The sequence below is a fragment of the Plenodomus lingam genome, assembly GCF_022343315.1.
Source record: "Plenodomus lingam strain CAN1 chromosome Unknown contig_1, whole genome shotgun sequence".
NCBI classification, from domain to species: domain Eukaryota; kingdom Fungi; phylum Ascomycota; class Dothideomycetes; order Pleosporales; family Leptosphaeriaceae; genus Plenodomus; species Plenodomus lingam.
Genome location: NW_027093927.1, coordinates 997,661 through 1,057,394, shown reverse-complemented (window position 1 = coordinate 1,057,394; position 59,734 = coordinate 997,661). Strand labels below are relative to the sequence as shown.

The window sequence follows — 59,734 nt, the reverse complement described above, 5'->3', positions numbered from 1 at the left end:
ACGCATCGTCCATGGCTTAGGGTGAGTACACAGTATGTATCCATGCCATGGTATATCTACGGTTTACAGTCGCAACCAGTGGTATCTTGGGCCATAATAGTACTAGAGTATTGGTAGTGACTTCAAGCGTGAGTGTGGGTGTGGGTGGTAGGTACTTTGATGGATTGCATCATTCGCAGGTGATGGAATGGTGATGGTGGTGATGGCATGGAATGACTGGTGGCTGATGGCTGATGACTGAGCTGTGACTGAGCAGGCCCAGCGGACGGTCCCTCTCTCCCTCCCTCCCTCCTTCCTTTCGGCGATGCGGCCTCTGTCGCCTTTTCGGCAGCGTCTCACGAGGCACAGGGGGCGGCAGGAAGGACTCCGCCATGCAGGGATGCCTCGTGGGCGCCGCCATGTTATTCCCATGCGGTCGTGGGCGTGCATGCCGCCATGTGTCTCGCACGCGCGCTATTGCCCTCGTGGCTAGTGCCTTTGTCATGGCCGCACCCCCCCCCCCTCTCCCCCCTCCCCACCACTCCCCCCAAGCAAGCATGCTTTGGCCATAGGCCGGCGCCGCCATGGATGCTGGCTGTCTTCGGTGGGCGGTGGACGGGCGGGCGGGCGGTGTGTGTGTGGTGTGTGGTATGTGGTGTGTGTGTGCTTGCTGGGCATGCGCTGCTTGGGCGGCAGAAGACTCAGTCCAGTCTGCAAGTCTGCACTGGCCACGGACCCCCAGGCAGCGCACCAAAGAAAGCTGGAAGGCCTATCCTGGCTAGGGTACCCACACTTCGCCCTTCAGCGAGGTCGCAGGCTGCTCCTCCGCCAGCATCCTACTACTCTGACGGCCATGTCCCTTGAGACGCTGCCTCCCTTCATTCCTCTATCTGTCTCTGCTGCTGCTGCTGCTGTTGCTGCTCCTGCTGCTCCTGCTGCTGCTGCTGCTGCTGCCTCTGCTGTCACCCTCGACGATTCCTCCTCCTCCCTGCACCGTCTACCCACAAGCGGCGACCACCAAAACGAGCCCCTCCCCTCCACCGACGACGTCTATCACGACCAGCGCTACCAGAGGCCCAACCGAGCACCTTACGCTGACCCAGACGCTCTTCCCCTCACCCCCAGTGCTGGCAAGAGCACCACCCCGTCTGCACCTTCCTTGCGCTCCGCCCACTCCGGCAGGCGCTACACCCTCTCGCGCTTTCCCCTCCTCCGTAAAGGCAGCCGCGAGCTTGTCCGCTGGCCGTCAACCAACACAAAGGGCAACAGCAGCAACAACAACAACAACAACAACAACAACATTCCTGTCGAGTCCCCCTTCCTCGCCACCGGTGCCCCCAGGCCCTCCGTCTCCATCTCACGTGGTCCTGACGATTCGCCGCTCGTCCGCAGCTCCGTCGCCGACGCCCGCGAGCCCAACGTCATCAGCGAAGAGGTGGAACCGACGCAATCTGTGCCCACCAAGCAACTCGACAAGATGCATCAAACCAGTTCGCGCTTATTGCGCATGACGGATGATGAAAGGCCGTACACGAGGGTGAGTCTGGACTTTCTTTCTTTTTTCGCCGCATCTGTTTCCCCAGTTGTCAGAAGCGTGGGCGTGTCGGAGGCGAAAGGGTGGGTGAGTGGGTGAGCTACAGCAGGGACACGATTTTCAATCATTTCAATTGACTGCCAAGACGCCCTTGATATGTTTGTCCCAAAGGCTCTCTACGCTGGAATGCATTACTTTTGGCGTGGCGACGAGTGGTGCGTGTTGGCCTTCACATTCACGTGTTGATCTGTGTCAATGGAAGCTTGCCGCTCACCCCCTTGCAAGAGTATTCGATTAGGCTCGGTTTCAAACTTCTAGCGATTCTGTATTGCTCTCTCTTGAGCTTCCCACGTGGATGACAGGAGGCAATACCTCGCTCGAGACTCGTATCTAACCCAAGAATCAGGACTTCAAGGATCTCTTCTCTACCCTCATGGTCTCGCTACCTCTCACACCCCACCGTGTGCGCTTCAGGATGATCGACTATACCTTCACCTCTGACGAGGCCATTACAAATCTGGGGTCGCTCAAATTCTCCCAATCAAATCGCATGCCCGACCCCAAGGATGCATCACGTGTTGTCACTACCACCACGACCACCACCTTCTCCATGGCTAAAGAGATGGCTCGCTCCGTGTGCCAAAAGTTCCTCGAAGCGAAATTCATTGAGTCCGTTGAAGGCAAAACCGACTTCACCAACAAGAGTTCAGTCTGGCAATTAACGCCCAAGGGTATCCATATCCTGGAGCGCTTCTGTACACGCAATGGTATCCAGTCTGCCCATGTAAAGGCCGTGATTGATTCCCAGAGAAACCCGCACCAACTCGTCATTCTCGAGCGCAACTTGGAAAACGACAAGCTGCATCATGATGAGCAAACCGTGGAGATTCTCTTCCGTCGCTTCGTTGGTACAACCGCGAATGAGGCTTCCTCTGATGCCGACTCCATTCATGAGTTTTCCAAGTGTGACGTAGGCGTCAAACTTGTCAAGCACCGACCTACGAGCAGCCGCCAATTCGAATACACATTCCATGGACGCAATGCTGCCCAGTGGCTGATGGACTGTACCACCATGGTCGACCCACGAGAATCTGTCGAAATCGGCTCGCTTTTCTTGCAGCTCAAGCTCATTGCTCCTGTTGATCCTCGCAACTCGGAGCATACTTTCCTGCCTGTCAAGAATGTGCACTACTTCATCACTCCGCACGGTGAGCGTGTAGCTGGATGGACGATAGAAGATATCCCCACTGCCAATGAAGTGGTAACCAAGTCAAGAGACGGTGTCACTCGTGACTCGAATAGTAATCGCACCAACGTCATTATCCGCAATCCATCCTGGCGACTCTTGTATCGCGAATTCTTGAAGGAGACCATGTGTGAGGAGAACTTGTCATTCTACCTCGAAGTGCAAGAGTTCAATAGACAATATCGCCAAGCAATCAACGACAAGGGCGAGAACAAGGTGGAGACAATTCGTGAGACGCTCGCTGCTGCGTATGGTCAGTGAACACGCTCCTAGCTCTTGACACAGCTGCTGACAAACACAGGTTTGTACAACGCTTTCTTAGCACCAGGATCGCCAAATGAGCTCAACATCGACCACGGTCTCCGCACGCAACTAGCTACACGGATGACTCGTGCAGTCGGCGACGATGCTGCCATGCTGCAAAGTCTGAATGAAGTCGCTTCTCTTTTTGAGAAGGCCCAGAATTCAATCTTCAAGCTGATGTCAAGTGTACGTCTCCAACGATATCGACTGCAGAATATGCTCTAACCTTCACCAGGACTCTGTACCCAAGTTCATCAAGCACCCTAAGTACGCACCTCAGCTCCGAGGCCTGGATGCTGCCGCTGCACAGTCCTACGTCGCCGCATCTCCCGTATCATCACGGCCAACGCAAATTGCTTGAACACGTACAAGCAGTGAACCAAACGCTTTGAAACCATTGGGGCAACAAGACTGACTTCGGATATCTCTCTACCTTGGATTCGTTTCTGTCTGGTTCACAGGCTTTATTCTCCCCGACATTTAACCTCATGCATTTGCACTAGATTACGGCGTTATATCGGCCAGGTCAAAGCCATCAGCATTAGGGTGGCCGTCTGTGGATTTTGATTCATCTTCTATGTTTTATTCTCTTTCACTTCTCAGGGTCGCTCGATTTTGGCTTCTCTCACGGCAAACTCTGCTGTCCGGTGTACAGCATAACGCGTCACAATGGACGGCGTCGCCAACTCCTTTGAATTTAATCGGGAGCTCGACCCGGTATTGCTCCTGGCCTCTCTTGGGTATGTGGAAACATTTTTTCGATTACGGCACGGATTTGGAAATGCCTGATGGTTGACGAGGTGAAAAAGCCACGCAACTGTCATGACGATCGCCAAGATGGCAATGCATGGGTTACTTGGATAGCCTATAGCGGTCGGGTTGATCAAGGCATGAATCCAGGGGTTATTTTGGGCAGCTGTACACACGCGCGACCATTGAGCTTACGACGACCAAACCATATTCAGGGATCATACGAAGCTTGGATAGACACTTTTTTTTCGGTTTAGTTCTCGCTAAGAATGGACGATGGTTTTTGGGTGTCTAGCGGGCGGCATGGATGAGGAGTAGGTGTCTGTTCGGACGTTCTACCCCTAGATAATACGAGCTTATCTCCAAAGATACCCTCCTCCGTCCACTCAATAGGGCACTACAATCAATGGCTATTTTGAACCCAACCCATGAACCTTGCTCCGCTCAAATCTGATCCGATCACAGGCTTCGACCCCTCTAGATCTTCACATCCCTCCCTTCTCTTCTTCTTTTTTTTGGCCCTAAAAATACCCAGCCACACTTGCTCGATTCAACTACGCACAATCAACACACGCGAAACCACCCTCTGCCACAGCGGAGAATTAATCAAATCCTCTCCTTCTTGCCAGCCCAACCCGCCCCCGCCTTCTGTCAAACCCTCTACAAACCCCTCCTCCTCCTAGTATAAGCAAAGATTACCCCCTCTCCCGCCCCCTTCTAGAACAAAGGAAGGAAGGCCGCCGTCCCCGCCGCCCTGCCGTCCAAATGATAGGCTTCTTCTTTTCTTTTCTCATCTCATCTCATCTTTCTCATCTTCTCACTCTGACTACCCGCCGCTCACCCATCCGTCTGCCTCGCGGCCCGAAGAGGAAACGGCAACGGGCCGAAACGCAAATGCCTCTGATGAGGCGCTTGGGTTTGTTGCGGGTGGCGGAGGGGACGGAATGCTTGTGTATATATGTTAGTAGTGTCATTACACTTGTAGTGCTAGTATCAAAAGCTCGGGAGAAAGGATTCTAGTGTGATGTACTGTGATGTACTATACTACACTACGTTGCACTCCACTTCGCCCCAAGTCCTGTCTTCGTCTCCCAAACTTGCAAGATTTTGGAAATCCATGATCCTTGGTTTCATCGTCCCGTTATCATGCCGATGCCTTTCGGGCACTTGCTGGATGTTTGCTTGAGGCGGGGTTGGGGAATGGGATGGAGGGTTAAAATGGGGTGTAGTTATGCCTTCATGCCATGTCATGCCATATCATGTTTATGTGTGCATGTATGTGCGAGCACCACACTATAACAAATCGCAGTACATACAAACACATACAATCGGACCACCTCTACCCCACACCCCGTCAAAACGTGCCAGGCCCACTTTGTCTCGCGTGGGTGTTTCCACATTCAAGCGATTGTAGGTACAGTAGGTAAGCTTGCTATACCTGCCAAGAGGTCATACATATGGGGATGGGGTAGACTGGGCTTCCTGGTTTTGTGGAGGTGTTGTTGCCGTGCAGTGTTGGCGTTTGGTTTTGCTTCCTTCTGCCGTTGCTTGCACTGCACACGTACAAGGTACGGGGGACTACATGCTGCGTGAGACCTTATGTTAGTGTGGGAGTCTCGCGTGGCTGGCTGTTATACCCTGTGTACCGCGGTACATGTTACGATCATCACCTGTGCAGCTTGATCTTGGGAAGGACTTGTGTTTTTTTTTTGGCGCGTGTCTTGTTGCCTTGTCTGGCTTGGATAGACTGGGGTAGTGGGGGAGGGGGGAGCTGCACCGTGTCATGTTTTGAAACTTTATAGATACCTAGGACGTGTGTTTGGAGAGGTGGGAGAGGAAGCATGAGTATGAATAGATGTTCGGGTTACGATCCGGTGTTTGTGATTGGGTCAAGTCTGGGGTGGGGTAGAGGGTCCGAGACATATTCATGCCTGTGTGAGGAAGAGTTTTAGGAGACGAGGTTTGGTTTAGGTTGGCTTGGTTGGGGGCAATTGCTGGGCGGGGTGGTGGGCGGAGATGCGCGGTGGACGGATCGGATGTAGATGCGGACATTGGGAGTTGGGGGTTTGGGCTGTGTGGGGGATTCTGGGGGGCATGGACCGGGGGATCGTAACGGGATGGGGGGTGAAGGCGGAGAGGGACCGTCCCGGACGGAGATGGCTTGTGTGATGTACAGTAGACGGATATTGAGCTGGATGCGGCCGGTGTTGAGGCTGGAACTGTGTTGTGTACTGGTGATGGACATGTATTGGATGATCTAGATTCGGAATACAGGGGTCTTGCGATGTGGGTCTTGTACTACTACATGTGGTAATTCAAGCAGTGTCTATGCTCACGGCATAGTAGTCTAATCTCGATAGCTCTAAAGTACTTACGGAATATGCGGAAGGATGGTCTACAACATTTTGAAACGTAGTCTGACGAAGAACACTAACAAAGTGTTTTTCGTTCGCGTGACCGATGTCCATTCTGGTGCTGTGATCAGCCTTTGCTGACCAATTTGATGTACGCGTACTACTCGTTCGAGAAAGCGACCTCTCCATTTTCGGATCGGAGTACTGTGCTAGGTATCGAAGAATTGAAAAATGACCCCACCCATTGATTCCATTGATCGTTAGACTTGAAACACGAGACGTTGCGTGTCCTCTGTGTCTTGGTATTCATAGTCGCTAACATACCAAGGCAGGCACCGTGGCAAATACACAGCCCAAGATCGTTCGAGGTGAAAATGATCTGCTTACCATCTGCTTATAAACCTCGGATCGACATATAGATCCGATTCCCTGGTCCATGTCATGAGCCCTCAGGGTTCCTGAAATCTGAAATTTATGGCTCTTTGCACAACCACATGGAAACCCAGGTTCTGAGATCTGACAGTGCACGCGGTTTCCAGCAACATGGTCCACGCCTCGGCTGATGTGCACCAACGGAGATAGTACCCCGACGCCCTGACAGCAACCTCTGAAGTTCCTGAACGAGGACAGATAGTCACAGGGCCCACGGGCCGTTGCAACATGCGGAAGAAAGTAGATCATTCGTCCGACGCCAGCAGATCAATGCACTGTCCTTCAATAACGAGTGTAACTCTCAATCGGAGATATCTTCCGAGCCGTCGTTGCAGAATACGAATTTAGGATCTTGGAGTGTGTACTGTACGTCGGCTGTGACATCTGCAGTCGCTTCTATCCGCCATTGATACCACTAGCCTTTGCCAGATTATTGACGCGTGACATGAATATTCTGTTCTCGGTTAACATAGGTGCATAAACTTTTTCCCTAGGTTTAAATGTCATTCACCCACTTATTCCTTGGCCAAGTTCCGCAAAGTCGCAGATAAGTATATGCAGGCATGTTGCCGGCTTACAGACGCTAAAGGGGGACACTTGCACACGAGATAAGTAAACTCCGTGTTGGCGAGTAAGCCCCGTATCGTACGATGAAGGAGTGAAAGATGTAAGACTGTATCGGCATTGGCGAGGTAGGTACATACTCATGGTTCCCTCGTCATCCCGTTGCATGGTAGCATGGTATCTCTTGTCCACGTTGGGACAGTCGGGGAGATGAAGATGAGGCCACGAGATGATGTACATATCTAACCTTATCAAGCATGTGACAGTTTGGGACCAGCGAAACGATTTGCATCGCGCGGCCACGTGAGTTGGCGTGGCGGCTGCGGGGAGTGTCGCGTGGGAAATGTGGCTCGTGCGCGTGTTTTCGGAACGGGGACGCGTCGAGGCGCGACGGATACCGGTAAGGCAGCAGCAGAATTTATCAACAACTGACATTGGAAGATTTGGGAGTCACCCAGAACCTTTGATGAAACGACGTTTGCAATCATCTCAAAAAGGATCGCTTGAATCAAAGTGCAGCGACAATGGCGCCCGCGCCGCCTGGGAGTCAGGTTGCCCCACTACCGTCCAATCTGCCTTTTCGGCTCGTCAGCAAAACCATCGGACAAGGCGCATATGCTTCGTGAGTCAAGTCGCGTCGCATCGCATCGTATACTTTGTGATAGGATCTGACAAGCTTCCTCAGTATCCGCAAAGCAGTCCCCATCAATGCGCCGAAACCAATCATTGCGATCAAGTTCATCAACAAAGAACATGCCTTTAAGCAAGGCCGGCTCACACCCAAACAGATCAAGACGGAAATCATACTTCACAAACACCTCGGTAAGCACGCCAACATCATCCACCTGCTTGGTTCCGGCGAAGATGCGCTTTGGACATGGATCGCCATGGAGTTAGCCGAGGGTGGAGACTTGTTCGATAAGATAGAGGCCGACGAGGGCGTGGGCGAGGACATTGCGCATCTGTACTTCAGTCAGTTGGTCAGTGCTGTGTCGTATATGCATTCAAAGGGCGTTGCGCATCGCGACATCAAGCCTGAGAATGTGCTGTTGAGCGCCGAGGGAGACTTGAAGCTTAGTGATTTTGGGCTCGCCGCGCTGTTCAAGAAGGATGGCCAGTTGAGATTGTGCAATACCGTGTGTGGAAGTCCGCCATACATTGCGCCAGAGATTGTGAGTGGGAGGCGAAGTAAAAGAGCTGATGTGTTAGACGTGGGCTATGCGGCAAACATCTGCGATGTCTGGAGCTGCGGTGTCGTGCTGTTCGTGTTGTTGGTGGGAAATACGCCATGGGACGAGCCAACGCTGCGGAGCGAGGAGTATAAGGAATATGTCGAGACCGGCGGACACACTACCGACGAACTATGGCAAAAGCTTCCACCTGCCATCATCAGCCTGCTTCGAGGCATGCTGAAGATTGATCCCACAGAACGCTTCACTCTCGACGAAGTGCGTCGTCACCCCTGGTTCACCCGACCGAACCCATACCTCACCCCGAGCGGCCACAACGCCAACCCCGTCGGCCTGGCCACACAAATGCTATCCCAACTACGCATCGACTTCACCCACGTACCCACCCCATCCCAGCGCGGTTTCTCCCAAGAAGACCCCATGGACATCGACTCGGACCCTCACCGCTCCAGCGCCATCACCCTCCTTTCTTCCACCCAGCCCGAAACCCCCGTCGCAGATACCCCATTCGACTGGGAACGTCCACCCCGCCTCGCCTCGCACGACGGTCTCTCTGCCTCCCAGCCCACAGACAACCTCCAGCGCAAAACACTCTACCTGTCATCAACACCCCTGATGTCACAACTACCCCCTTCCACACAAGACATGCTCTCCCATGACCCCAGCATGACGCAATTCTCCCTGACCCCCGGCGTGCCTCTCACCTTTACGCAAGCGGCGCGGAAATTCGCAGATGTTTTGCCTTCGTATTCCATGGCGCGCTTCATATCGCCTCATGCGCTCAGTCTCCTCATTCCCTTGCTGCTCGAATCCCTGCACCGTTTAGGCGTTCCTGCACCGCTGTTCACACAAGACCAGATTGTCGAGGCGGAAGCTAGCGGGAGCGTGAGTATCCGTGTCAAGATGGCGGATGGGCGGCGCCAGGGGCTCAATGGACATGTTGTGATTGAGCAGGCAGTGTATGACGGGCAAGGGTACAATGAGGTGAGGTTCGTGAAGGCGAGTGGTGACCCATTGGAGTGGAGACGGTTTTTCAAAAACGTCGTGCTTTGTGTTGGCGATGTCGTCTTGAGGCCTGGCTGAGGGCGTTTTGCTTGGTGGGAGAAATGTTCTAGCATCGTTTGATGTCAAGGGTATCATATAGGCGGCCTTGGTACCGAAGGCTTTAATAATATGGAAAAAAGGAGGGCTACAGAGGTAGCAGTGTACCAGCTATTTCATCCAAGGAATCAGCGAATGCCCATGAACCTTCAACCGGATATGCCCAAGGTCTGTTAATACAACACCACTTCATTATGGCCTCACACAACATCATACCTAATCCCCGCAATTACATCTCACGTTGATGAGCCAATAGTACTTGAGCGCGTAAACGATGAAAGTCAGGTGCGAGATAATGATGCTAGAATACCTATGTTAGGTCTTGTAAAGAGAAGATCACAACCTCATGAGCCCTTTTCGACAATTACATCTTGTACAGATGTGTTTTTCAGCATGATGTTAAACGCTTCATCAATGACCTCCAGACTGTTAGTATCATGGAAGGCCGAAAGAAGGGATTTGAGTCGCCGAATTGGTGGAGACGGTGTGTGCTGATAAAATTTGTCATTTGAAGGAAATGCTGAACGAAATGAACAAAAACATATCCTAGATAAGCGTGATCGAAGTGCGAAGCTGTTTCACCATGTGTAAGTTGGAGTAAGTCGTACGTCTAGCTTCATAGACAAGTCACTATACAACGCCCCTTTATTAGGAAATGATACATCCTCAGTGATTCATGTGGTATATATTCTTCTCTTAATCACTCATCTACATCATAATCATCACCAAGGCAACAGCAGCAATAGCAAACAACGCCGTGCTGGCCTTTACATTCACAGATGCGCCCGAATTCTTCCCACCTCCACCTCCACTTTTGTTACCATTGCCATTTCCATATCCAGTCGGCAGCTTAGCAGGTTGATCCTCAGCCTTCAATGGCCCCGCGCCATATGGCTTGTAACCCCCAGAGATCGAACTCTTGTGTCCAGTCGAGCCCTCTACACACTTTGAGTCGTCCTGGAATGCATCCCACGCTTGCTTCCACGCCGCATCTGGATCCGCAAAAGTCTCTGCAGTATAAAATATTCTGCAATCAGCGGCTTCGTAGATGAATTGGAGGGGTGTGGCGGTCTTGTCGCCTTTCCGGATTTGGTCTTGCGACTGGATACGCGAGAGACTATCACCGACACGGGTCTTAACCTGCTCGGCGTTGGCAAGAGCAAACAGACTGTCGTCATCCTCCTCTATGGAAGACAGGTTGAGCTGAGAGGTCATGTCGAGGGTCACCATGGCGAAGAGTGGAAAATTGAAGAGTGGAATGACTTCGCCGCCCTTGCTGCCGGTTACGGTTTGTATGGGCTTGTTTTCTGGCAAGCCACCCACGGTGACAGCCTTTACGCCGGCAATGTTCTTAAGCTCCTCGTGGAATGAGGCGCAGGAGGAGCCGCAGAGCGCGTCCGTGAACATGACAACATTAGATGCATTGAACGGGCTCGGTCGGTCACCAGTGACAAAGTCGAAGCCTTCAGGTCGGATTGAGACTTGATTGGAATCAGAGTACTATTTCAGTTGTTAGTAAAAGAAAGAAGGTTTGGTAAGGACGAGACGAGACTTACGTTATACCGCATTGTCGCGGTGAGCTTGTCAGAGTTGAGGTCAAGAGGTCCATTGAATTGGTCCCAACTGTTGAAATTTTCGCCCTCTGCAGTCCTGAATTGCCACCAAGACCAGAAGCGAAAAACGTTCGAATTTTCCATGGCTTCTCCTGCAGGATCTTGATATTCTTTGGCAAAATCAGGGCTGCTGTAGACCTCGTCGACAGCACTCCCAATCTTGTTCCATGCGTCGTTAGCGCGATAACGCTGACCAGAGAAAGGATCCAAAGTAGGAAACAGCTGCATGAACGTATCTATCAGAAGGTTTGTGGCACCACCGCCATTCTCGCGGAGATCGATGATGAGCTTTTTCTTATTTTCGCTGATACATTGGCTGATAAAGGACTTGATAGCAGCCTGGAATTCGTGATTAAATTCGGTCTCGTTGCGCGATTGAGGGTCGTAAAATAAAAGAATCTTGAGTACCGCAATGTCTTCATATCCATTTCCAGTCAAGAAGTAACCAGAAAGACCACCGGTCGATATCTCAACGACCGCAGAAGGATAAGGTGTGTTGTTAGGAATGCTTTGGCGCTTGTTCCGACGGTGATAAGTGCCAGTTGGAGTATTCGGAATCGGCCCAAGGCGAGCAGGAGGAATCACAGCTGTCTTAGCGTTGCCTTCGAGAGTCTGAACCCCACTCACAGCGCCCGTACAAAAAGTCTCGAAAAAAGAGGTGCCGTCAGTGACGTTAGAAAACTCTGAAGTATGTTCTGTTGTCGCGAAATTGATGGCAGAAGCCGTCGTACCGTTGGCCCAGGTAATATCAGTGCTGTTACCCTCGAATTTCGGCTGGACTGTGAATGCGCCTTCTTGCGAGGTGTCGCCTTTGGTGAGCATATAGTTCATTTTCCCATCGTAATCAATGAACTGTGAGTAGAAAATCGATCTGAGGTAATCGTATGGCTTCTGTCCATTGATTTCGCTGATCTCTGAGACATCTGGGCTACCTTCAGCAAGCGCCTCGACATCCTCATAGATGTATAGCTTTGGAAGAGCTTTGCCATCTGATGAAACTGATGCTATTCTGAACTGCCGGCGGAACGTGAAAACTCGCAGGATGTCGGGCCTGTGGTTCCAATGGAAATTGCCGGAGCGCACTGTGATGTTCTGGATGGCCAATTGAACGGCGTACTCGCTAGAGAAGGAGCTGAGACTATTCTTAATCTTGTCCAGTTCCCCCTCAACATCCAGAGGCCCATATGGCCAGTCCTCGCCTGGATTCTTGTACCATCCAAGCTCAGACTGGAACTGCCATACGATTTTGAGTTCGTCAATAAGCTGTGAGTCTCCCTCCACGTCCACAGGGACAGATTCTAGACAGTCATATGCTGCCTGGGCTGGAACAGAGGAGGAGCTGAGGCTGAGGCTCGAAGCGACGACTGCACAAGGCTCATTGGTAGTCGACGTTTGAGCTGTAGTCAGAGTCGCCAAGGCCAGGATAAGAGTACGTTTGTATGTCATGTACATGGTCCCGCGTTGAACCTCTTTTTGAGTGCGACGGTACAATGAGGGGAGAAAAGTCACTAGGTGGGAGAGGCTATGGATGAATAAGAATGAAGAGGAGGAACAATGGATGCTGTCAGGGATACCGGTACAGTCCTGGTGTCCCTAGAAGATGTTCCACTAAGGCTCGTGTGACCTCCACTTGGAGACCCGAGGATGCGCCCATCTCATATACATAGGTACCTAGTAGGCAAAGCCTATGTTGCGAGCATGTAGCAGTTTGTTACTCTTTTTGCTTAGTGTCCTGGACGCCCGAGCCGCACAAGGGTGGCGCTACGCCGGTCGCAGACCTATTAAACGATGGATAACCTGAGTGTAATTGAACACAGCCTAGGAGTGGATTGAGGCTGGTGGATTGCCTGTCCAATTGCAAACAAGAAATACAAATGCATCTGCCCAACCCTTTGCACTAACATTTTGCTCTGCACAGTCTGTAGTTGATTTAGCTGCAGCGCGAGAACAAATGAGTTCAAGCACGTCGGATGAGTACAGGAAGCCATTGTTACCGTACAGGCGCGTTGGCCAGCAAAGAACCACAACAGCGGCCGCCTGACCGGTGCAGGGATTCGTGATAGGTAACATCCGTAGATCGGGGCAAAGGTTACATGGCAAGAAGAAGGCTTTTTCGATTTTCTCGGTTTCTTGACTCTGTAGGCAGATGTGTGTAGCTAACAGCTGTTGAGGATGCTTGCGTGAGGCACAAGTTGATGTTTTGGGAAGATGCCACTGTCACTTCCGTTCCCGGAAAGCTGAGGGTGGGGCTCTCGGTAAACGACCCATGTTTGACTACACGGCCTACACCGGGCGCATCAAAGAAAGCCTTCAATATTCTCTATTGGGGTATTGTTGGAAAATAGGCTGAGAGAGAAGGGATGGACGCTCTCCAAAGCAGCTTCACATGCATAAGCTCCAGCTTTCGCATTACAATGCGCGTACCGGTAGGTTGCAGGAGAAGGCATTGCCAGCAGAGACATACCCTATCGTGTCCTCTGCAGGATAATCAAAGCTGGTTTTCGAGGCCATCTATCAGATGAAAGATTGTACGTCTGTCTATATTCAGGAGAACAAACAAATAGCCCCTGCAGTCAGCTTTAGCTACATTGTTTCACCGGTGAGCGAGACTTCTCACAATAGTCTGAAACAAGGTTTGACAGCGCAGCAACTCAGCCGCACTGCCAAAGGGATTAGTTATGACTCGACTGTATCCAACGAACGACAAGTAATGAATCAATACCTGGGTCTAACTAGAATATTGGGTGGTAATTGGAAGGTTTCTGACTGCATCACTCTCCCAAATGACCTTGGTCACCAGAGTCATCACTCCAGACAGCCAGGCCGCCCAAGCAGCCCCTACGTAGCACAGCACTTGTATCAAATCCAAGTCCAACGAACCAGCCACAAGATCATTCGCCAAGGAGCGCCACCGCTTCTCCATAGCCACCACCAGCTACATCAGGACTTCCGAAAGGATTCAAGCCTTCCGTGCTGACGAACTTTTCAGCCGCTTCCATCGGGTGTGCGACTAAGCCCCAGGCAATACATGAAAGGACCGTATATTCCATTCAACATCCCCTGGGCCTGAAAAGAAGGGCGATAATGTATTGATAATTGAAAGTGATTGATTGTGGTGAGTCGGATTGACGTTCAGATAAGCCGTGCAATGCGGCTAAGCACTCGGTCCGAATGTTGGAGGCAGCTGTTGTCATGGGTAGATCTTTGAGTAATCACACAACTTACTTGAGCAATTAGTTACGGTGTTGCGGAACAAGCCGATGATAATTTATGATGATAATCTATGGTAGCAGTAGTTGTTCGCGAGGACAAGGAGTCCAGATATCTAATCGCGGAGCATACCGGTATCTGCGACCAAACGAGTGTCATCGCTTACGGGCTCATCATGGTGCGAATTAGACAGTTCCTCACGGGCTATCAAAGAGCCACCTCTTGTTTCTGTTGCACCTGAACCATGCGCTGCTGTGCATCAAATTACCCATAGCTCACGGGTTATATCCCACTCTTTCTAGAATCCGTACTAACCTGACTACTCTTTGTCGACACAACAAGCAAAACACAGATCTAAGCATGTACTTGAGATGATTAGAGATGACAAGAATCCTTCGAGCCATACCTTAGGGGAGCGGATCGATCGTCGGGGTGTAAGCAATGATACTCAGCTTACCCGTTTGGGTAATCCACTTTGAACTACAAACTCAATCAACTTTCCGTCCGAAGGTCAATTTAATATCCGGCCAATTATTACAGGGAATAAGTGCAGGGATGACTGAGCATGTTCATGTAGACATGCTGCGAGCGATGCAAGCCTATCTATGAGGCGGCCTAAATCATCGTCGCGCAATTCGATCACGGAGCCAACCCTCTTGCGCACCTACTCATATCATTGCAAGCCTGGCTAACCAGACTTGGCAACATTCCTTACAATCCACGGGTGTCTTAGCACATCGTTTAGGCTGATTCGCTTCTCCGCATCAAGGTTGAGCAGCTGTTCTCTCCATTAGTCAGAAGCAGTGGATTATCCAAGCAGGTAGGTAATTTTTCCTGGTCCGAAGCCCTTACCTCTTTGATATGCTCTTCAGTCCCCTGACTGATGTGTCCCGGAAACTTCAACCCCTTTCCATTGAACCTCGCAATCTTCTTCCGCTTCGCTTTACCACTCTTTGTCTCAAACGGTGGTCTCCCCGTGAGCAGCTCATGCGTCAGAACACCCAAACTCCACTGATCAATCGCTTTGGTATAGTACTCTTCGCTCTTTCCTGGCTTTAACAGCATGAGCGCGACTTCAGGGGACAGGTAGTCTAGTGTGCCGCAGACGGTAGACCGCAGACCAGACTCAGAGTGCACACTGTACCGGTACCCGAAGTCTGCAAGTTTGATGTCAGACTGTAGACCTAGGAGGTTATTTTCAGGCTTGATGTCTCTATGGATGATGTTCTTGGAGTGCATGTAGCGCAGTGCTAGGGCGATTTGTACGATGAAGGTTGCGGTGGTCTTTTCGTCGAATCGGCCTTTGGGTTGCTTCTTCAACCGTGAGTAGAGACTACCGCCTGCTGCGTATTCAAGGACTAAGTATATACTCTTGTCGTCGTGGAACCATGAGACAAGCTTAAGGATGTTCTTGTGAGCAAGGTTTTGATGGATCTCTAATTCGCGTCGGATCAACTTTTCTTCGGAGGCAGATGCGCATTGCGCTTTTGAGATGATCTTGAGGGCGCAGATGTAGTTTATGTTGATGTGACGGGCGAGAGAGGCACGTCCAAACTTGCCACGGCCGAGGGAGCCGCCAAGTTCGAAGTCGCAAGCTGTGAGGGTCGGGTGTGGTCGTGCAGCTGGTGAAGCGTCTGCGTTGGGTGTGGATGAGGTGGGTTTCGACGCTGATGGTTGGGGTAGTTCGTCGATGTTTGTAAGGTTGGCGACGGCGCGCCGCAAGTTTTCTTGGTATTTGGCTATTCTGTTTTTCAATGTCGCCTTGGTAGCTCTGGCAGCGTGCTTGTTACCTAATCCATTAATCTTGGACTTGGCGTGTGAGCCCTGGAGCTGAGACTTAGTATTGAGCGTAGAGGTAGAGAAGAAGGGTTCAGCACATACCGTTGACTTCAAGCTGGTAATCATTGAGCTTGTCTTATCGAATTTTGTTGCTGCACTGGACATTACCGGTATTGTAGTAGGCTGAGGTGGTACCGTGACTGTCAAATTGGTCGACGAGTCCCTCGTTGAGGCTGTAGAGTGCCGGAACATGACGTGACAGAATAGAAGATAGGCCCAGCGGAAGCGCAAGTTTATGGATGAGGAATTGACGTGCGGTTTGCGAACATAAGACGCTTGTCGCCGCACGCGCCTCGTTTTCGTTGCCTGTTAATTTGTCTCGGTGATAGGGCCTTTGGCAGTCGCGACAACAAACGCTCGAAACCGTATCCTATCACGCATCACTTAATACAACCTAGACACAAAGTCTGATATCTTGGAGTATATAGATTGAAAGAAATATTATTCTTTCATCAAAAACATCCTCAGCAATGGGTACCCCAGTGATGCCATCCTTGCCTGTTGGGTTGAGGCTCACAGATTCATATTCAATGGGTCCCGGGTTCGATACATAAAGGGGGGAGGTCATATCGGAACGTGTGAGACGGCCATCTTAAGTGGCGTGGCGGGGCCCTTACCACGACCTTCGGGTCGACTGCTCTTTTGCACTTTTTTTTTGCCTAGATATACGTATTGATCATCAATCAGTCGTGGGTCGATCTACCAAGGTTCCCTTGCACAGAAAGGCTAGTAGTACCGCAGAGCCGATCGTCCAATGAAGATAGAATTGTTGATATCTTTGCCCAACACGGCTCTTGAGGTCGTTTTGGCTTTCACCTAAGCGGTTGCTAGAACTGTACAACCTTAACGCATCAAGCGCGAAAATCGCTCCACTTGCGTACAAATATTGACCATGTATACACAGAGGATCCAAAGACGGGCTACAAAGTATGTAACAAGCGTGCGAATTGAGGGGAATGACGTTGTTTTGATAGTGAGCGCGGAGATGTTGACCACACCGAAACCAGGATTTCGATATTGTACAGTTTGAATGAGTTCGGAGGTCCATGGCTCAGAGTGAATATTCCATGTGGTAAGAGGTACATCAACGCGTGTCCTCAGTACCACTGCTTAGACCCAGTCTCTCCTCCAGCGCACCAACAATTTCTCTCCAATCCTTCATCGCACCGCCACCGACATCGCCACATGCCAACTCTTTCTCCATGGGCTGCAACACCTCAAACCAGCCTCCATTCTTGAGTCCCCATTCTTCATTCAATACCTGCACCTGCTTTTGCGTAATAGGCTGGAACCACATTGCCGTGTTCATGCTCGGCGCAACGAGTATCCTCTTCTTTGGTACGCCCTCCTGCTGTGGCCATTGCACGCCTGGTATATCTCTCACTGGATCGATCAAACCAGTGGTGTCCCATGCACGCACAACAGAGAGGAGCAAATTGTCAGACCAACCTTGGGTAATTTTCGCAAGCTCATTTGCACTGAGTGGTGCGATGACCATGATATCTGCCCAGCGCCGCAGCTCAATGTGTAAAATCTTGTTGCCCCGCTTCCACGGCTCGCGCCACTCGTCCTCGTCAAAGTATACTGCATCTACATTTGGGTATGCTTCGATATCTTCTATGGAGGGTTGCTCCTCGCTCTGGCCTTGAAGGAAGCTGCGCGCCGCTGTGGTAAAAATGAGGCGGATTCTCACGTTCTTGTGCTTTGCGAGTGCGTTTATGATATTAGGGATCTTGATTGTAGCGACGGAGCCTGATGCGCATAGGAGAATATGGATGTTGTCATCGTCATGGTGGCCATTTAAGGCGAAAGGATCTAGTGCCATAGATTCGTGGACTTGGTGTTGTACCGGCTTGAGATCCAGAAGCTGCAGGTTGTGGATCTCGACAGGCATGTTGATTGGAGCTTTACGTGGATGATATTCAAGACACAAATCGGGACATAGGAAGCATGGGTAGTAGTATCAGATCTCGACGATGTAGCTCCAGCATGACAAATGCGATGATGTTGCAAGGCTGCGCTATCGGGGTCAGAATGATCTGACGTCTGACGTCTGAGTGGTCGCAACCTATCGATAAGCTCAAGAGGCTACGCTACACCGAATTAGACCCCACGTCCACAGGTTAGCACTCCTTTTCCTGAACTTCTTCAACATCAGAACCCATGGGCCACGGCTCATACGGAGAACATGGCATCCCTCGTTGGCTGGAGCTTCCAGAAGAGAAATGCATCGCCGTACTTTTCCCACTCAAAGCTGGCCGTTTCGTTAGCCTACAACATGTTGCACACAAAGGGGCAGTGTTCCGTCGACGTCATGTCATAACGCCCGACCACAAGTAGAGTAGGCCACCGCACTTGCTTGCGGAATTAACGGTCTTAAGCTGACGAATAGTCCTGGACATAGCGCGGAGATTCGGGAAGTGACATCAATGCGGAGCTTATATACTGAGCAGGCGCTGCGTTCACAACCGATTGTGTCAACCGTCCACTACACAGCGAGATCTTCTATAAAATGTCTCTACCAACAGCTCCTCTTGGCCGTGAAGGTCCTCAAGTCAACCGCCTAGGATTCGGCTTGATGGGACTGTCCGCTTTCTATGGCGACCCAAGGCCTGATAGCGAACGCCTCGCCGTTCTTGATCACGCTCATAAGGCGGGTGAACGTTTCTGGGATTCATCTGACATGTAACTATTCTGCTCCTGGCTATACATAGATTCTCTTTCGACAAGTCATAACTGACAATTTTTAGCTACGGCGACAACGAAGACCTGATAGGGAAGTGGTTCGCAGCCAATCCTGACAAGCGAAACGACATTTTTCTGGCCACAAAGTTCGCGTTGACTCCAGAGCATGCAATTGACAGCTCTCCAGAGTACGCTAAGCAAGCCATCGAGAAGAGTCTAAAGCGTCTCGGTGTTGAGCATGTCGACTTGTACTACTGCCACCGTGTCGACCAGAAAACGCCCATTGAAAAAACAGTCGAGGGTATGGCCGAACTCAAGAAAGCAGGCAAGATCAAGTACCTTGGTCTCTCAGAAGTATCCTCGGATACACTTCGTCGCGCACATAGGGTCCATCCTATCTCTGCTGTGCAGGTAGAATACTCACCATTCGCACTCGACATTGAGAGCGCCCGAATCGATCTCCTCAGGACATGCCGCGAGCTCGGTGTCGCGGTTGTCGCTTATTCGCCATTGAGTCGTGGCATGTTGACCGGCGCCATCAAGTCCCCTGATGATTTTGACGAGAGCGACTTCCGCCGCTATGCCCCTCGCTTCAGCGCAGAAAACTTCCCCAAGAACCTGAAGCTCGTGGACCAAATCACATCCATTGCACAAAAGAAGAGTGTCACGCCTGGCCAGCTTACATTGGCGTGGCTTCTGGCGCAGGGAGACGACATCTTCCCTATTCCTGGTACCACGAGAATTGAGAGACTGGATGAAAATATTGGCAGTCTGCATGTTCAGTTGAGCAAGGATGAGGAGCAGAAGATTCGTGAGGCATGTGAGGCTGCAGTGGTAGCAGGCGATAGATATCCTGAGAGGTTCATGGCAGCTTGTTATGCAGACACACCACCACTAAAGTAGGCGACTCGTTTCCGCAAATACTAGTCAAAAAAGGCCTGGAATGCGAACAGAGGTATTTCGACTGCGTTCCGCTTAGAATCTTGGCGTAATGTGCATGAAGCTACCGAATAACGTAGCAGTTGTATGACATTCATCCACTCTTCCCGCGGCGTTCAGCTGTTGACTACAGTCCATGTCGGCTTAGCCGCCCCAAGATTGGGCCAGCAATATATCCTTGACAGGCTACAGGGGTGCTTGTAGTGTTCTAGATCTTGTACCATCTTATCCAATTGAGTTCTGAGGCCTTGAGCACATATCCTCCGTGATCGTACAGTGCCTTGTTTTGTCTGGGGCATCGTAAGGCGCACGCGGGACGGTGGGCGACAGGAGGGGTCATGCCAGTTCTGACTACTATCGACGGCCAAATGCTAAACTACCGCTTTAGGCAACTGCAGGTCGCGCAAAGTCCGGGAGGCTGGACATCACACGGAGGTCCGAACACTATCTTGCCTCTGTGATAAAAAGCTCCCCACCGACAACGCCTACGCATCTAAGACCTGCACTTCACTGCTGTAAGGTCTCGCCGATTAAAACTCTCTGGAGCCGTTGAACCCACGCGCATGCACATTCAGCCCCCATACATCCCGCGTATTTGCCATCTGCAAGCTTAACCATGGGCTTCACAACTGGCTTCGTATGTCGCCCCACCCCGCCTCTACCCAGCCAACAATTTGCCTTGTCTGCGCTTTTCCAGCTAACTCTCATCCCCAGCTCGGAGGTGTAACCCTCACTTCTGCCGTCCTATACCTCACCATCTCGCTACATACTCAGAATCGCACCACGCAAGCTGCGCTACTACGACAACAGCGTCAAGTCCTGGCCGGATTATACGAGCCCAAGGAACCAGAGCCGGAGCCTGCATATCGCGAAGTTCCCATGGGCTTGGCGGAGATGGCGAAGGATCGGTGGAATAGAGAGCTTGAGGGTCTGGTGAAGAAGGTGTATGAAACGGATTGGAGGAGGGTCAGGGAGAGGGGGGAGGATGGCGTGCTGGCGATGCTGGAGAGGGTCAAAGGAAGCACGAAGTGAATCACAGACGTCAAAACGGGCCTATGGTTGATTTGAAGAGCTTGGTGTACAGTTGGTCGGAGATGCGGTGGCCAAGGCGGCTACGACAACTGAGTGTATAAGGGAGGACGGACATTTGCAGCGGTACATTTTTTCTGCTTGTATAGACTCCATGGCTTGCGATTGTATTGCTTTGTATACGTGCTAGCTGTAGTTGCGCACAGCTGATGGAAGGTGCGCAGCCAATGTTCTTTCCTACCCTGTCTTTTACTTGCGAGTCTCACCTTCACCTTCATATGCACGAGCGTTTGCACAACGCCGCTCTCATCTTTGCTATTGTTCCGTATCCCAAAGCAACGATGTCTTTCGGCCTGTTTTCTGTAAGACTCTACCCACTCTCAACATTTAGCAAGTGTACGATTCCCCTCATCTCGATTACACATCTCCTTTCACAAGATCATGGCGTCCTTTGGTACAGTTCTCGATCTGCTTGACGATCGCTACCTCGAACTACAGGACGTCATTGGTAATGTCGAACCCCTTCCGACTCTCGTACCGTACACGGAATACAAGCAAACTGTGCTTGTTTACAGCATGAGCACGAATCTCAATGTTTGTATGGCGCTCGTGCAAGAACTCACACAGCGTAGAGCTCGCGAGAAAAGTGAAGAGCTCTGGACATGGTGTGTGCAGTGGAAAATTGAAGCCGCACCATCCAAGCAAAGACTTGCTTTACCGCCATCATCCAAGAAGCCCCGCCTCGACGCACAACAGCTAAAGGCTCCCTCCAAGCCAGAGACTGAAGAATGCAAAGGACCGTTTCTCAACATTGTCGAGCGACGCATCATCAACCCTAAACTCTTACTGCGGGAAGAGATGTTGCGATGCCTCATTGACATCGTACAGGCGGAGAGTCGGCTTGTCCCAAACTTCATCGAATTCCTGTATCGATGGATTGATTTCTATCAAGGAGACGGCACGGCCTTGAAGGCAGCAATGAGATGGGAGATTCCCAGCCTGTGGGAATTCGAGTACCACCCACTGATTATTTCTATGGATCCCAAGCAGAAAGATCATCATAGCACAGTCCCAGAAGACATAGAACCAACAGTCCTCGCTGGTGTAATGAAGCCCTCGACCAATGAGGAGACCAACTCGAAAATTAACAACCGCGAAAAACCCGACATTGCAGCATTTGAAGAGGAAATCGAGTTGAGTGAGCGACTCCAATACCGCGAAGTCCACTACGGCATCGAGCCGCCGCACATGTCCCAACCCATCCCTCGTCTTTTGAACATCCCAACGAATCCAGGGAGAAGAATTAAATATTACGCTGCATGCTTCAAGTCACGTCAACGAGCTTTCAATATCCTCATCGAGGCGGGGCTCACGGTCCAGCAAATCACTAACTACAAGAGACTCCAAGTGGAATCCGTAAGAGAAACCCCGTGCGATAGCAAAAGGGATGGCCTCAAAAACTATGAAAAGGATGCAAAGGCTGCACAAGCTCATTATATTGAAAAGGAGAAAGAAATGGCGGTACGGGCGAAGCACACGGAGGCTGCGATCAGCAACAGATTGGCTTTGGAGGCTAGGGTAGCTGCTCGTAGCAATGTCACAGTCGCAGACCCTACAGGAGTGCCGCTCATTCCGGCAACGCCATCATACACTCCCCGTCCGGCTATGGAGATGGACATACTGGAAAAGCTGCAGATAGGTCGTGCACATGGTGGTGACAGGATCAACATTGTGCCGAAGCCTCTAGTGGGTAGACTGAAGAGCACATTGTTTGCAAGCGTGAGCGATTTGGAGTCGCTCAACAGGCAGTCTGCCGCAGGTTTGATTCTGCGTCGGACTAGTTCACTCTCCGAGGCCAATGGGTGTCAAGAGTCATATTCACCACCTCAAGCTCCCGGTATGCCATATCCTCGACAATTCGTCACTCGATCTTTCGATACCATGCAGGCATCTACTAATCCAGGCACAATTCCTCAGACTACAGCAGATGGCCCCTCTTGGAATCCCCAACAGATTGAAACCTTCGTCGACAACCTTACACCGACACAACGCCAACGAGTGATCCAGATGATGCACCAGAGTTATGTTACAGGGGATACTAATGCAAGACCGCCTACCATAGATACACCAGAGGTAGCTGCATCGAGTACATCGATATCAGTTCAACATCCACCTGGTCCTATGCAAACGCCCCCGTCTGTTGCCATAGCGCATGCGCACCAACCTGCGATGCCGTCCCTATCTTTTCAGCCTCCTCTAGGCTTTGAAAGGCAGAGGAGTATGACACTTCCGATTAGAGCTCCCATGCCGACATCATACTCGAATTTAGCACCAGGAGCAAGTCAACCACCTCCACAGCGTCGTATCTCCAGTGACCCAATTAGCCTGAGTTACTTGCGAACCCTAGGAAGCGGCGGTCCTATGCAGAGGAACAACGCTCAGGGTCCTGGAAGCGCACAGCAACAACAACAACATACCCTCGCTCCTCGACCACTTTTGCCAGAGTTGCCTCGGTTGCCATCGCCATCACCGCTACCATCAGTCTCGCAAGCATCAGTGCATCCACTAACACCAAGACTGCCGCCTCCAAATTCAGTTACGCCATGGAATCAGCATCCTCACAATACCGTTTCAAATTCACAACACCCAACTGTATCCAATCTCGATCCTCGGAACACGTCTCCTCGGACCGGCATATCGCGAACCTCACAACCTCACGCGTTACCTGTCTCTGCCAACCCCCTCTTAGCTCTTGGGACAGATCGTGGCACAGCCCAGCACAAAACCCCAATATTTGCTTCTACGCAAGAAGAAATTTCAGTGCTGATATACCTTCCCAAAGTTATACGCCCGGGAAATACCCTTGGGCCAGGTGGCGTTGCACTAGGCGACAATGGTGTTCGGGAAACCGATGTCCTCCTCCTTGGCCACAGCATCCCAGGAAGCGGTAAGATAGTCCTTTCGCGCGCCATCTTCCTACCCATGGGAATATGGCAGAATGTTTGCCGCCGCGCTCAATCAGAGGCCTGGAGAATTCTCGAATCCTACCCTGCCGGCCTCACCTATATGGGAACACCCATTGCTGGTAATGAAAAGACCGTAGCGTCACATAGAGCCGTCTACACTAAACTCGAACTCATTTACTCCATCATGTCTACCTCATACGACAGGGAGTCTGAACTTACCAAGCGCTGGCGCGCAACTCGCGGTCCTATGACACTTGTTGATAGAGGTAGTGTATGGGAGGGCTGGGGTGTTACGGTGGATAAGGGTATTGAGTTGGATGCACAGGAGAGGGAGGGCGCAGTTTCCTTTTCAGGAATGATTGATGAGGGAGTTGAGCAGAAGAGTGTTGATGAGGAGACTGCGAAGCAGAAGAGGGAGATTGAGAGGTTGCTGGCGGAGGACGGTGATACAGATGAAGACGAAGATATGGAGACCTGAATACCAGGAAAATCTATAATTTTATGATTGAACTGAGTGCAGGGAAAGAGGGACGCTGGTGAAGCTGAGTATGCGGAGATCTGAAGGGCCGGGATGAATTCGGAAGATGGATGTTGATGTACAGACGGGATTGGTGAGAAGGTCATATGTGCGTCGGTCGTTTACATGCATTGACTGTTCAGTCTTGCACAGAAGACACGACTTGTCTTATTTTTTGAATCAGTACTAAATGCAACGCCCACCATCTACCTCCAGATTGACCCCTGTGATGAACTTGGCATCGGACGACGCCATGAAAATACAAGCGTTCACCACATCATCCACTTCACCAATCCTCCCCATGGGCACATTGGACGTAAACTTCGTCCTATTCTCAGGCGTATCCTCCATTCCTGTGAAAGCCGAGAATAACCCAGTTGCGGTGACAAGCGGACATATACTCACCACACGAATCTGATGCGGACCATACTCAGCCGCCAGACCCTTTGTCGCCTATTCATTGTCGTCAACATTGAATCTTGCCAAGTGGATTTGGAGACTCAAGAACCTACATTCCAAACGGCCCCTTTACTCGCGTTATACCATACCAAACCCGGTCTCGGTCTCGTAGCCCCCACACTCGCAATATTAATTACAACTCCGCCTTCCTTGCGCTCTATCGCCTGCTCAACCCACGCATTACACCCCAAATACACACCCTTGACATTAATATTAAACACGCGGTCAAACTCGTCCTCGGTGACCGTGACCGTCGGCTTGTTGACATAGGACCAGCCCGCATTATTGACGAGGATGTCGCAGCGGCCAAACTTCTGCATCACGGCGTCCATGGTGGCGGTCCAGTCTGCGGACTTGGTCACGTCCATTTGGTGGAAGGAGAGGGATGAGGGGTTGGTGGCTGCGGTTGCTGAGCCGCCGGTTGTGTTGATGTCGCAGACGAGGACTTTGGCGCCTTCGTTGGCGAAGGCTTTGGCTATGCCGGCTCCGAAGCCTGAGCCTGCGCCTGGATGGTGTTAGGGGTGTGGTGGCGGAAGGCACTTGGGGGTGGGGGGGGGGGGGGTAAGAAGATTGACCTGTGACGATTGCGACTTTTCCTTCTAGTCGACCCATGATGGTGTTTGATGATGAATTTGTTGTTTAAATCTGTTTGATTGTATTGTAGTATATGAGTAACTTTGAATACTGTAGATGTCGAACGAGGTGATGGCGTAGGTAGCGTGGAGGGTAGTCACAACCATCCAAACCAGTTTAGAGAAGTATCGCAAGATTCTCCCCGTCGCTTGCAACACCCATCACGCCCTACCCACAATCCATACTACCAATCACCCTCTACTCCCGCCCGAACATACATGCCGTAATGCGGACGCCATCACAATGAGGGGTAGAGTATGAGGGGGCGCAACTTTGTGTTGGAGGACCACCGATGCTTGAACCAATCGCATACCATCTTCTCCGATGACACCGATAGTCTTCCCCCCGGCTTCTCGGATCGTTCTTCGGATGCCTGTGTTGGGGTTACCGGTAGCCTAAGCGAGGTGGGTTGGTGATTCGAGGAAGAGGGGCGCATAGGCTATATGGAGATGGAGACGGAAGTGGGGCGGGGAAAGCGATGTCATTGACCCTGGGTACCGGTATGATAGCTTGGTCGGGGACAAATGTGATTTTGCTTTTGGACAACACGGATTACCTACCGGTGTACGTCTTTACTTTGAACTGCTGAGATGTAAAGGGTGCGTACGCTTCCTATTTTACCGGTATATAGGATACTAAGTTGCTTGCCCCCAAGACGTTTATACTCATCACTTAGTAGAGAAGAACCCCAGAATCTCATCTTGAAGCATTTGCCAAAATGGGCTCTTCAGGACAGTACGAGCTTCCATTCAAGGTGAATCAAATCGAGCAATCATTCAGGAAGGAATTTCAGTTGACCCGCGATAGCTCCAAAACCCAAATCTCCTCCATAACCTCTCCTTCGTCAATGGCGAATGGGTGAAAGCCAGTTCAGGCAAGACCTTCGACGTCGTCGGTCCGTCATCTACAAAACAACAGTGGACTCGCTTTCTGATAGCATCTAGACCCCGGTACAGGCAAACCATGGACATGCTGCCCCACAAATGACGCCTCGGACGTTGATGCTGCTGTCCAATCCTCTCACGCTGCTTTCCTCGAATACAAGAAAATCAGCCCTCGTCAACGTGCCCAAATGCTGTACAGATGGGATGCCCTCATCAAAGAAAACAGAGAGGATATCGCCACGATGCTGGTCTATGAGACTGGGAAACCGCGCTCAGAGGCGTACGGGGAAATCGATTATTCCACAGGTTTCACGTGGTGGTTTGCCGGCGAGGCAGAAAGGATCCAAGGCTCTGTTTTCACGCCCGCGTTGCCAAACCGCAGGATCTTCACGATCAAGCAACCACTGGGTGTGACAGCGGCGCTGGTACCGTGGAATTTCCCTATTGCAATGATATTGAGGAAGGCGGGTGCTGCGCTTGCGGCTGGGTGTACGATGATTGTGAAACCGAGCCCTGAGACGCCAATTACGGTGTTGACTCTGGCTTATTTAGCTCATAAAGCGGGCTTCCCCCAGGGCGCGTTGAACGTGCTCACTACGGATCTTGATAAGACGCCTGAGCTTAGTGAGGCGCTTTGCAGACATGAACTGGTGAGCAAGGTCACGTTTACAGGCTCGACGAGGGTTGGGAAACTAGTTGCAAAGATTTGCGCCGATGGCTTGAAGAAGGTAACGCTGGAGCTGGGTGGGAACTGCCCGGTGCTGATTTTCGACGATGCGAATATCGAACAAGCATTGACGCAGATCTTTGCACTGAAGTATCGACATGCGGGACAGGCATGTATTACTGCAAATCGTATATATGTACAATCTGGCATCTTCGACAAGTTCCTCGAGCGCTGGAATGCAGAAGTGCAAAAGATCGTGGTTGGACATGGCGCGGATGAGAAGACTACTATGGGGCCAGTCACTACAGAGCGTGGTGTGGAGAAGGCGCTTTCTCTTGTTGAAGATGCGAAGAAGGAGGGCGCAAAGATACATACTGGTGGGAACAAGGTCGCGAACAATGGTGGCTACTTCTTCGAACCTACCGTCATCACGGGCGTCACGCCAGACATGGACATTGCGAAGGAAGAAGTGTTCTCGCCGATAAGTACTTTCATCAAGTTTGAAACAGAAGATGAAGTTGTCAAGGCCGCGAACGATACGAGCATGGGTCTTGCATCTTACTTGTTCACAAAGAACGTGGATCGTATGTGGAGGCTATTTGAAAGCCTTGAAGCGGGTATGATTGGACTAAATACGGGTAAGTATCTGGGAGAAAAATCGTTCATGATCAAGGCTGACAGCGTACAGGTAACTCATCGGCGGCCGAGTCACCGTTCGGTGGCATTAAACAGAGTGGTTATGGAAAGGAGTCTGGAAAGGATGTAGCGGTGAACGAGTATCTCATAACTAAGACAGGGACCTTTACTTTGGAGGACCAGAGCTGAACAGTCTGAGATTTGATTGGCCATGGTGGATGGTCTTATGTGAAGGTGCAAGGTCAGGCAGTTGTCTTAAATGCGGAGGTGTCTGACCTAAGTAGCAGTATTCAGGGGAGCCTATGACTATTGGTTCTGGGTTGAGTTCTTTCCTTAATAAATTTATACTCATAACAGTATGTTCGGACGGCAATTATATCTTCGTTGGTAAAGTTGGGACTGGTTGAACACGATACTTGCGCTAGACCTAACTCTGAGACGCCTCCGATGTAGCATCATTGGCACGTGATCACGTTAGTGTTCGGGCTCTTGACCGCGCCTGCACCATCAGCTCCACGACTCGACTATCCTTTCCGTGCAAACCTCATCTCTAGACAGACAAACACCGCATAACCGCGGCAATGGATACCGAAATGTCAGATGTCGCCTACGACATTGATATCGATGTTGGCGCCGACGTTGAGCCAGTTGTGCAGCAGCCGCGGCAGATAATCGAGGTAACAACTCCAGAGCTAACAGCGGGAGGTAGCGACGCGTAGAGTATCCTACTAACATGCTCAAAGCAAAATGCCAGCGCAAAAGATGGGATACCAGAAGCATACCTAGAAGACATCAAGATTGAGCAGCCATGGCCCGAATCTCTCAACCTCCAAGGCGTCAGCGACTTTGACCCCAACGATCCTCTGTACTATGCCATGGAGCACTGCGGTGCGGAGCCACGCGTCAAGCAATTACGCTGGGTCAGCGACAACTCTGTGAACCTAGAGTTCTATACCGCTGGCGACGCTGCCCTGGCACTGGGCATCCTCACACACCCGGAGGTGGGCAATGTAAACTCTTTAGCTGCGCAGGCACCTAGAAAGGCCAAGCCCTATTCAAAGAAGCCGGATAGTGTGTTGACGATCAGAGAGACCAATGCGGGGGACCAGAAACCAAAGGGCGCGGCAACGAGGAGTAATTATTATCAGCGCAATCCTGATGTGGCTGGAAATCGGCAGAGGGAACCTAGGCGGAGACCACCACCAAGGAAGGAATTTCTAGACTACGATGACCCGGATGCTGGCTCGAGGAACAGGAGACGGTTCAGGTGAGCGCCACATGTTCCCCATCGATATGGTTATTTGCTAACTTGGGGGTAGTAGTGGAGACGACTCAATGGAAGACTCTGGCGCTGATCGAAGACGGCCACGCCGCAACGGCCGCGACTCTCGTGATATTCGCGATAATCGTGACTCGCACGAAATGCGAGGTCGTGACCCCCGCGGCCGAAACGGCAGACTCAGCGAGCCTGGTCGTCTCACCAATAATGCAGATGTCGACTCGTACCGCCCCCGTGCACAGTCTCCAGACGAATCGCGCTTTGGCCGCCTACGGGGTCGCTCTGCCTCCCCCGCCACAGACGAAGAAGGCAACGGCCGTTTCGGCTTCGCAGAAGAATCCAGTCACACAGTACGGCGCCGGTACCGCAGTAGAAGCCGCAGCCGCACAAACCTGCGACGCCGCCGCGAGCCCAGCGGGGACCGTTGGACCCACGATCGCGCAAACTACGACCGCACATCTGGTCCGACGGGCGGAGGACGTTGGCAGAAGGATTCGAAATACATCGAGAGCTCACCTATGGGCAACCACCGCCGCTCCGACGCCTTTGACGCCTCGCGCGGCGGCGGCGGCAACTCGCTCCTCTCGCGCATGACCAAAGATGGCCAACCTGTTGTTCCGCAGGCGAAGCGCTCACTAGTCGATCGCATCACACGTGACGACGACGATGATTCCGGGTCCATGTGGGGACGACTCAAGAATGATGATCGAGATCCCTGGGCCAGCGAGTTCTCGGAACCGGCTCAGCCTGCGAAGAGGGGCCTTGCAGATCGGATCACGAGAGATGAGGGGGAATTCCGCATCAGAGGACGGGGAGGGAGTGAGGAGGGGATTCGTATCAGGGGATCGGCGAGTGGCCATGGTGGTGGCGGGTTCAATATCAGGGGTGTGGCGGGTGCTTAGCTTGAGGTTGTTGCTGGGGGTTTCATTCGATTGATGGATGGATGCCAGGGCAGACGAGACCAGAAGGAAAAGGTCCAGGAGACATGGGGCAATACTCTGACCATATCTTCCAGGGGCTGGCCACATACGGCTGGTGAAATTCGGTTCATGTACCATGAAGAGCGAGACGATGATGTATCTTGACCAAAAAAGACAATGCTGGATTTGATGTGGACTTGGTGAACTTACTGCACTCTACTCTAATCTCCTTTAATCTACTACGGCTCTCCTGCTCTCCTACGTCCTCGAGTAGCGTCTTGATTGGAATCAAAAGATCCAAGGTGCTGGTTTATTTCACGGTATGATATACGAGCGGATATGCAATACACAGTTAGTCTCCTGCAGTACAGCATAGCACCACCCCAAATCCAGCCAATATCGTGAAAGTAAATACATCCATCACATCCATCATCCCATCTCACCAAGCCACAGACACCACCGCCAAACGCCTGTGAATGAGCAAAAAAAAAAAAGACCCCCTCCGACCTCGATCCTACACTTTTCATCCTCCTCTTGTGATTCACACCACCCGCCGTCCTAGGGGCATAAACATTCGAATCCAGATCCAAATCCAATCAAGCCTCCCTCCCCTTTGCAGCCAAAAGATTCAACGCCGAGCCAGCGAGAATAAAACCCGTCTGATCCCTTGACAGCGTATGTCTCGTCTTGACCACCCTGAGCGCACCATCGCGTTTCCTAACCAGCAGCTCGACCTCGCCCTGACCGCCATTGCGCAGAACATCCAAGAGGCCGCGGGTAGCAACCTCGTCACAAGCAGCGAGGGCGTCGTAGTCGGACTCGTCTGCAAACGTGAGCGGCACGATGCCCTGTTTCTTGAGATTAGTCTCGTGGATGCGAGCAAAAGATTTGGCGAGGATGATGCGGGCGCCGAGGTAGCGAGGTTGGAGGGCGGCGTGTTCGCGGGCCGAGCCCTCGCCGTAGTTGTGTTCGGCGACGACGAGCCATTCGATGCCGCGGTCGCGCCAGCGCTTTGCGAGGGCGGGAATGGTTGACGGGCTGCCGTCGAGATCGTAGGCGGTGTTCACTTCGAGGGTTTCGGCGTTGACGGCGCCGATGAGTGTGTTCTCGCTGATGTTGGGCAGGTGGCCTTTGTATTTGAGCCAGGGGCCGGCGGCGGAGATGGTGTCGGTTGTGCATTGGCCTTTTACTTTGTAGAGGACGCGGAGGTTGGAGAGCTCGGTTGGGGGGAAGGCGGGGAAGGGGTCGAGGAGGGCGAGGCGGGTGGAGGTAGGGGAGACGAGGACGGAGACGCTGGGATCGGGGACGCCGGGGGTGGGCAGGAAGGCTGGGTTGCCCTCTGCGAAGCCGGCGGAGGGGAGGTCGGAGCCTTTGGGTGGGGAGAACTTGAAGGCTTCGCCGGAGGGGGTGGGTATGCTGTCGGTCATGGGGTTGAAGGTTGTGGAGCCAGAGTAGGTCATGGCGGTGATGAGTTCGGGGGAGGCGAGGAAGTTCATCGTCGCGCGATTGCCATCGTTGCGGCCGGGAAAGTTGCGATTGTAGGAGGTGAGAATGGCGTTGGCTTCGCCCTTCTTCACGCCGTCGGTACGGGTCCACTGGCCAATGCAAGGACCGCATGCGTTGGCTAGAACTGTACCCCCAGCAGATGTAAATGTTGAAAGAGTGTCATCACGCTCCAAGGTCGCCCGAATCTGCTCGCTTCCAGGAGTGATGAAGAAGTCTGCCTTTGGCTTGAGACCAGCTGCTGAAGCCTGCTTGACAAGTTCCTCGGATCTGGTCATGTCCTGGTATGAGCTGTTTGTGCAGCTACCGATAAGACCTGCGCCAAACGTCTTGGGCCAATTCTTCTCTTCAACGACAGACTTGAATTTGGATAGAGGGGTGGAGAGATCAGGAGTGAAAGGCCCGTTGATATGCGGCTCGAGAGTCGAAAGATTGATCTCAATAACCCTGTCATAGGCAGCTTCGGGGTCAGGACGGAGCAGGTTCTGTTGCATTGGGGAATCGGCAATCTTTTGGGCAGCCTCAGCGATTGGTCCTCGATGTGTGGCTTGAAGATATGGAACGTGAGCTGGGGAGAAAGGGAAGAGGGAGGTCGTTGCGCCGACTTCAGCGCCCATGTTACTGTGCAAGTTAGTCTCAAGCATGCTTGTGCCAACGTCGTGAAGCTTACCAGATGGTTGCCATGCCGGTACAGCTCAGCGTCTGCACACCAGGCCCAAAGTATTCGATAATAAAACCAGTGCCGCCCTATACATCATACATCAGCAAGAGGACCTTCTGGACGAGTAATTGCCAGACATACCCGAACAGTAAGCTGGCCAGCCAAATTCAAAATGACATCCTTGGGCGACGCCCACCCGCTGAGTTCGCCAGTGAGCTTCACACCCAGAATCTTAGGCGCCTTCAGCTCCCACGGCGCATCAACGAGTGCGTCCACCGCGTCCGCACCCCCAACACCAATGACAATCGCACCCAGTCCACCAGCATTCGGCGAATGACTGTCTGTGCCAAGCATCATCAAGCCAGGAGCACTGTAATTCTCCAAAACCGACTGATGAATAATGCCCGCACCTGGCGGCCAAAACTCGATACCATACTTCTTCGACGCCGACTCCAAGAAATCAAACACCTCTTTATTTTCGGCAATCGACTTTGGCAAATCCGCATCCGCACCCGTGTGGCCGACGACCATGTGATCGCAGTGTATACTTGCAGGCACAGCCGTCTTGCCCAGTCCACAGCTCATGAATTGCAGCAGTGCCATCTGTGCACTTGCATCCTGCATTGCCACACGATCAGGCTTGAGCTTCAGGTTTGCTTGGCCCCGAATGTCCTTGCCACCATTGGTGTTGCTCAGCAGCGACTCCTCTGGGTTGTCCAGATGTGCATATAGAATCTTCTCCGCAAGAGTCAGGTGTCGCGAGGACCCGAGCACGCGGCGTACTTCTGCGAGGCGCGAGAGGAGGAGAGGGTAGGGCGGGGTGCGGGAGGCGAGTTGGGTGGAGCGGGCAGAGGGTAGGTCGTGGGATGTTGCGAGGCATCTTCGTGATGTGAGGGTAGGTATGCGGAGCGAGGTAGAGAGATGTGGCTAATGAACGGATGTCAGTAAATTTGTCAGGTATGAATTGCCGTACTCCAGTGCATGGATAGAAGCAGCTCCCATCATAAGTCCCCGACTTCTTCCCCCCAACTCCAACCAAACTTCCCTCAAAAGCAGTAAAACACAACACTCACCCTACAATTAGCCATCTGGCCAACCCGTAGCATCTGCGACCGCATGGTGAAAAGACCGGTCCGTGGCGTGGAGAAAGAAAACACGACAACAGGGAGAAAGTTCAGCAACGGCGCATTTCACAAAATAAAATCGGAGGAAAGCGACTTCGGTCCGCGGCCAGTACGTACGCAGGTAAGCAAAGCACACGACCAGTATAGCCGAGAAACTGGAGAAGGCCGGCGACCGGGGCTGTGGGTTTGAGGGAATTGGCCAATGACAGGCCGCAAAGAAGTCAGCATGTCAAACCATCATGATAGCATCCGATGCCCTACTATAGTAAGCATGCATTCAAAAGTACGTCACACACACAAAAGTGCAACAAACAGCTTTGCACAACTTTGAAATGTTCCACTGTTTTTGTCCCATCTCAAACGACGACTTAAAGCAACAGCGGTGCGGCACCCGAGAAGCCAAACCCCAGACTCCACCGAACCGGGATCCATCACGCCATCGCTATCCCAAGAGTTGCGCAAAGAAATAAACAAAACAACCTAACCAGAGCAAATCGAGCCAAGTCAAATAAAAACATCCTTGGTCACCTTATACCCCAGCACTCCTCCTCGCCCTCCTCGCACCAAAAGAATACCCTGCTTTACCCCAATCAAACCCTCAACACCCACAACAGCAGAACCACATCCAACGCCACCACACCCGCCGCAATAAACAACACCACACCCTGATGCACCCACCCCAATCTCTCGCGCCGAGTCTTCATGCTCAAAACCCCAACCGCACACAAAATCAGCGTCACAATGGTGCCAAACAGCACCACCAAATCCACGACCCCACGCTCCTTCTTGCGGCTCGTACAAATCATGATTCCCAGAATGACGTCGATGATCATGGCAGTCGCCAGACTGGTAGAATAGAACCGCAACTTCGTCATCTCCGTCTTGTGTTGATGCGTTTCCAATTCGCTGAGTAGGGAGCGACGTTCCTGCAGAATGTTTGCATCATGGCGCGGGTCGCGCAGGGAGCGGAAGAGGCTGCTGAAGTAGCCGTCATTGGAGGATGAGCGGAGGTTGTGCGAAGAAATGGTGCCGTAATTTCTGGTTGTGACCATGGGAGACTCGTCGACCGTGTCGTCATCGTCGTCGTCTGAGGATGCGTCTTCGTCTCCGGAAAAGGAACCTCGTGCTGGTCTTTCGCGCATGCCGAACAATCTGCGCGTTTTCCGCAGGCATGCTTCCATGAGCTCCTGACCAGGGAATTTGACAGACGCGTTGGGGTCAACGTAGATGTAGTATCCCGTCTCTTCATCCTCAGGGTGGTCGTATTCATTCCAGTAGCGTTGGGGCTCTGGCTCTGGCTCTGTTCGAGAGATGGGTGGTGGGTAGTCTGCAAAAGGTTTCCGACTCTTCTTCCTGAACGCTTGCAGATTGGGTGGATCAACAAAGTCTTGCGCCGAGGTCGCAGACGATTCGCCATTGCGAGATGCAATGGGGCTAGACTGCCCATCATAAGAAGTGTTGGACGTCGAGGTTGCTTCGGGCGAGGCAGGGGGTTGGGAACCGCTGTTGCTGGTAGTCCGCGTCCTCCGGCTACGTCTTCTCACAGGCTCTGGTAATTTACGAATGTCCTTGTCGAGAAGAGGGATCCAAAGAGGGGGAGACATGGCGTCGGGTTTGCAGCATGCCCACACAGCGTGTGCTTCCAACGAGAACCCACGGACACGTTCGACAAGATGGCTGCGGTCGAGCGTCTGGATAAGACTCGACGCCTGCCGACCTTCTTTCCGGACTTCCAAAATGGCATGCGGAAATTTGGTCGCTTGAGATCGAGCTTGGGAAACCCAGTCCTCTTGTTCTAGGTCCTTGTGCAGCGACTCTCTGAGGTAGACATCCCGATCCAAGGCTGCCCAGGTGCCGCCAGCAGCATTGTTGTGTAGGCCAACAAATCGCGTCCGCTTCGAGATGGCACCCGCAATGGGCTTGGTGGATTGGTGGTCCTTCAACCACTGCTGGATCTCGGCATAGTCGTTTTTCGAGAACCTGTTCGCCTGCTCCTTGTGATCATTAAACCTTTCAGGAGCGCTTGCTGCTGCTGGTGTGTCCAGTAGTGTCTGTAATGCCTTTCGTTCCATCTTCGCTGTCTTAAGCCCCGTCGACACTTGTCCCTGCCCATTAGACTCAGTGCTCAACACAACCGCTGCCTTACCAGATGCAACATATCGTATGTGGCCGGCTGCTTTGACGCCAATTATGCCTTCTGCTTCCTCGCTCGACCCTATCGTGCTCGTGTTCTGCTTGAAAGCAAAAGCTTCAGCATGGTCCAAGACCACGAGACCAACATCGTCTTCAATACCGAGGTTCATGAAAGACTGGCGTCGACTGGGTGGCCCTCGGGATGACCCGACCCGTGATGCTACTTTCGAGCTGCCAGTGTAGAGGCGCATTTGTTGGAGCAACAGGACCTGCACTTCAACTATATGATCAGGGTGTATCCAATACACTGCCTTCTCCCCCTTTGCACCCAGCGGTACTGTTGTCAGGGCCACGTCGAAGTCAATCTCTTCTCCCTTTTCAAGAGTCTTGAAGAGACGTGCTGCAGAGCCATTAGCCCCGTCCGAAGACGCCGCGGGAGTGCCATCAGTGTCGAACACGGAGCGCAGGGCGTCTAGAACGTCAATGTATTGGTCGAGCAAGTAGCTCAGGTCCAGCTGGAATAGACTATCCGGCTGACTACTAATCTCCTTCTTAAACACATGGCTCAGCTCGCGATCCTTTGTCCAGCGCTTATACTTTTTGAGAATTTTGGTGAACCCGGTCCGCTGCACTACTTGGAATCGAGACAGAGAGCGGATCTCTTCGCCGGTCCTGTGTTCTGTTAGCACATAGTCTGCGTGGTAACACTACGACGCGTGGGCCCTACTTGGTCACGTCTGCATCAATCTTTGCATATCTCTCGACCAGCCGTGCAGGCAACTGGGCGCCGGGCGTGTAGTTGACCCTTTTGTGTTGTAGATCCTCCAGGCACTTGTTTATATGTTGTATCCGTCTTTCAATCTCCCCGCTCTTACTCCGCACGAATAGATTGATGCGATCATGTTGCGCCTGCAAGACCCTCAAGAAATGATTCCCGAACGCCTCCTCCGAACTGCCGCCCTGTCCGGGTATGGATACGGCTTTGTTGGTGCCTGGCGTGGTCTGGTGTTTAATAAGGTCTTTGAGATAGTCATAGTCGATATTATCTGTAGCCCGTTGGGTCAGTCGCCAACCTTTGCCGCTGATTCTGAAGCCTGGGTGGGTGCGGTACTCACAGTGGCCCCATTCTGGTATGGACCTCTGGCGTAGAGTGTCTCCGTATTTCATGCCAGCGATTGGGGGCTAGATTGCAGGACAAGACTCGCAGTCGAGGGAGGTGCGATGTCCTGGGTGCTATGTATGCGGAGCGTCGAGCGACCTGCGGGTTGTTAGATGAGAAATGCGTGGAGCCGGTTGCGGATGCGGTGGTTGCAGAGAGCGTCGCAGGCAAAAAGCCAATTGATTGCGATTGACGGGAGAGTGTGCAGGAACCCCTGTCGAGAGCACATGTCCATCGGTAATCAGCAAGGGAGATGGTAGATCTTACCGTGGGTCTGCAAATGGCGATGCGATAACAATAAATGCCGTGTGGTGAGTGTCGAGTGCGAAAAGTCAATGTTCAGCAGCCGAGCAGCGTAGGGGGAAGTGACGCAATCTGGTGCGGGCCAATGGAGAGGTAGGGTAGGTGGCGCTGACGATTGAATGCACAACAGGTACCGGTAGGCCCCAACTCTCTCCATGAATGAACTGCGTGCAGGAAGCAGCGGAACAGCGACGCGGCGACTCGTTTGTATAGGGCCGTTGCCGTGCGTGATGGCGACGCAACACCACAGAGGGAAATGACATCGGAGCGGGTCCTCGTGTCCTCGCAATCGGCCCATGGAGTGGTCTATGCCATGGGGTATTCGTTTGGTTCGTTCCCACACAAGTGCTGAAGCGACATGGGGCCGAGTCGGGTGCACGCTACACGGGATGGATGCAATGCTAGTATGGTGCAGCAATCCCAATTAGCGCCGCGCGCGAGCTTTAGGTCAGGCTTCAGCTGCTTCACGACCCTTTGGCGACCCTTGGGCGTGCTCGTGCCTACACTGTACAAGGGGGTTGAAGTTCCCGTTGTGGTACAAGATAGCCGGTGGCCGAGGACTGGGCGTGTGAAGCCGGTCGCCAATCGCCAATCGCCAATCATCCTCTGGCTCTCCACCATGGTAGAACATGCTGGTATCCTTCTTACTGACTCTACTCACTCCCAACTCCTCCTCTCCCAACATGCTGCATCGACAAGGACGAGGTTGCATGATCATGCAAGCTGCAGAGGGGTGCAAAGCTGCAAGATTCAAATGCTCCGCTCTGCAAGAGCCGAATGCTCGGCTGCGGGCCATTCGAGCAAGCATCATGGGCCCACATGATCACCGTATTGTATGGTACCGGTCTTGTGCGCAAGACCAAGGCCTTCATTGCTCCAAGTACCACTGATCTTCTCTCACCCAAACCCCCCTTCCCCTGCTACAAGTACATACATGCCTATGATATGTACAGCGACAGGCATATACGGAAGTGAACACCCAGGAATCAGTCTACTACATTGTACCCCATCTCTCAATCTGAGACATCTTCACCGCATCCTCAACAGCGAAAATTCCCTCGCTTCCTTCGATGCGCCTTGTATCTTCCATCTCCATCTCCGAAAGTACGCACAGAAGACATGCCGAGGTGCTACCCTTGTTTCCCATTTTCTTTGTTCTAGATCTTCCTCGTATATCAACACCCTACCGTTCACGCCCAAGACCTATCCACACACCCACTTGGATAGGCGAGCCACTACAACCGAGTCTTCAGCCCACAGTGGGTAAATCTCATCAGGTCCGCCTGCAACACAGTATAGCCGTCTGGTAGAAGGGGTCCAGAAAAAAAGGCTTCATGTCCAGGGCCATCCATGGCGCCATGGTGAAAGAACGCCAATCTGATGATGGCACTTCTGGCGCAACGGTGCGCAAATACGGTTACTTGCCTGGCTCAACGTCTCCTAGTCGTCTCTTAGTACACCCGTAAACACAGCCACGCTTAGGAGTATCCTCCAACCAAGCTTGCATGTCGTATCATAGATAGGCTCAGAGTAATGCCCACCTGTCAGAACGTCCAAAACAAAACAAGTGGTACTCATGCGCTCGGGTAGTCCAGAAGTCACGTGGTTTGCCACTGCGTGCCAGGGTGGTATTGAGCGTGGCGATACTGTGTGGGCTATACCAGCTTGATTGAAGAGTCTCTTCATAAACATATGCGCCCCCGTAGGCGAGACAGGCAGCTGTTTTAATATTGCAGTCCACCTAATACCTTAACAACGAAGGGTTATAATAGCAGAGCGCGTCTCGCGCGAATACTCAACACTGCGAGGCATCTTGAGCTCGAATACCGCGGCCAAAATTGATAGATTGTGTGGTTGAGGATGCTTCGTTTCGCCACAGTGGGTCCAATCACATGACTTCTGGACTAGGCGGGATGATGAGTACCTGACACGGCCTTGGCAGACTTGTGGAATGTGACAAGGACGTTACACGTTGGCTTGTACCTACAGTACCCACCTATCTCATATCCTACAGTACCTACCTATATCACATCTCACATGCACGAAAACGTCATCCTCCAGTCATCTGCCATGTGCAAGCCTCCCGCCCCGCGAATCTCTCTCGAAAAAAAGAAGCTTCAGGCGGGCCACATGCCACATGCCACCCGTCGCAGGGACTTTTTGAAAATGGATCCTGGCTTCTTTTGATGGCCCATGTGGGCCAATACCACCCACACTTTTTTGTGTGGAGCGGAACGCGGCTGAAGTGCCGTTGTCTCCGCCTAATACTCCAGAAGAGGGGGCGTTGCATTGATCCATTTTGCTCTGTCTCGCTTTGCTTTGCCTGGGGTGGAGTTGTTGTTGCTGTTCTTCTTCTTCTCTTCTCTTGTGTTTCATGCAGCGTGCAAGGGGACCATGGCTCAACAAGCATGCGGAAGGATCAACAAAAGAGAGTGCAGATACAATGCCTGCATTGTGCCGAGGCTGCAACTGGCTTTACAGGCCGGGGAACGCATGAAAAGATACGAGCAAGGAGTACGAGTCGTTCGGTTAAGGCCGTGTTGGATGGCTTTGCAACATCTGCTAGACAGAAACGTTGCTGCTTGTATAATAGTACATGTAGGTACTTGGACCACACACTAGTTTTCAAATGGCCTAGTGTTTAGCCTGCATCAATAAGCCTTTCGACACTGTAGTACTCTCGTTCTCGTCACCTATCCTATCATGACGACATGACACATTCCCATCCATCCAAGTCCCCAACTAAACTATCCATCTACAGTACAGTCCAGTACAAACAATACCCCCTCAAACCCCTCTCCCCCCCCCGCACAACCCCACCCACCACCACCATTCCAAACACCCCCTCCCCTGCCCGCCCCCCCAAAGCACCTCCGCGCACCCTCTCCCGCGGAAGGATCGCCATGCCTGCCACACCCAGCCCATGACGAAAAACAAATAAAAGTGGATGCGACGTCTCGCCCCGACACGACCTCTGGCCACCCTGACTGATTGGCCGCGATGCCAAGCAACCCCACCGCTTCGCCTTGAGGAGAAAGAGATCGCGTGCGCAGTTGCTGCATTGGCGGGCGGGTTTGGGGTTGGAGGTGGGCGCGTATGGGATGGGTGTTGCGTGATGGGTGAGGAGGAGGGGGGGGGGGGTTGTGAGGGGAAGAGGGGAGAGAGAAGTGAGCATGTGCGGGGAGGTGTTGTCCAGTTTCTCTGGGAGAATGGGGTAATTTGCAGGATGATTGTGTTGGCTGGCTTTGGGGTCCCGCGGGAACAGCTGGCTGATTGATGCTTTGATGCTTTGATGCTTTCTTTTTGGCTGGGTATGGGCACTGACCGTAGTGGTTTTGGAGTGACATGTGCGAATTCACAGTGTGCACATACATACCCCCCTCCCTCCCTGGTTTCGGCACGGCACGGCACGTAGCAAGATAGATTAAAAGGTGCAGTTTATCTGACTAGAGGAGTAGCCCAGGACCGTATAGTGGAGCACACAACCATCTGATAATGTACTATAGTGTCCGTGTCGTCCGTGGTAACAACGCCAGTACACTTTGATGCACTCACTCACACACACAGACACACACACATGCAAAAGACCCGGACGTTTGCCGTCCGCAGTCGCCATAGATCACGAGGCATTGCACAATTCTCTTTCCATCATTCTAGTCTTCCTTGTTCCATTGCAAGGACGTCTAACCGGGGGGGAGCATGCTGTTGTCGACAATATCTTGTGCATCCATTTCCATCTCCTCTGTCTCAACACCGCCGTGAAGCGGCGAGCGGGGTAGGGCCATGAGACCTGGTGGGCAGTTAGTAGTCACACTTGACATGCGGGACTCGAAGTAGGTGTACTGACCAGTTCGTGCAGATTCTAGGATGCCGAATGGGGCGATGAGCTTCATAAAAGAGTCGATTCTGCTCGGCTTTGCGGAGACCTCGACAATGCAGTTGTTGGTGCTGATATCCAGGACCTTTCCACCAAACTGGTGGGTCATAAATGTAATCGCTCGCAGATGCTCGTGCTTGTGGCGGAGAGCTTGACTGATGGGTAGGTTGGTAGGGTGATAGTCTTTTCGCAGAGCCTCGCGAGCGGCCTCGTGTGCCGCCGCATTCTGTTCTTCTTCTGTCATGTCCGTCTGCTCATACGACTCGTCTAGCTCCGGTGTCTGGGCCATCTCGCGGTGATGGGCCAGCAGTTCCTCAAAGTACTCGGGACCCAGCGTAGAAATCTTGGCCAGAAGCAGTTCACGTTGCACAAGCGGAGACTGCGTGTAGTCGAGCACAGCCCACACAGGGACCAAGTCCTCCAGCTGACGACGGGCCTGCTCAATGACTCCGTCTTGCCCTTGCAACACGATGGTCATGCGAGAAAGGTCATCCACCTCGGTGTTGCACACCACCAGACTGTCGATATTGAAGCCGCGAGCAGCCAGGATTCCAGAGACACGCGAGAGTACACCAGGCTCGTTTTGGACCAAGCAGTTGAGAATGTGGCTCTTCTGCGGTGCTTGCGACGGGAGGGGTGTTTCGTAGAGGATGTTGCTGACAGCGGCTGGCGCAGACCATGCAGGAGGGCGGTCCTCGGTGGGGAGAGGCGCAATGCGGCGGTGAATGGCCTTGTATGCCAATGCCTGTGTCGAGGATGAGCTCGAAGCTCTTTGCTGCACACGCACAGCGCTGGCGCATTTGCTGGTGAGCAGACTGCGCAGCGGCATGGCAGCCCGTACGCTTGCCATTGTGAGTGTGGGTGTAAATGGCGACCTGTTGGGGGATATAACAGCGGCCGATGGGGGGAGGGACAGGGCGGAGAAGAGGAGTAAGCAAGGCAAAGGCTGTTCCCCAAGATGTTGTTATTCGAGATGCGAAATACCAATCCGGAGTCACTGCTAGACTCCCCGAAGTCGGCTGGCCCAGAACGGGCAAGGCCATGTCAGGACGCCGGCAGGTGGGGCTTGGCGAACTGCGCGCAAGCCCAAGACAGTTTTCCTCGCCTAATTCTGCCACCTTCCAGCACCTCCAACCTGCCAGTGCAAGCCAACCACTGAGAAAGCTGCACGCCATACAAACTCATAAGAAACTGCTAACACCACAACGCCATGTCTGACGAACGTCGCCCGCGCTCGCGCTTCGATAGCGATGAGCCTGAGCCTCCCCTGCGCTCGCGCTTTGACACGGACCGTCGGTCGCGCTCGCCGTCGCGCCGTGAGTCCGAGTCGCATCGTGAGCGTAGCCCCATAACGCGCGAAGGCTCTACAGGTTCAAAGAGCCCCGCGGCGGCGGCAGTCAAGGCCAAGGCAGCGGCGGCGGCGGCGGCGGCTGCGAGGATCAACGCGCAGATAGCCGCGAAGAAGGGCATTCAGCATGTCGACGTGCCCCCGATTCGCGCTGTGAGTACAGCCTCGCGCAAGAACCCAATGCCCCACTGCCCCAGACCCAGAAATACTGCAGCTCCAGGCCTGGGGGATTGCGAGGAGAAGAAGAAATGACGGTCAAGAACTCACAGCTAACTCCAAATACCAGGTGCCCACTCCTCCAGCAGTCGCCAAGTCGCCCGCGCCCAACTCGGCTGGCCAGTTCAACGGCGGCGACGTATACCAGCAGGATGGTGACTACATCAAGGACATTGAAATCAACGATCTGCGTAATCGCTACACACTGACCAAAGGAGCTACACAGAAGAGGGTAAATAATCACTTTTGCTGTCCACTGATTGTCTAGGATCATGCCTTCTCTCTGTGGCCCAGCGCTCTGCTCACCAGGCAGCGTTGCAAGCCTTGAGTCGCGCCGCTGTTCGCTGCGTACCATCTTCATTATTGAGAGTTGGAGCTCACTTGATCTTCTAGTTGCCATGCCACCCATTTATCAGAAGCTAACCTCACATGTGCCATCTAGATCAAAGACGAGACTGGCGCCGGTACGCACCCTCCATATACACTGTTAACCATTTAGAATACCTGCTTATACATGCAAGATGTCACTACTCGAGGCAATTACTACCCTGACAAGAAGATGGCCACCCCTGCTGTAAGTCTTTACAACCGATCTAGCATGTGTTCATTTCTGACGATGGATACAGAGCCCGCCCTTATATCTACGCATTACCAGCACCTCAAAAGAAGGTCTTGACAAGGCTATTGCTATGATTGAAGAGATGATGAAGGAAGACCTCCCTAACCTGGTAGATGAACGCCGCTTCCGTCGCCGGGAGCCCGAACAGCAGTTTGAGCGCGATGAGTTTGGCCGAGTACGTTGTCTTGTGGAGGAGGAAGATTGTAGTGAAGCTAACACTTGACAGCGCAAATGGCCTGAGGAGAAGATCCCTGTAGGTCTTGAGCCGATAAGTAATTTCAATCTGCGAGCCCAAGTCGTTGGTCGTGGAGGAGATAATGTCAAGTACATTCAACAGGAGACGGGCTGTAAGGTTCAAATCAAAGGTCGAGGTTCTGGCTTCATGGAACCTCAGAATGGTCAGGAGAGCGAAGAACCCATGTATCTCCACATTGCGTACGTATAGATTGTGAGACTGGTGAGCTTTGCTGACAACCTGAAAGCGGACCTCGTCCCGAAGGGCTTGCTCACGCCAAACAGCTCTGCGAGGAACTGCTCGAGAAGATCAAGGCGGACTATCAGGCATTTAAGGATCGCCCACCGCCATCATCTCGCTATGGCGACCGCGAGGGAGGTTACGGCGGCGGACGACCAGGCTACGGCGACCGAGGCGACCGCGGTGACCGTGGCGACCGTGACCGCAACTACAGCTATGGCTACGGAGCCAACGGCGGTGGTGCAGGAGGTTACGCAGGCTACGGCCAAGCCGTTGCCCCAGCTGCAGACGCAACTATGTCTCCCGCCGCCGCCGCCGCGCCAGCCGACGCAAATGCCCAGGGGTTTGACTACAACGCCATGCAAGCTTGGATCGCCTACTACCAGCAGTATCCAGACCAAGATCCTTATCGCGCTCAGGGAGGCTACGCCGCGTGGGTCTCTCAAATGTACTATCCTGGCTATGCTGCTGGCTCCACACAGTCTCCTGCCCCTGCCCCTGGTGCTGCTGCTTCCGTTCCCCCGCCTCCACCTCCGCCATCTGACCCGTATGGTTCTTCTATTCCTCCGCCCCCACCACCTCCAGCTCCAGCTGGCACTCCTGGTGGGTACAATGCGGTATGTTGAACCTTTTATTCTGTACGAGAAATCGAATGAACACGCCCGCTAACCACGAGAGATTTGTAGGTCCCGCCCCCTCCTGGCTTGTAAGTGTGCGGAAGAAAAGAAGGAAGGGAAATAATCAATTTAGCGACTTGTGTCTTTCTCCCCAACTCCCTTTTTTTCTCTTATGACACGCTCACACTCTCACCTTATCGGACATCTGCTCCCTTGCCACACTGATCGCACCCGGATAGAATTCACTCGGCATCGTTTCAGCGCTGTAAGCTGTGCTGTAGGGGTAGTACCGCTGCCTCACTTAGCCCGCCTGCTCTTTCTACCTCGTCATTGCCCTTTTTCTCCTCGACTTACTCGCCCTTGTCCTCTTCCGCAAGCAGGATTTCATCTCATCTCAGCTCAGCTCAGCTTGACACGTAAGGCACGGCACGGCATTCTTGTCGTTTACGCTCGTGTATTGGGTCTTTGAGCATGCTTGCAATTTTTTTTGGCGCTTCGCTGTGTTTACTGCTTCTCTCTCTTTTCTTTGTTCTGGGGGTTTGTGTGTGTGTGGGGGTGAGGGGGTATGGGAGGATACGGGATGAGGGTAGGATGAAGCTAGATGAGGTCAAATGAATAGAAACAAATGTGAGAATTCCTTGCTCGCTGAAGTTTTATTCTGAATCTCAATCTCAATCTGAGTCTCCGTTTCCCTTGCCCGGCTCAGTCTTTGCTGCGTTTTGGCGTGGGATTGTGGGACATTGGGTTGATTGCGGGGGAAGGGGGGGGTTTTTTTACCCGTATGCTGGCGTGGCGGTGGTGGTGGTCACTGGTGGGTGTGGGGTGTTGTGGAGACTTGATGTGGAGACTTGATGTTGATGCTCGATTGTAAAATTATGGGCATGTTGATGCTTGTGCTCATGCGTGGGCGTGTATATATGCTGCTGATTTTCGGTCTTGTGTGTAATGTGTGGTCATGTGTAATGTGAATGTCAATGAATGGGAATGTGGAATAGGACGTATGTGCATTCTTTCGTTTGTTCAAAGGATACAGGGCAATGTATGGGTATAGGTTGGTTAGTCGTTTGTTAGTTTTGGTATGAACGAGGACAGACGGAGACACAGACACAAACATGCATGCACACAGCCATATAGACATGTAAACAGGCACAGACATGCATAAACATGCACAAACAAAACAAACCGACAAACAATCTCGTCCCGTTTAAGCGTACTCAAACATGACTATTTCATCTACACATCTCCCCATCCTTCCCTCCCTGCCCAACAACAACAATCTCCCCCATCAAACCCTACAATATACCACCCCCCCTTCCCATCCCAGCACGCCAAAACCCACATCATCCGCATTAAAAAAACCCCCTTCAAATCCCTCACAAAATCCATGATCCATGATCCATCCTCGTAATAGTAGTCAAATCGCACAAAAACTCCAAATGTCGCCTCTAAAAAAAAGGGGGCAAAAAAGAAAACGCCAAGCCCATGCTCCCGAGTCCAGAGGCCATGCACATTTTGTGTCCCACGTGTGTTCCCATCTTGGGTTGAGAAACCAAGAGGGAGAGCGGGGGGTGTTCGCTATGCAACGCAACGCAACGCACATCCTATTCCATGCCCATTCAAGCCATGTATGCAGACAACCTCGTGTATCTGGGTGATAAAAAAAAGAGTGAAGTCCGGACGAAACGCCGACGCTAAAACAGAGCAGATGCAAAATCCAAAGGGAAAAAAAGGTACAAGTCCCATATCCTGGCCATGACGGTAAAGAGAAAAGGGGGGAAGAGTGAGAGGTACATACCCAAGTGCCAGTCCTCGTCGACATTCCAAAACGTTGCCATTCGATCTCGGTCGTGGGCAGAGAAACGCTAGATACGGCGGCTGGTATTACTCAACAGCCGATCCGCCCTCTCAAACACATTCAGCGTATTCGAGCCTTGGCTCGGTAGCCGCGGTGTATTCGGCACCGTGGCCTGCGCCGCCGCACCGAGTGCCGCGCTGAGTGGTGTCGCGGGGACCGGTGATCCGTAGCCACCCGGCCCTTGACTCGCATGGCTTCCGAAAGAATTCGTCGAGTAGGAGGGTATCGATGTGTTGATTAGGCCAGGGAACCCGCCGCCGCCACTCGAGGACATGGTGCCGTTGATTCTGTTTGCATAAAGGCGCGGGTGCCCCGTGGTGCGCGAGGTGAACGAGGAGAGGGAGGGCGGACCCATGAGTCCCGGATTGTTGGAAGTGAGATGAGACCATGGACTATCGTTGATGGCCAGGCTAGCGTCTTTGACGTATCGATGGAGGAGCTTCATAATTTGCTTCACCTCGCTGCTGAGTAGCTTGTGGTCTTTGCCTTGTTGCAAGTAGGATTCTCCAAGCTCATGCCAGGCCTGAGACAGGATGTGTCAGTATGGCAAAGTGAAACATGTTTTAGTTCTGGAAACAGATGCAACAACTAGACGAACCTTGATGAAACTCATACATTGCTGCCAAAACTCGGGCTGGCTGCGGGTGAAGCTGTCTTTGAGTTGCATCTGCGAAAGATGCGTAGCCAGGGGAAGGGTCAGTTGGTAGACTTCGTTGCTCTTCTCGATAAGATCCACGAGAGCTTTGATGCGGGGATGTTCAGAGTCGAGTTCGCGGATAAGGTTATCATACTGTCCCCTCATTACCGCTGTAATCCTTGGGATCGACGTTCTGCAACTATCCGATGCGTTCCGGAGCTTGGAGTACACTCTGTCGAACTGGCTGTCCTCGTCGGCCTCGTCAAAACTGCTGGTCAGCGTATTGGACCGAGACATGGAGGTAGTCGCCGTTGAGAAGGACTCGCCAGATCGGGGGGTGGCAGCACTAAGGCTCGTGAGGGTATTCGATCGACTGGTGTCATTGCTGTGCAGCATGACCGTAGGAGGCATCTGATAAGGGTTCCGTTGTGGTGGCGAAGTCTGGAACCGGCGAACCCTCGACGGTCTAGCGCGTACGGTAGTCGTGGTGTCCGCAGCACTGGAGCTACGCAATGGCATCGAAGTGTCTTTGAATTGAGCGCCGAGTACGGAACAAGCATTCCTCATCTCGATCAAACTTGCTTGTTGCAAGAACAGAAATGTCCGCAGGATGTGCGCATTTGCGTTCTGAACAATCTCGGTGCGATTCTCCGCAATCGAGAGACTAATGGCCATGAACGAGTCGAGACATCTCAGTGCATACATGTATACGCTCTTAGAGAGCTTTTGCGCATCCTCTTCGTCTTCTTCGACGAGCTTGTCGAATTTGTGTAGTACTTCGTTTAGTGCTCGGATATTTAGATACGTAGACGAGTAGCGACGGTAGAAGTCTTCTTTCCGCCGAAGATTGTCTTTGGATGCAGCAGTCAACTTGATGGACCGAACCATGTGCAAGAGACAATCGTGAAGCTGTGAGATTGCATAGAGAAAGTTCTTGGCGGCCTCGACAACAATGTCAGGCGCCCGAGAGACACGTCTATGTTCGCGCACGTCAGAGAGAGGGCGATTGGCGAGCGATCTGACGGTGCCAGTATCTCCATAGCCAACAGCGGTAGCAGGCCCCGATAGACCGTTTGTAGGGCCAGCATTGTTTGGAACCACAATCCCCTGGCTGAAGCCACGGAAATGACTTGTTCGCCGCAGCTCATCCACTGACGTCAGGTCAGACGCCTTACTGGTGTAAATGCCCATACGCTTCTGGCGATGTGTTGAAGGACCCGCTCCCTCGCTCTGACTTCGATTCCGTTCATTACTTCCGGGTCCATTAGGGATGGCCAGAGGGGAGATGGGAGGCCTCTTGGGCCCACCGTTGCTCGTTGCAGACGGGATGCGAAAGTGGGAGCGCGTGGGAATGGGTGGTGGCGGTATGCCAGGTGAGTCGGCCTTGTTCTCGGGGAAGCCATCGATGGTGCTTAGGCTGGGCCTCACAGGGAAGCGTCCGCCATTGGGCCGCCGTGATGGGCGAGGCGTCTCGGGATTACTCTCCGTCCAGCTTTCGTCGCTAGAAGACTCGATGCGCAGACGCTCGAGTTCGGCGCGCTGGCGCTCCTTGGAGGCCTGTTGGCGCATGAAGCGCTTGACCTGCGTCGCAATGACAGCGTCCCGCTCATTCTCGTTTGCGGGCGAGGGCGTTTTGTCGTTGATTGTGCATACGTCTGGTGGAGGGAAAACGAGCGGGTTGCCGTCCAGCTTGAGCACCTGCAGACTGCCAATTTCTCCCAGGCACACAGGCAAGGCTTCGATTTTATTCTTCGCAATGGCCAGCACCTTGAGCGACGTCAGGTTGGCAATCTTGGGCGGGATGTATTTGATCATGTTTCGGCTCACGTCCAGGATCTCGAGCGACGTCATTTCCAGAATCTGGCGGAGAAGAAGGGGTTAGTCATTATTAGAGACTGGCAGGTGTAGTCAAGTCTGTGTCAGCAGGCTGTGAGGGAGAGGGTGGGAAACCAACAGCGGCGGGGATCTCGCGCATGGCATTGTAGCGCACATTGAGGTAACGCAGGCGCTTACACTCGATCAGGCGCAGGGGCAGGGTGGAGAGGAGGTTATGGGAGAGGGCGAGTCTGGGGGAGATGTCAGTAGGGAAGCGGACAATGGCTCGCAGCATGCCCGCCCGCCCCGCCTGTCCGTCAAGGCCAGTACGTGGGGCGGGGCAGCATCTGTGTCTGCGTGGCACACCTCTCGATCTCGGTCCGGATTACGTCAATGACCTCTTCCGGCAGGCGGGCAATGTTCTTGTGGCCCAAGTCGATGGTGATGCCGGGCTGCTGTTGCAGTTCACGCGGGGTGCCATCGGCGGCTGCACGGTGGCCGATGTCCTGGCGCGAGTGCTCAAAGGCGGCCTTTGTGAGGGCAACGACGTCTTCGTCCGAGATGGGCGTACCCGACTCGTTGCTCATGATGCGCGCAGAGGGGGGAGGGCGAGGGTGGTGAGGGAGGAGGGATTGGCGGAGATCAGCCTGGCGGAGTGGCGGCACCGGGGGCTGCGGGCATGCTGTTGGCAGCGACGGGCGTGATGGTGATGGTGGTGGTGGTGGTGGTGGTGGTAGTGATGAGAGAGAGCGGGTAGGCACTGTGCGGTTAGATGTTTGGCGGCTGTCTGTTGTGCTGTTGGGTGGGCGGCCTTGGGGAGAGGGGTGGAGAAGGGAAACGGTTGACAAGGGCCCCGGTGACTAACTGCTCTAAAGTGTTCACAAGTATAAGGAAGCGGGAAGAGCGGGCAGAGTGTGCAGGCAGGGCAGTCTACTCCTAGACGTTCTGCTGGCCGATTTCTCCACCGGTGACCCTCGCTCGCCCTAATTCGCTTTGAGCGGCAGCGGCAGCCTGTCGACAAACCAGCTCAGGGTGTGCGGCTTCTGCTACACACATCGGCCCCAGCCGAAACAGCCTCACCACCCTCTTCAATCATCATCATCATCATCATCATCATCATCCTCCTCCTCCTCCTCCTCCTCCTCACCAAGCGATGGGTCAAAGTCTGGTCGCCTTGCACATGATGTTGTGCAAAAGCCTTCGACGCCTTCCCACGCCTCAACTCGCAACAAGCCACCTGCTTCCCCCCCCCCCCCCCTACCAACCTACCAATGTATAGCATGGACGTGCACTCTGCGAATGCGGGCCATGCCGAAGCACATGCGCAGGTCCTAGCCAGTTCATGATAGAAGGTGGCTGTCGCTAGACGAGACTACTTGTAGACTTTTCTCCCATCACTCCATGAATGGATAGAGAGAGTGGAGTATCCGTAAAGGCCAACTCCAATCACCCACCGTGATGCCTTTGCAACATCGACGGCCATGCCTGTCAGGCCAACCAGATCTGATCTCATCCTCACCGGGCATGGATTTTGGATGCAGGTACAATCTCTGAATCTCATCCACTAAGTTTGCGCTAGTGCTTAGCCAACGTCTTAACACCTGCCAGCCCGTGTCCTGCGTCATTGTCACCTCGTGTCAGGCTGCCCAAGGTTGAAATGCTGGCTGACCTAGTTCCAACGGTCCGCGCCTTTCATCCATCTGCTAGGGAATCGGTAAACCACACAAACATGGACGACCACATCATCCATCCGGTCTTTGCGCCCCCGAGTCCACGTTCTCCAAGAACTGCATGTGAGGCCCTGCAATCCCCAGTCCACCACGGTTTTCCGCGTTTAGACGTCGATGATTCCGATGATTCCGATGCACAGGGAACCGACGACGCCATCCCTCCGCGCAGAGCAGTAGCACATGGCCGTTCCCACTCGCTCAGCAGCCAGCAATCCACTCGTCCCAGCTCGTATGAGGAGCCAGCAGCCAGCAGCAGCCCAGCTGAACGGTGTCCAGTCGAGTCCCTTGACACAGTCACACCGAGTCATGGATTCTCCTTTCCCTTCAACACGTTGGCACCTTCATCTGAGCCAGCACCTCCCAATCATGAACGGCGACGGTCAAGAGGACTGAACTCTTATCGTATCAACAAGAAGACTCCTCTTCATCTACACCGACAACCTTCTCTTGATACCATCGCATCAGTCACCACAACTGCGAGCAGTCACTATCACGACCCCCCAGAAGCAGAAGCACCGTGCCCAGACCTCTTTACTCTGCAACATGGTGATCAGCAAGAGATCCCAGCTACCACTCCTACACTTACAGACACTACTTTCAGAATTTCATCCACCAAGACCCCACCTTTGAACCCGCTTTCCCCCCAGTCTTCCAGTGCGAGCTCGAGACAATCGCCAGCTCCCGCAGGAACACCGCTCGAATCCACAAATCAATTTCACCAACCTCCTCAATCTCTCTTCCGAAAAATGCTGCCTCGTAGAAAAGAAGAATCCCCTCGATTGCCCGCTCGTCTAGTCATAGCACGAGAAGTCACCATCAATCACACCTCAGACCCTGCAGAACTGACCTTCCACCACGCTAACCCCACCACATCAACTCCCCAACATCCACCACCCGTCTCTGGCTCCATCAGCGTGGAGCGAAGCACTTCCCAATCAAGCTGGGAATGGAGTGCCAGCGCTTTCGATACCAGGACATTGACCGAAGCGGAACTCAGCAGGTGTAAAAAGAAGGGCATCAATCCAGCCTTGTACGCGGAAATGAGAGCAGCGAAAAGGGGCAAGTGGTCCAGCCCGATTGCTGGGAATTCCTTCTTCTAAACGAATCCCCTCGTTTTGCAAAGACGATTTCTTGGGGGCAACGAGGGGGCGTCTAGAGTGCCATGGCCATGGGGTTGTCATGTGCTCGACCAAGCTGAGACCTAGGGAACAAACAAGCCCACCCACCCCAATTCCTCATACCCAGAACTTCCGACCCACCACCACAATCCACACACACACCCTTCCTCCCAAAGAAACCCCATGCCCAGCAATCCTTCCCCCCTCCCAAGCCAAGCCAAGCCCAGCCCCATGAACCAACCTCACCCCCTCCCCCTTGTCCCCCGGCCTCTACTTCTACCCCCGACCATGCTGCCAAAATGCGCCCTACTTGTTCCTGTACCCCACCACGACTCTCTCGCGCGTAGAATCTTGCACAGGCTAAGATACTATGGGGTGGGCATGCATACATAGCATTGTAACCCATCGCACGTCCTCTTTTCTCTGTGCCCGGGTATCTTCCCGAGATTCTTGCCGTGGATGGGGAGGGTTTCTGCGCGTGGGCTGTTGGGCTGGTTGGTACGATGGGGTTTGTTGATGTGGTGTGCTGATGATGATGTGTTGGAAGGGTGGTGAGTTGAATGTGAGAAAGGAGGGGGGAATGAATATATAAGCATAGAAACGTACATGAAAACAAAGTTAGATTCAAACCTACCGTAAACTTGATTCTACAACGCGTCCAACCGTTCTAGCCCGTGACTACAGTGAGCATCGTCTGTATAAATAGACTAGGAGAGAAAATTACAGACGCACATGGTAATGTCACAGAGGATGGCAATACGAACGGGGAAGGATACACCATGGCCACAACATGACATACCATACTGTCACCCAATCTACACTCCCACACTACGGTACAGCTGTAGAGTCCTGGTCCCGGGAAGAAATCTCCCCCTAAACCCATTCGCAACAACAATCATCCACCACTCCTAATCCACAAATCAGTCCCAACCCACCCTCCCCATCTACTCCAGCAAAAGTAACGTTACAGCAAAAGCAGCATCCCACTGCCTCCTTTTTTTCCCACAACAGCGTGCGGCTACTGGACGCGTGCACATGTGGCCGTGCGTGCAGATGCAGATGCAGATTGCAGAGCTAGAGTGGGAGGAGCTAGGGGGGAAGGAAGCGTGCAGGCGGGGGGCGGGAGGATGGGGTTTAGAGTGCGTGTGCGTGCATCGGCGTCGGGGCCGGAGTCGGGATTGGGAAGTGAGATGGTGGAGGGGGGAGGGGGGGCTGGGGAATAGAGGACGGCGTTGTGGAGAGAGAGATGGGGATGTTAGCTAGGGGATTGTGTTTGTGAAGTGTATGGTTGTGAGGGCAGGTATATTCAGGGGTGTTGGAATGTATTATTGTAATCATTATACTTACGGTACCTGGTCACAGCCAGATAGGAACAATATGAATAGTAGTAGTACAACGCCCCAACCATACCGTATCCAACGTACCACGAGCGAGTCGAGCAAACGTCCCTTATGCTACTACTCTACGATTGCACATGTCTACATGCCGGTACAGCACCATGACCAATAACTAATGACGTGCCCACCTCTCCACCACCCCCCAACCGACACACATCCACAGTCTGCGCATCGCGGCATCCAAGCCAAGAAAAACTCTCAACCCCACAAAGAGGGGCAAAAGAGCCATCTCTTAGTACCACACGATCAGCAGTTCCATGCCAGAATGCACACCACCCAGGCGTGACAGCTGGTGTGATGCTCACAACGCATCCACACGAGTAAAAGATCCGGTGTGTTGTAATTGGCTCCAATTCCCCCCCTCCCCCTCTCAAGAGCACGTGCAAACCACCCACTTGATTTGTCCTACGCGCACACCCCCGTCGTGAGATGGCGTCTTGTGCGAGTCCATCACAAATCCAGCTATCTGCTCTACTGTACTCCTAGAGTAGCTCTTCCAGAAACCTTCGAGATGTTTCGCCACTTTTGATTTTCCACAGCGTCCACTGGTACTGTGCCAGGCCCGGCTGCAGTCTTTCTTATTCCCAGGGCCTTGGGACTAGGGGGGTGTGCATAGTAGTGGTGTGAGTGAGGGAGTTTTTTTTTTGCTTTTTTTTTTTCTTCTTCTTTTCTTGTGACGCTGTTCAGGAGGGAGTTGGAGGGCGGGGATGGAGGGCTGTGTCGGGCGATGCTGTTGTCATTGTACAGGAGGGGTGGGTGTCGCGATGCAGTGGTTGTTTTTCGTCATTGGTGTGGTCCTTGGGGATGGGTAACGTGATCCACCACCGAGCGCCCACCCCCACCGAGCGCCCACCAACACCAAAATCCACCACCCACTAAATAAGGATATTGCGCCACCTATAATAGCTATTATTACAAGATTTCTTAGAGTCGCGATTATTAGATCTATTAGAGTAGATTAAATATTTTAGATTATATAAGCAGCTTTTTAGGGGGTCTAATTAGGCGCCTACGCTATAAAGTTGCCTCTACTACTATATCCTCTTCTACTAGCTCCTTATTAACTACCTTAGCTAGTATAATAGTAGGAGGCTTAAGGATTTACCTCTTACCTATTTAGGATATTTTAATACTATTTTAGAGTTACTTTTCTAGTTACTTAGTAGTTTTCTACTTATTATATATAGTAGCTTTTTAGGTAGCTTTCTCCTTCTACTCCTTCTTAGTAATTACTTAATTTAGGTAATACTTCTCTATAAGTTAAGCTTTAGTAAGCTTCTATTACTTATAAAGCTTAATTACCTTGCTTTTTTAGTATTATAGCTCCTATTCTTTAAGGTTCTTTTACTTCTAGAGCTTAAATACTTGCTCTACCTTTAATAGTAAAATAAATTAGGTACTACTACTATAATTATTATTAGGGGGTAATAATAGAGGTTTACTATATTTCCTACGCTTCTTCTTATTAGCTAGGGTAGCCCTTAGGTGTTTATTTTTATAGTTAAGTAGAGTATTTCTTACTAATATAGTATAGATTATCTAGCTAAGCTTCTTTAACTATTTATTATAGATATTAATTATAGTATTATAGAGTAACTACTCTATCTTTCTTTAATTACTTATACTTAATATTAAGGTTATACTATTACTTAAAGAAGGCTAGTTACTATTATTTATAGGTGCTTTAAACCTTAAAAGAATAATATTAGAGTTAAGTAGTAAGATACCTATTACTTTAAAAGCTATTAATATTAGCTTTTCCTTAAAGGTATTACTCTATATAGTATTAAATAACTAGTAGAAATCCCTCTTAGTAATACTTATAAGCCCTTAGGAGCTATCTAGAAAACTAGATAGTTAAGCTTTATATAAAGCTATAAAGGGAGCAAATACTATAATATTAAGTAGCTAAAGGGTATAAGTACTATAAGAGGGATATATTATAAGTAGGATCTTATATTTATTATAGTACTTAATAAACTCTATTATTATATAAGATCTATAGCTATTAAGGATAAGGAGCTAGTATAAAGTATAAGCTTTAGCTTTTATCTTGTAATTAAACACCTCCTTAAGCTAGGTGTGAAGGGCTTAGGCTTATGCCTAAGCCTAGGTCTAACACAAAATAGACTAAGTCTAACACTACTACTAAGCAAACACACTAGACACCTATAAAAAGGCGTAGAGGGCTTACCTCTCCTTTAAGATACTAAATACTATTATTAACACTTATTATATTCTCCCTTAAGGCTAGTCTATAATATTATAGTATCTTCTTCTAAATATACTATAATAGTAATAAGAGATAGACGCGCTAGATATTTAGAATAACTAGGTGTAACCTAATATAGTAGAAAGGCTAATATAATAGGTCTATAGATTAATAGAATAATAGGCTTAAGACTCTGCTATAATAGCTATACTATATTAATAGAATAAGGAAATACGTAATTAGATTCTACCCTAACCCTCCTCTAAGCCTGCTAGGTTTAATAACATACTACCTCTACCCTCTCCTACCTTACGCTGCAAACCTTTCCTAGTTAGCTTACTATATAATAGCACTAAGGTAAACTTCTCCTCCTAGTAAATAACTATAGAGTTTAAACTATATATAAATAAGGTCTTTATTAGGGATAAGGAGGCAAGGTTTATATATATTTAGTCCTAGTTATTACCTATAGTCTAGCACGCTATAATACTATACTTTAAGGATAGTACACGTAAATATTAGGATATAAGCAGGTTTCTTAACTACCTAGTATTCTATTATAGTAACTATTATAGGTAGAAGCGCGCCTAAGTTATATTAAAATACTTATATTAAGGCTAAAATTAGCCTTTTATAGAGTTCTTTATAAATTTTATATAGCTTCTTATATAGTTAGGAGGTTTATACTAGGATAATAAATAAAAGCTTTTATAACTTTAGTAATCTCTTAATAGTTATATATACTTAGTTTCCTTTAATAGGGGAGTCTTTAGGATAAACTATAACGTAGCTATAGAGGAATATAAGATAATTATAGTAGATATTAAAATAGCCTCTCTAGAACTAGGCTTTCTTTAGGCTAGTAAGTCTAAGGAACCCTAGTAGAAGTCTAACTTAGATTAGGATAGTAATATAAATATAGTAGAAGTAGTAGCCTTATTAAGTATACCTACTAAACTACTAATATTATATCCTAACTAGATCCTATAGGACCTATTTAATATATAGAAACTAGCAAAGGTCTACACCTAGTATAGATAGGGTAGTTATTTTATACGTGTATACCCTAATACCCTATTACTATAACTAGTAGGTGTTAAGATAGTTATAATATTAGCAAGCGGCCCTAATTTAGGAAACTAGCTACCCCTAACTTTAGGCTAAGTTAGGGGTATAAGAAGGATACTATAATAAAGGAATTATTAATAGTAGAGGCTATTAAGTATCCCCTAGATATTAAGGCTAGGCTAAATAATCCTCCTTTCTTTATTCCCCTCCTCCTAGGTAGAGTAGAGAACGTGTAAGTAATAGTTAATTTAGGGTGCTAGTATTTTAGTATAGTTAAGGAAAAGTTAGTAAAATAGATTAGTAGGAACTTTATTAATATTCCCCTTTAACCCTTATAATATACCTAGGGAATTACTAAGGGTATAAGAATTTTATAGTTAATAGTATTAGACTATAATTTAGATAGTTAGTAGTCTTAGCTTTTAGCTTATATAGTACCTAGTCTCTCCTATTAACTAATACTAGGTAGACTATAGCTATATAGAGAGGGTGTTATTATTATAGAACTAGCCTTAAGGGAGAATGCAATAAGCGTTAATAATAGTATTTAGTATCTTAAAGGAGAGGTAAGCCCTTAGCGCCTTTTTATAGGTGTGCAATGTGTTTGCTTAGTAGTAGTGTTAGACTTAGTCTATCTTGTGTTAGACCTAGGCTTGTAACAAGGTAGGCGCCCTGCCTGTGAAATAAATACTACGTCATCTCCCCTGCCTATACCACTTGGCCATGGTCCAAAAGGTACGCACGAGAATACTTAAGCTAAGTAATCCTTGCATAGTATAATATATATATCTTAACAGATAATAGTGCTAGACCCTAGTGCTAACCTATAAACCTTGTTCAAGCCTAGCCTAGGTATCTAGTAAGCGCTAGCTATTTTTAGCCTAGCCTTGTTACAAGGCTTAGGCATAAGCCTAAGCCCTTTATATACCCCTAACCTTCCCTATAAACTATTATAAAATTATCTTTCTAGGGGTTTAGGGTTATATCTTTGTACCCTATAATCTATTTTAGGCTTTATTTCTATATATTCTTAGGTTTTATTATTATATCTTTATATTCCTTCCTAATTTATAATAGGCCTGTATATTAAGTAGTACATGTGTATAGCGTCTATACGCTTGTTTTAGCACCCTACTATAAAAGTTCTAATATAGCTATCCTACCCTACTATAAATTTCCTAAACTTACTTTGTTATATAACAGATTTTCCCTACTAATTAGCCCTTTCTCTAATCTTTTTCTATTAATCTAGCCTATCTAGTTCCTATTATATCTTTATCTATAGCTACTAGTACTAGTAGTAGGGATTTACTATAAGGTAGTTAGACCCTACGCTAGGCCTACTAAGATAAGGTGCATACTTTTAATATTCTCCCTATATTTCCTATACTAACTTTTTATATAGTACACACCTCCCTAAATATAGTTACTTAGTAGCTTTATTATTTCTAGTAACTTAGATAATAAGAAATATAATAGTAGTTTTATAAAGCTACTTCCCTATAATTAGTATATTAACTAGCTTTATCTCTTTAGCAAGTATAACTATTAAGAAGGTAGTAGTAAGTTCCCCTTAATTTTATTTTCTTTATAGCAAGTTCTAACTATATCTAAGGCGCTTATATAAGTCCTGCTATTATAGCTATAAGACCTATACTTAATTAGAAGCTATCCTTACTAATAATTCTAATATTTACTAAGCCCTTTATAACTAGCTTTAGTTTTATTATAGTTACTAGAAGGATTACCTCTATATTATAAAGAAGGGGACCCTTAGCACCTTTATAGGGAAACCTACTAAAGGCACCTATTACTAGTTTATACTATAGTTCTACTAGCTCTACTATTATTTTAAGGATCTTATATTAAGGGCTTAAACTAATAACACTATTACTCTACTTGCCCCTACTACCTACTTACGCGCCTATAATTAGTATTAGCTTAGTGCTATTATTCTATCTACTACTAGTGCTCTAGTATTTCTACTTTAGTCTACTATTACGCCTTTATATAGTAGTTGTAGCAACAATAATATTATATAGCTTACTACTACTACTAGTGTTACCTTCTAGCGTATTAACTAGTATATAAACAAGACCTAGGCCTAAACTAACCTTTATATTAATAAGCTTAAGAGTGCTGCTAAGCGTACTACCTATAGTATTAAGACCCTTATTATTAGTATTAATTTTCCCTTGTTCCCTTTATATCTATTCTAACATTTGCTTCCTTTAGGCCTAGGGTGCTATATATTAGTAAGCTATTAAAGCACTACTCTCCTCCTACTACTACTACTACTACTACTTATACTTATTAACTAAGTCTTCCCCTACCTATAACACGCGTAAGCGTTACTACTATTACTAAGAGATGTAGAGGCGTTAGAATAATATAAATAATAGTTTAGGGGGGGCTAGGGGGGGGTTAGTTATAGATAGTAATAGTATAGATACTACTACCTAATTATTAGCTATATTATAAAACTTTAGTAGTAGGGCACTTACTTAGAGTATTATTAGGATAAATAAAAGATATCTCTAATACCTTTCTACTTCTTAATTATAATAAAGGTCTAAGTTATTATTCTAGTTTCCTTTTACCCTTACCTCCTAGCTTTTATATATATTAGGCTATTATTATATGTAGTATCCCTATACTATTCCTTAAACCTATCTAGAGCCTTAGTATTCTATACTACCTCTAGTAGGTGCTATATTAGATTAATATACCCCTTCTATTTTACTAGGACTTAACACTTTCCTTTTCCTCTAATATTCTTTATATAAAGGATCTCTTCTACTTCCTATTTATCTAGCGTTATATCTTTATTTTCTAGAGTAACTATTAGACCTAGTTATAAGTCCTAAAGCCTCTAGCTTAGTAGTAGGTTATTAGCAGCTCTCTCTAGTAGATCTATATACATAGTCTTATACAAGTTCCCTAGTAAATCTAATACTACTATAAGTAGAGTAGGGACTTCTATTACTCTATACTTTACCTATAGCTAGTTAAACTTTTTACTTAGTTAGTTTATCTTTATATTGCGTATTATAAACTAAACTATATTACCTTTTAGGAACTTTTTAGCTAGGTATTAGGACTAGTTTATTACTTTCTATTATTATTACTATTAGAATATAATAGTAGCTTGCGCTAGCTCTATACCCCTCTATAGGTATAATAAGAACGCTATAGCCTCTCTACAAGGATTTATAGGCTTTACTAGTAGTAATATTATCTTTTATAGCGTGTCTATAGTATACCTATTTAAAAGTAGATTTAGGCTAACACTAGTTATACTAGAGTCCCTATTATTAAGTGCAAGTTAGCAGGCTAGTAGGTAGTTAGGCTAGTTAGTCTGCTTAAAGCATACTATTATACACAGCACTACCTGCACCTCTTAGTTTGCCTGCTCTGTCCCGCTATCTATCTAGGGGTAATATGCGGTGGATAGTAACTAGTTTATCTTTATTATTTAGTATAATATTATCTAGAAGGATCCTAACTAGTTAGAGCCTTAGTTAGTAATAATAGAGGATAGGAAGCCCTAGAACTACTACTAGTTATCCTAGAAGATCCTTATATAATAATTAGCTACTATAAAGACTATTACTTTAAGCTAAATATATTTAGATAATCTATTAGTAATAACTAATAGGAACTAAGGTTTGCTATTATCTTTTATAGGTAGGTTAACTATAAAATCTATAGATATTTAGGACTAGTATTATAACGTAACTAGTATAGGTTATAATAGACCCTATTAGCGCTTCTAGGAGATATAAGCACTATAATAATAGTAGTTCTAAATATACTACGTAATATCTCCTAATATTCTATCCTAATAATAGTTATAGCGTAGTATTTAAAATATTATATTCTTTCCTAGATATCCTACTAAACCTAATTTATGTGCTTGCTATATAATAGTAGTTATAAGGGGTTCCTATATTAGCAACTAAATAACGCCCCTCTAAAGCAAAGTGCTGTGTGTGCTAATTATATAGTCCCTAATCTATTACTTTGTATTAGTAGAAACTAGGAAAGACCTAGCGCCTTTCTAAACTATATTAAGACGCACTTAGTATATTTTATCTTCTAATACTACTTTATCCTATAGTATCTATATATATAGGTT

General features: G+C 50.3%; 21 protein-coding genes across 21 annotated transcripts; 10 read left to right on the top strand and 11 right to left on the bottom strand.

Moving 5' to 3' along the window:
* Positions 1–258: 258 nt before the first annotated feature.
* Positions 259–4,882, top strand: IAQ61_000353 (uncharacterized protein; the record flags this gene model as incomplete). Its single annotated transcript, XM_066094637.1, has 7 exons — positions 259–471; positions 552–609; positions 690–1,516; positions 1,920–3,012; positions 3,061–3,248; positions 3,298–3,802; positions 4,028–4,882. Coding segments are annotated over 6 exons (2,505 nt in total), but the record flags the coding sequence as incomplete, so codon positions are not given.
* Positions 4,883–5,618: 736 nt separating this feature from the next.
* On the bottom strand, positions 5,619–6,370 carry IAQ61_000352 (uncharacterized protein; the record flags this gene model as incomplete). The annotated part of the gene is made up of 2 exons (XM_003835489.2): positions 5,619–6,110; positions 6,188–6,370. Coding segments are annotated over 2 exons (675 nt in total), but the record flags the coding sequence as incomplete, so codon positions are not given.
* A 1,265-nt stretch (positions 6,371–7,635) lies between these two features.
* On the top strand, positions 7,636–9,578 carry IAQ61_000351 (uncharacterized protein). The gene is made up of 2 exons (XM_003835488.2): positions 7,636–7,784; positions 7,848–9,578. Exons 1-2 carry the CDS (start codon positions 7,687–7,689, stop codon positions 9,433–9,435), a joined length of 1,686 nt encoding a protein of 561 aa, XP_003835536.1. The 5' UTR covers positions 7,636–7,686; the 3' UTR covers positions 9,436–9,578.
* Positions 9,579–10,161: 583 nt separating this feature from the next.
* Positions 10,162–12,518, bottom strand: IAQ61_000350 (uncharacterized protein; the record flags this gene model as incomplete). Its single annotated transcript, XM_003835487.2, has 2 exons — positions 10,162–10,953; positions 11,010–12,518. The coding sequence occupies 2 exons, from the start codon at positions 12,516–12,518 to the stop codon at positions 10,162–10,164; spliced, it is 2,301 nt and encodes a 766-aa protein (XP_003835535.2).
* Positions 12,519–13,584: 1,066 nt separating this feature from the next.
* Positions 13,585–14,080, top strand: IAQ61_000349 (uncharacterized protein; the record flags this gene model as incomplete). The annotated part of the gene is made up of 4 exons (XM_066094636.1): positions 13,585–13,594; positions 13,640–13,665; positions 13,714–13,773; positions 13,937–14,080. The coding sequence occupies 4 exons, from the start codon at positions 13,585–13,587 to the stop codon at positions 14,078–14,080; spliced, it is 240 nt and encodes a 79-aa protein (XP_065955489.1).
* Positions 14,081–15,017: 937 nt separating this feature from the next.
* Positions 15,018–16,307, bottom strand: IAQ61_000348 (uncharacterized protein; the record flags this gene model as incomplete). The annotated part of the gene is made up of 1 exon (XM_066094635.1): positions 15,018–16,307. The coding sequence occupies one exon, from the start codon at positions 16,305–16,307 to the stop codon at positions 15,018–15,020; it is 1,290 nt and encodes a 429-aa protein (XP_065955488.1).
* Positions 16,308–17,199: 892 nt separating this feature from the next.
* Positions 17,200–18,009, bottom strand: IAQ61_000347 (uncharacterized protein; the record flags this gene model as incomplete). Its single annotated transcript, XM_003835483.2, has 1 exon — positions 17,200–18,009. One exon carries the CDS (start codon positions 18,007–18,009, stop codon positions 17,200–17,202), a length of 810 nt encoding a protein of 269 aa, XP_003835531.2.
* Positions 18,010–18,627: 618 nt separating this feature from the next.
* On the top strand, positions 18,628–19,703 carry IAQ61_000346 (uncharacterized protein; the record flags this gene model as incomplete). The annotated part of the gene is made up of 2 exons (XM_003835482.2): positions 18,628–18,800; positions 18,866–19,703. 2 exons carry the CDS (start codon positions 18,628–18,630, stop codon positions 19,701–19,703), a joined length of 1,011 nt encoding a protein of 336 aa, XP_003835530.2.
* A 675-nt stretch (positions 19,704–20,378) lies between these two features.
* Positions 20,379–20,771, top strand: IAQ61_000345 (uncharacterized protein; the record flags this gene model as incomplete). Its single annotated transcript, XM_003835481.2, has 1 exon — positions 20,379–20,771. One exon carries the CDS (start codon positions 20,379–20,381, stop codon positions 20,769–20,771), a length of 393 nt encoding a protein of 130 aa, XP_003835529.2.
* Positions 20,772–21,209: 438 nt separating this feature from the next.
* Positions 21,210–24,212, top strand: IAQ61_000344 (uncharacterized protein; the record flags this gene model as incomplete). Its single annotated transcript, XM_003835480.2, has 1 exon — positions 21,210–24,212. One exon carries the CDS (start codon positions 21,210–21,212, stop codon positions 24,210–24,212), a length of 3,003 nt encoding a protein of 1,000 aa, XP_003835528.1.
* A 145-nt stretch (positions 24,213–24,357) lies between these two features.
* Positions 24,358–25,625, bottom strand: IAQ61_000343 (uncharacterized protein). Its single transcript, XM_003835479.2, has 3 exons — positions 25,286–25,625; positions 24,764–25,215; positions 24,358–24,704 (listed from the first exon to the last, which is right to left on the bottom strand). Exons 1-3 carry the CDS (start codon positions 25,320–25,322, stop codon positions 24,438–24,440), a joined length of 756 nt encoding a protein of 251 aa, XP_003835527.1. The 5' UTR covers positions 25,323–25,625; the 3' UTR covers positions 24,358–24,437.
* A 436-nt stretch (positions 25,626–26,061) lies between these two features.
* Positions 26,062–27,719, top strand: IAQ61_000342 (uncharacterized protein; the record flags this gene model as incomplete). Its single annotated transcript, XM_003835477.2, has 4 exons — positions 26,062–26,097; positions 26,151–26,238; positions 26,288–27,532; positions 27,583–27,719. The coding sequence occupies 4 exons, from the start codon at positions 26,062–26,064 to the stop codon at positions 27,717–27,719; spliced, it is 1,506 nt and encodes a 501-aa protein (XP_003835525.2).
* Positions 27,720–28,111: 392 nt separating this feature from the next.
* Positions 28,112–29,711, top strand: IAQ61_000341 (uncharacterized protein; the record flags this gene model as incomplete). Its single annotated transcript, XM_003835476.1, has 3 exons — positions 28,112–28,207; positions 28,274–28,797; positions 28,850–29,711. The coding sequence occupies 3 exons, from the start codon at positions 28,112–28,114 to the stop codon at positions 29,709–29,711; spliced, it is 1,482 nt and encodes a 493-aa protein (XP_003835524.1).
* Positions 29,712–30,325: 614 nt separating this feature from the next.
* On the bottom strand, positions 30,326–33,011 carry IAQ61_000340 (uncharacterized protein; the record flags this gene model as incomplete). The annotated part of the gene is made up of 4 exons (XM_003835475.2): positions 30,326–31,853; positions 31,903–31,979; positions 32,035–32,820; positions 32,967–33,011. 4 exons carry the CDS (start codon positions 33,009–33,011, stop codon positions 30,326–30,328), a joined length of 2,436 nt encoding a protein of 811 aa, XP_003835523.2.
* Positions 33,012–33,607: 596 nt separating this feature from the next.
* On the bottom strand, positions 33,608–36,910 carry IAQ61_000339 (uncharacterized protein; the record flags this gene model as incomplete). Its single annotated transcript, XM_066094634.1, has 5 exons — positions 33,608–35,822; positions 35,878–36,196; positions 36,266–36,290; positions 36,347–36,408; positions 36,577–36,910. 5 exons carry the CDS (start codon positions 36,908–36,910, stop codon positions 33,608–33,610), a joined length of 2,955 nt encoding a protein of 984 aa, XP_065955487.1.
* Positions 36,911–37,060: 150 nt separating this feature from the next.
* Positions 37,061–37,243, bottom strand: IAQ61_000338 (uncharacterized protein; the record flags this gene model as incomplete). The annotated part of the gene is made up of 1 exon (XM_066094633.1): positions 37,061–37,243. The coding sequence occupies one exon, from the start codon at positions 37,241–37,243 to the stop codon at positions 37,061–37,063; it is 183 nt and encodes a 60-aa protein (XP_065955486.1).
* Positions 37,244–39,979: 2,736 nt separating this feature from the next.
* IAQ61_000337 (uncharacterized protein) lies at positions 39,980–41,445 on the bottom strand. The gene is made up of 2 exons (XM_003835472.2): positions 40,460–41,445; positions 39,980–40,402 (listed from the first exon to the last, which is right to left on the bottom strand). Exons 1-2 carry the CDS (start codon positions 41,337–41,339, stop codon positions 40,296–40,298), a joined length of 987 nt encoding a protein of 328 aa, XP_003835520.1. The 5' UTR covers positions 41,340–41,445; the 3' UTR covers positions 39,980–40,295.
* Positions 41,446–41,699: 254 nt separating this feature from the next.
* On the top strand, positions 41,700–43,857 carry IAQ61_000336 (uncharacterized protein; the record flags this gene model as incomplete). Its single annotated transcript, XM_066094632.1, has 8 exons — positions 41,700–41,990; positions 42,124–42,285; positions 42,496–42,517; positions 42,575–42,627; positions 42,680–42,847; positions 42,899–43,107; positions 43,155–43,764; positions 43,834–43,857. The coding sequence occupies 8 exons, from the start codon at positions 41,700–41,702 to the stop codon at positions 43,855–43,857; spliced, it is 1,539 nt and encodes a 512-aa protein (XP_065955485.1).
* A 534-nt stretch (positions 43,858–44,391) lies between these two features.
* IAQ61_000335 (uncharacterized protein) lies at positions 44,392–48,989 on the bottom strand. The gene is given in 4 exon segments (XM_066094631.1): positions 44,392–46,142; positions 46,218–48,116; positions 48,211–48,418; positions 48,438–48,989. 4 exon segments carry the CDS (start codon positions 48,656–48,658, stop codon positions 45,627–45,629), a joined length of 2,844 nt encoding a protein of 947 aa, XP_065955484.1. The 5' UTR covers positions 48,659–48,989; the 3' UTR covers positions 44,392–45,626.
* A 170-nt stretch (positions 48,990–49,159) lies between these two features.
* Positions 49,160–49,696, bottom strand: IAQ61_000334 (uncharacterized protein; the record flags this gene model as incomplete). The annotated part of the gene is made up of 2 exons (XM_066094630.1): positions 49,160–49,236; positions 49,543–49,696. The coding sequence occupies 2 exons, from the start codon at positions 49,694–49,696 to the stop codon at positions 49,160–49,162; spliced, it is 231 nt and encodes a 76-aa protein (XP_065955483.1).
* Positions 49,697–49,800: 104 nt separating this feature from the next.
* Positions 49,801–50,901, top strand: IAQ61_000333 (uncharacterized protein; the record flags this gene model as incomplete). The annotated part of the gene is made up of 1 exon (XM_003835469.2): positions 49,801–50,901. The coding sequence occupies one exon, from the start codon at positions 49,801–49,803 to the stop codon at positions 50,899–50,901; it is 1,101 nt and encodes a 366-aa protein (XP_003835517.2).
* Positions 50,902–59,734: the final 8,833 nt, after the last annotated feature.

Excerpts from the sequence above, each read along its gene's own strand:
- IAQ61_000351 (XM_003835488.2), top strand. The coding sequence starts at position 7,687 with ATGGCGCCCGCGCCGCCTGGGAGTCAGGTTGCCCCACTACCGTCCAAT. Across the intron at positions 7,785-7,847 it reads GGACAAGGCGCATATGCTTC|TATCCGCAAAGCAGTCCCCA; the intron begins GTGAGTCAAGTC and ends AAGCTTCCTCAG.
- IAQ61_000343 (XM_003835479.2), bottom strand. The coding sequence starts at position 25,322 with ATGGGTCGACTAGAAGGAAAAGTCGCAATCGTCACAG. Across the intron at positions 25,216-25,285 it reads AAAAGTCGCAATCGTCACAG|GCGCAGGCTCAGGCTTCGGA; the intron begins GTCAATCTTCTT and ends AACACCATCCAG. Across the intron at positions 24,705-24,763 it reads GTAAAGGGGCCGTTTGGAAT|GCGACAAAGGGTCTGGCGGC; the intron begins GTAGGTTCTTGA and ends GACAATGAATAG.
- IAQ61_000337 (XM_003835472.2), bottom strand. The coding sequence starts at position 41,339 with ATGGCAAGCGTACGGGCTGCCATGCCGCTGCGCAGTCTGCTCACCAGC. Across the intron at positions 40,403-40,459 it reads CCTAGAATCTGCACGAACTG|GTCTCATGGCCCTACCCCGC; the intron begins GTCAGTACACCT and ends ACTGCCCACCAG.
- IAQ61_000335 (XM_066094631.1), bottom strand. The coding sequence starts at position 48,658 with ATGAGCAACGAGTCGGGTACGCCCATCTCGGACGAAGACGTCGTTGCC. Across the intron at positions 48,117-48,210 it reads TGCGCGAGATCCCCGCCGCT|ATTCTGGAAATGACGTCGCT; the intron begins GTTGGTTTCCCA and ends CTTCTCCGCCAG. Across the intron at positions 46,143-46,217 it reads AATGTATGAGTTTCATCAAG|GCCTGGCATGAGCTTGGAGA; the intron begins GTTCGTCTAGTT and ends ATCCTGTCTCAG.